General features: G+C 41.5%; 1 protein-coding gene and 1 pseudogene across 1 annotated transcript; both read left to right on the plus strand.

Moving 5' to 3' along the window:
• Positions 1-4,785: 4,785 nt before the first annotated feature.
• On the plus strand, positions 4,786-43,854 carry prx (periaxin). The gene is given in 22 exon segments (XM_054596788.1): positions 4,786-4,843; positions 18,655-18,710; positions 20,018-20,125; positions 22,165-22,290; positions 23,127-23,286; positions 26,764-26,957; positions 27,286-27,527; positions 27,821-30,939; positions 31,429-32,357; positions 32,505-34,755; positions 34,957-35,589; positions 35,694-36,141; positions 36,240-36,405; positions 36,407-36,590; positions 36,690-37,298; positions 37,399-37,524; positions 37,624-37,905; positions 38,005-38,511; positions 39,016-39,243; positions 39,346-41,418; positions 42,024-42,065; positions 42,068-43,854. Coding segments are annotated over 22 exon segments (12,783 nt in total). The 3' UTR covers positions 42,310-43,854.
• Positions 43,855-71,763: 27,909 nt separating this feature from the next.
• LOC129095278 (alpha-2,8-sialyltransferase 8B-like) overlaps positions 71,764-72,089 on the plus strand; it is an 8,943-nt pseudogene continuing 8,617 nt past the window's right edge.

Genomic DNA, 72,089 nt, shown 5'->3' on the forward strand with positions numbered 1-72,089 from the left:
AAAGTAGTGCTGTCGACTACGTTTTTAAGCTTGAAGGTCTGAGCTGTGAGTGGGCATCGGGAGAAAAACCTGTGTGATCCTTCTGAGTCACTTTTTGTTAAACCTGCAGGTTTTAGTGAGTGTGTGAAGCGACTGTGCGTGCGCGCTGGCTCCATCCACGATGACTCAGCTCTCAACTACTCTGCACTTTGTAGGGATTAGCTGAGGCATGTGGCAGACAAACAGCTTTTCATAAAATTAGTATAAACTACATTTATCAGCCTGAGAGGTGATGAAGCATCACATGTTTCCTATGTGGGGGAGAAACCCCAAATTTAGAATATAAGCGCTCACCATTTTATTTAAAAAGTAACTCTTAAAAAGATTAAAGCAATAATAATTTCATATTTTTGTGCCTTTGAAGGGAATGGAAGGTATTTGAACAATTTACTGTCCAAACTTTTGGAGGCATCCCTTGATTTTTATGAAAGATTAGCAGCATGTGATATGGCAATGCAATGCTTTAATCCAGTGAAATATCTCACTAACAATTGGATTATGATTTGGAAGAAAATTTGTTCCTCAGGGGGAGGAATCTTCCCCAAATGCTACAAAAAGATATTTGTTCCTCTCATCCAATGGGAGCAAAGTAGGAAGAAATGTGACATTGTCATAGAGCCACCAATTACGTAGAGGCAGGGGGTGGTGGTAGAGGGTTTTTTATTTTTGAAACAGTGATTTTTAACTGTTTGGAAGACACTGACAGAAGATGGTGTCCTGTCAACAGTGGCATCAGATCAGAAAACATGCAACAAATTTGGTCAATTCATTTTGATGGATTTTTTTACTCGTGCAACGGTTTAGTTCATGACAGGATCCCACGCAATTTACATCCAATGCCTATTCTCAGTGCCCCCTATCTGTCCCTCCGTCCAGCTACACTCCCTCTTGCCAAAACCCATTTATTATCATTCTCTTCCTGTCCAGCAGATACCCTCAGTCTTTCATACCTGCACCAAGTCCACTGATGACCTGTTTTCCACTTCACCTCGTCAGCCCTGCAAGAACACAACTGACATCACATTATATTTACACAGCATCGGAAAGTACAAGCATGTCAAGTTTATGTTTGTTCAAACAGAGACACGGATGAACAAAAGAGGACATAAATAACGTAGAAATTTAAATTAAAAGAAAAACCACCCACTCCCCAGTTGTTCCACTTTCACAAGATGAATTAGTGTTTGGTAGCATATTCAGCTTGTTGAAAAATGTGAGTACATGACTCTGCTTGAGAGGAATAGTTTAATACAAAAAGTAAGGCATGTATGAGCAATGAGAGAGGCTTTTAAATGTATTTTCAGTAAAGAATAATTTAAGGGGAATATTTGTACCTATGACTTCAGATATGAGATTGAAAAAGGTTTTCCAAAACTTTGAACATGACCAGAAGGGATGTGCAAGATGGGAAGGGGTAGATGTGCCTCTATTACAGGGGACCAGGGGACAATTCTTCTAGTTTAGCTCTGCAGAGGTGCATTCTGTAGAGCACTTTAAACTGTATAAGATTGAGACAGAAACAGGAGGAGGAATAATTAACCTGTAATTTGGCTGTTTTGACATTTTTCCACCAGGGGTCTTGGAAATGTGTTTACAGTTCAGCCTCCCACTGATGTTTCATTTTGGCAAATGGAAGGGATCAAATCTCAGGATATATTTGTATATCTTAGATGTCAACCCTATCAAGTTTTCTGGTTTCTCTCAAATATTTGACAATGATTCTTCATAAAACTGCAAACCTGGAGCTAGCGCAAAGGTTACCTCGAGGCAGGTTATATTTGGTGGTCACACTTTTAAAGGTTGGCAAAGTGCATCCAAAAACAAGTGTCTGAATAATATGATTCCTTTGTTATTCCAAACTGTGTGGGCAGAGTCGAGTTTAGATTGTAGAAATACATGGTTATTGCATAACAGGGCCGAAGAGACTGAGATTGAACTGCTTGAAGTGTTTACGGAACTGTTTCCATCTCTTCAGGACTGACAAAAAAACTGTTTGAAGAATGCTTTATTGCTGAGATAGGTAACAGAGATCATGTCAAAACTGCAAGTTAGGAAATGTGACAGGGGGGGGATTCTATTTTACACCAGTCCAACTCACCCTTATATAGCCAACTATGTACTTTTTGTAAATATTTGTTCCCCAGTAGTTAAGCATAAAATGAGGCGGGCCTAGACCACCCTCAAATCTTGAGGCTTGCAAAGTGCTTTATCTTAATTTTCACTCTTACTTTCCTACCCATACAAATGAGAGAATGATTTTGTAAGAAAGAGATGGAGGCACTAAAAGAAACCATGGCAAAACTTGAGTTTTTATAATCTGCACTCTAGCGGCTTAATTTTTTCCTTCGTTACTCTGCTACTACTCTGATTATATGAATCATTTATGTCATATACATTGAATGTGTTGTAACTCTGTTATGTTGTTCATTCTGTACACATGACATTGCATTCTGTCCATCCTGGGAGTCCAATAGCCAAAGACTTTGTACTTCATTCTTATGCATGTCTAATAAATTATTGTTAAATTTTATTGAAGTCTCTCCTGATTGAAATACAGTAACAGGTCATCCGCGTACAAAGAAACCTGATGCTCTATTTTTCTCCGGCTTATCCCCTGCAGATGTGTTGAGGTTTCCAGCATTATGGCTAAAGATTCAATAACCAGTGCGAACAACAACGGTGACAGCAGGCAACCTTGGCGGTTTCCATGGGATAGCGGGAAGTGTGTTGAGTGCTTATCAATTGTTTGAGGATTGTTCGAGATGAATAAAGAAGACAGAAACAGGAAATGACATTCTTGCCAAACCAATTTAACACTGTATATTAAACAGAAGCTGTATATTTGAAAATAAATGTATTCCTTTAATGAAGCTTGTTTGGTCTTCAGAAATAATTGAGGGGGGGCATATTCCTTATTGCCAGTATTTTACCCTGAACGTTTAAAAGTGAAATAGGTCTATAGGAGCTGCATTCTGCAGGATTCTTGTCTTTTCTTAGAAATGAGGCTATAGTTGAGTCTTGGGGAGAGTTGCTGACGACAGGGAATGATTAAACATATCGACTAGTAATGGAGCTAGTTGCCTTCTAAAAAACTCTGAGGTTAATTCATCTGATCCTGGTGTTTTTCCATGGTCATTTCCCTGATGCTATAATATATTCTTTTCAGGGTTATCAGCTGCTCTAAATTTGCATTTGGAATTACAATACTACCCATATTCACGGGTATACATATTTGAGCCTTTTGGTTTAGGTAGTATAATTGATAAGTAGCATTGATTTCAAGGAGACACCTTTGTTTTTTTCGTCATAAAATCTGAGGAATTGGTCTTTGAGTTGAAAGGCCAGCAGACAATGGAAAGAGCTCAATTGTTTTCCAAAAACGTCATTGTGGCTCAATCCCATGTACACCTTACTGCTGATTTAAATACTCACTGGAGTACTGGAGAAATAGACCCCAACAAATGCACCCTTTACTCCTATCAACTTACTGCTCTGCAGAGAGGCAAAGTGGACTCTGGACCATGGGGGGCAGAATTTATCGTGTTCCTCTAATATGTTACACTTGATGGATGCAGTGCTTGTCCTTTTGTATTTTATCTTTACTACTTGAAGATATATTTGTGTTCTTTGGTTACTGATGTGATTGGGCGGCAAGGGGTGTGTCACTTTGAGATTGACTTTGGCAACTCCCACCTTTGGATCCACTATCCAATGAGAATTGCACACCGGTTCAGGGTTGACAATTTATGGGTTTTGTCTTTGTCCTGTTTGACTCTGATGGAGATGCAGTGATTTTGAGATGTTTTTTTGAAGGCTCCAAATCAATCAATTCAATCCCTTTTTGCCTTTACGTCAGAGTTTGCTTTTCCTGAGCTGATTCAGCTGCATGCTGCCTGAAGATACACAGAGCACCCTGTTTTGATTTGATTAAACAATTTACTCCTTTTTGATTTTTTTTACATCAGCAGGAACCAATGGCCTCTGGGCTGAGAGCCACGGACAGTGAAGTTGAAATGCATTGACAGCAAGATGAATTGTTGTTTTTTGTGCTTTCCATGAAATTTGTTGAAAATAAACCAACCATTAAATTACATATCTGATCATTCAGTGTTGAATTTCCGTAGGCGGAGGTTGTGTTGCCCTCCATCCAAGGTCTGTTTGCGGTGGTTGTGTCTGACTGGTATCCAGTGTCCAGCCCCTCTAAGCCCAGTAACAAGGCCCTGCTGGGCCACAGCTAAAGCCTCCAGCACCGCAAACAATGGCGCAGGGCTTTACAGAGGGCTGGACCAAACTGCTGACTGTCCACTAGTGCTAATACACCCCTATTCTGTCTTGTCTCGCTGCTGTCGACCTCTACCTCACACACACTCACTCATACACACTAAAAGTCTATCGCTAACGCTATGGTGGTTTGCAGAGAAAGTTCAGTGGTCCATATGTTACACACACTGATGAGATAGTCCCTCTCATCTTCTGTCTCTCTTTCTGTTGACCCCCATCCCCCTCTGTTGCTGTCCAACCCTCTTTCTCCCTCCATCCATCCTGGGACCCCTCCACGCTCTCTCTCTCCTGCTTTCTTTCTATTTGTGATCCACACTGACAGTGTAGCTCTGTCTCCCGCGGGCCCAAACAGTCAAACCGATCCCCAGATCGCCTCCGACGCCCACCTGCCTCCCCCAGCTCCGCTGCCTGTGTGAGGGCTGCTTCATCGGTGTGTTAACCTCCATCGGCTTCCTGCTGTGGACCATGTGTGAGTGTCTGCGTGGAATATTCCGAGTCACCTGGACGCCTTCCTCCAATGCAGGTCAGGATAAATAATTGGAAGATTATTGTCATATAATGATTAATGGGATTATATGACACAAAACATTTACATTTTCTCCTAATTGTCACATAGAAATATGACCTACTGTGATGGCTTAGCTCTTGGAGCTATTTTTGTTTGACGTTATGGGGGTTCAAACTATTTCCGGTTAGTTCAGAAGGAAATATGTATCTATTTCTATCAAAGTCTGACATGAGTTGAGAATCTTTTCTTTTCACATTTCAGCCTTAAACTACTGTTTTTGTTGTTTTTTCTACTCTCGGGATCTTCATATAATATGTTTGTGACGGGAAAATGCAGATCTCCTATTTTTTCTCATTTTAGAATTTGCGCACTGCACCAATATATACTCGACCTACGTTCATGTGTTGGGATGCTACACTGAATACAATGTTTTTGCAATTGGCTTGAAGTGGACCAGTTGATCATTTTCACATCCTGTTGCGTGTTCAGCATTTGCTGATACTGTGGCGAATGTTTGGTCACATCTGTAACTCCTTTGTGATGATAAATAATATGAAGTCATGTCGGTCTTAACCGGATGAGGTTCATAATAGCTAACTGAAAGGTTTGGTGATTTGTTAGCTTTAGCAGCTATGCTATAGGTAGCCAAAGTAACTCGCAAACGCCTGTCCTGCTTCGTGTATATTATGTTTCATGATGCAACTCCCACTGCATCTCTGCTTTGCTTATTCTGTGCACTAGAACATGGATGATTTAACACAGGGGCACAAGCTTCTATGTTGATTGTTTACCACAGATCCACAAGCCCAAAGCGGAATTTTAATTTGGCCAGCTGTGTACAATTCACTCTTCACTACCACACATTTTGTTAAATGGAGAACAGTGGATTGGAGCATTTGGATTACATTTTTTTTATTATGACTATAGTTATTATACTCTGTGTCCACTGCTCAGCAACATGAGCCTTCCATTAAAGTCATGTTTCTGTTCATTTAATTACTATAAATCTAATATTCCGTTTGCTCTGTTGTCTATCTGAGAGATTTTGGTGTAGAAGTTTTGGGATTTTGTTCAGCAGCTAGTTGCTCTGTCTGCCGTCTGTCGAGGGTACACTCATTTTGTCAAAGGTTGTTTGTCAAAATTGCTCCGTCCATTTATATAATATAAAATTAATGGTTTTATGGGCTGCCAGGAAACCACAATACTGAACTAAAAGAGGCTAAAAGCTGCATAGTGTGTTGTTAATTGGGCTACTGTTCACATTATACAGTCATTTGAATTCATTTCAATATCCCTTTAACATCCCTGAACCCTACTGTTAGACAAGAAGAGATGAAGACTCTTGGCAGCACATTCAATCATAGTTGATGATCCCATTTTTCTTCGGACAGCGATAACCGAATGATTGATGAATAGGAAATGTGCATACTCTTTTCTCATTTAGGCTCCACTTCCTACAGAAACCATGGCTGACACTTGAAGCTTGAAAGAAGACAAATCTACATGATCTCAGTTAGCGCGGTTAAAACGGTTTCACTGCGTTCATATTTTGTAGAAATCATACAATAAACCACAAATTATGTAGCGTTTGGAGAAATGAACTCCTCACATTCATCTCTATTAATACCCAGAGGTCAGGTCAGCACATGGAAAGGTCGTTCAGTGGCAGGTCAGGGCGAAGCCGAGGGGGAAGTGAGCATTGTGTCACTGAAAACTGTTTAGTTTAGTATCTTGTCGAGCTGAGGATCTGAGGATCTACTTCCTCTGTGTGTGTGTGTGTGTGTGTGTGTGTGTGTGTGTGTGTGTGTGTGTGTGTGTGTGTGTGTGTGTGTGTGTGTGTGTGTGTGTGTGTGTGTGTGTGTGTGTGTGTGTGTGTGCATTTTGGTTGTTTGATGGTCAAATAGCTTTGGGAAAATAACTCCTCAGCATCTTTCTGTGGGGTTTAGGGTTTGGACCTTTTTGGAGCTTTCTTTGTTCATTCTTTACTCAAAAAGTTGTGGCACTTTTGTTGTAAACAACCGATTTTAAAATGACGACTGTCGTAAAGAAGAGATGGTTTGAAAATCGAGCATAAATTCATACATATAAACATTTTATTATTATTATTATTATTATTATTATTATTATTATTATTATTATTATTATTATCATGCTGATATAATGGCTGCTTAAAGGCAGTGTTCAGATTCTCAGACCCGCCATGTTTATCAGTGTAACACGCAACTTACTCCAGTTTCTTGGCCCACTTCAACGCCGACAAGGGCATAGCTGCGTGCGTCTGGTGGGACCTCATGCACACCGAGCTGCCCGTACTCATCTATCCCTCACCACCAAACTCTTCCTCAGTCCTCCTTTAGCTCCCCAAGTTTGTCTTCCCTGACTTATCCTCACGCCCATCAATAACAAACATTCACAGACCTCTGTTAATGTCTGCCAAGCTACCGTACAAAGTCATTAGAGCATGTTGCTGCGGTTTAAACTTAACGTTGGTTTTCATAAACATTTATGGAATCCATCAGTTCAAATAAGGAAAGGTGGAAATCACAGAGAGAGAATAACAGATACCTCCTACTCGCTCTCTATGTTCCCCTCTCTCCATCTCTCTCACCCTCCATCCCTTGCCTGTCCAGCCCAGCCCTTGTTTCGTGGTCCCAGGCCTCCCCCGTTTCTAAATCCTGGCTTTGTGTGCAAGCTGGAGTGCAACAATGACCATGTTAGCTGACACAGTGCTGGCTGCCTGATCTGCGCTGACAGCATCCCCCCCCCACCCCACCAGCCCGCCTCTGCACGGCTCTCTGGCAAGGGACCCATCCATCGCTCTACTGTAGGGGTTGTGGGCTGGGTGCGGGGCTGGATAGGGCAGTATTGGGTCCGTGGGTGGGGGCATTGGTCTGCAGTTGAATGTGGTTTCTAAAGCCCCGGTCTGGATTGAGGCTTAAAGGATCTGTATAATCATGCAGGTGTTTTTCCGTGTTTTTGCTAATCTAAACAACAAAGAATGTTGACGTTTTTGCATTTGGTCAGAGCAAGTGACCTTTTTTGAAAGTTATATCTTATAATGAAGAGTATAGCACTTGGGAAAGAGGGGTGGTTGATGGGTCAAACAATATTGGGACTTTCACCCAGCAGACCGCTGTTTGGGTCTCATGAAAACCAAACAATCATTGACTCTAGACTTTTTACATTAAATTGTTACGAAACGTCACGTTAGAATGTTTCCTCAGGGCGATTGATATTATGCTGGCAACGTTATTATGTTTTTCTGACACAAACCATGATGTTTTGTTAAACCTTAACCAGTAGTTTTGTTGACCTAACCACGTAGCATTGTGCACTTCTGCAAGCGTGATACAAAGCTGATATAAAACATATTCATGAAATGTCCACATTCAACATATTCTGTGGTTTGCAGAAATGCAGTTTGGCAACTAAGTTATGTAGTTTGGTGAAGCTATGATGATGGGAATAATGTGAGTATGCCAGATTTCCTAAAGCAATAAGAATGACAAGGTTGGAGGTACATGTCTCTGCTCAGTGAGGACTTTGGCTCGCTCTCCAGCACGTCTGAAAACCTGTCTCATATTTACCTCAGCTTTGCAGCCAGTTGGTTTATCACAAATCATCCGTAAGTGCAGGGAGTAAAGCAGACCCAGACATACACACATACACAGACAGATACGCACTGACATGTTAAAATGCAGACATGGAATATACAGAGACAAGCAGACAAATGCAAACAAACACACAACAGAAGCAACACTATTGTCCAAAATGAGATCCAAGTCCTTGCTGTTCCTATTTTAAGCCATTTGCGATCAAAATAACTTCCCGACAACATCACTTGTTGGATCACTCATCCAGGCATCTAAAGACCGATGGGATTTAATTAGAGCCTGTCTTCTGGTTTATTTTGGCTTCCAGGTTTGAAATTAGATCTCTCGGCTGGGACAATGAGATCCAAACCACCAACAGACAGCTTACTGGAGAGAAAACCCCTGTGTCTAATGTAACACAACATGTATGTTCAGATGTTCATCACCATGAACAGAGTATAGCTCATTTTGAAAAGCTGCCCTACTGGTCAACTTGCAAATTAAGTCACTCTGGAGCTCATACTTGTAAACTCAGCAGAAAGCAGTTGGATGGCAGATGAGGAGGAGCATTATCCTAAGTAGAAAGGCTGACCTTTGAGCTTTTATTTTATAGCCTGTAGTCTGCATTTTAAAAATGATATATCATCATGTAAATATCGCTGCTGTAGCCAGGTCTGTTTGTAAAAGGTCTACTACTATAGCACTTTAAAATTCCGCCTGGAAATATTGATAGGAATCCCTGTAAATGTATCCCTGATCATTGTGCTGATCTCTTGCCAGTTGTACCAATTTCTTTTAGATACAGAAAGTGATGGATTTCACAAAAGTTTGTTGTTGAGGCATGCTGCAGACATCTGAGAGGCAGAGAGAGAAACAGTCTGTGGTCTCACCACTCAGACAGAGTCGACTATGTCAGAAACTTTGTTATCTTATTCCCCCTCCCTCCTTCATCACAGGCGTTCAGCCCCACCTCTCGCTGCCCTAATATGGGGGCATCTCTCTTCCCTTTTGGGCCAATCAGGCAGCTGGATGCGTCCCTCCTGGAGATGCCATGGGCTCGGGCCAGGCCTGAGGCTTCAGTGAGGGGAGCAACAGGCTGGCTGGTGACAAGGGGCAAAGGCTTTGGTTAGATAGAGGGGGGAAAGATTAAAAAGAAATACAGAGAAGAACAAGTGAAGGAGAGCAGCTGAGGACAGACAGGAAAGTAAGAAAGTATAATATTTCAGTTATTGTTGTTTTTCTACTGTTTCTTATTGCTTATTTATAATACTTGCTTATTTATAATACTCCTATTACTTTTTTTTTATCTTGTCTTTCTTCTACTATGTCTCTTGTGTGCACTTTACTCTATGCTGCTGTAAGCCTGCAAATTTCCCCGCTGCGGGATTAATAAAGGATTATCTTATCTTATCTTATTTTATCTTATCTTAATGTGAGAGAGAGGCAGTCTTAGGGAAGAAAAGAAAAGAGAGAGAGAGCCTGAGATTTGAGCTCCACAGGAGGTCTGTCATCTTTTGAACTGCTGGAAGAGGCACGCTGAGGCTGAGAATTAAGGTAGGCAGGATGGATGTGGTTTAATGAAGTCTCTTACTCCATAGGGCTCTGCGATGTTGCTCTGTGAGGAAAGGGAAGCAGGTGATTGATGGCTCACTTTCTGGAGTAGCAGCAGTAGCCATGCATCTTCAGCAGGCCACGCCTTTGTTGCTCTGGGTCCTGTGCATTTACTTTAAAATCAGCCTGAGAACCTTTTTTCAATTTACATTTTCTGAAATGTTGCTTTAACATTCGTCAGCTCGGGGAGCTGCTGAGAGCTTTTGCAGACTAGTTTATTTGGCAGCCTGCAGACTCCACATTGCTGACATTGGGAAAGCAAAACAATAGCGCGCTGTTTAAAACGCAAAGACAGTTTAGTAAGACAGCTGCCGCTTGTGTTTATTCCAACATGCCAGTTGCTGGTTGCAAACACTTGAGTATTCACTGAGCTTCATGGTACCTATTTGCAGTGTGGCATGCCACTATGACTCCAAGTTTATAAGAGTGTTTTGTAACGTGACCCGGGTCAAATAACACTTGAAAATGATTCGTAGTGTTTATTTAAACCTTTAGGTGTGCCAGCTGGGAACAACACCACAAGCACCCTAATGTTTAGAGAAAAGCTCCTTAACTCTCGTTTAAAAAAAAAATAATAGTCACAATCCAAAAATAAGTTCCCCCATGCGTAGCTGACAGAGCTGCTGGTGGCAATACACGCTCATTTCAAATAACCTATGTCTGAATGTTACACACCAGCGACAGCTGCAGTGTGATGGTCATAGGATCTGTTTGCCCCCCCGCTGCAGCTCCACCAGCCTGGTATGTATGTTGGCCCAAAGTGGGTACAGCACACCCACTCTGTGATGGAAGACCACCAACAACATGTGTGGACCTGGGGTTACATAATGCATGCGCTGGGGCATTTTAGGGCCTATACCTATACTGGTGCTTACCTTATCTCAAATGTATACCAAACTAATCTCAAAGGCAAATTCTACTTTCACAACACATTCTCACTCCCAGCTTGCACAAATATCGTCCCATGGTCAACGTCCTTTGGCATCGGGGATCGTGGGAACCTGGGACACCAATGCTTGTCTCTTAGACAGAAGTCCGGCCCACACTTGGCAGAGTCTCACACACTTTATACTGCATCACATGCTCTTACTGTCCACTAATACGACGGGAGGGTTTCATTGGGGTTAGTTGATGACGAGGGGTAGCGACCAAAACCCCGGTATTTGACGAGTTGGGAGTGAGAACCTGTTCAACAACTTCCCATTTAGCTCCTTAAAACAGATATCTCCACTAGTTTAATAGAACAGGTTTGGATTGATACTGTTTTCTGCTGAAGATGATTTATTGCTCTCAACTAATTGTTAAGAGTCCAACTGTATCAGTATGCGACATTACTGAGCTTAAAACGCAATACTAATAGTTCTTTAGCAATGTCAGCTACTGAAATTCCAGTGAACACGACAGCAGCAGCACAGACAGTCAACAAGAAGCAGTGAGCTATGTGGTAAACAATTCATATGGCAACAAAATGGTATAAAAACTTCAAAGCTATAAGCTTCTAAGAAGCTTATAAGGTTCTGAGGGACGTCAGATTCCTCATTAAATTTGTCCAAAAAGTGTCCCTGTCTAATAGTGTGTGTTCTAATCTAAACTAATCATATCTTGTAATGACTCATAAAATACATTGCGATTTTGGCTTAAGATCTTTGGAAACTTTATTGCTATAATATTCTATTTAACATTATAATACTTCCAGTTACCTGAATGTACAATTTACACAACAAAAGTATATGTACTGAAGCTTGGCTGCAGAATCTAGTTGCTGTTTTTATTTACATCATTTTCTGTTGTTGCACGCTCTCAGCATATTAGAGCATGTTTTAATAAGTTGTTGATGTCTGTCCGTCATAGCAATGGAAGCTGTCAAACCTCTCTTTACTCCAGCTTGTCTAAATGGATAACAGTAACTGAGCTCTCCTCTAATTCTGTCCAGGCAGATCACAGGTCTGATGTTGCAAATAAAGTCAAACTCTTTGTTGTTGTGGACAATCTGATAGAAGTACAAGTAGTATTTTGAGGTTACGTGTTGCAGGGAGATTTGTGGGAAACACAAAAGCAGCAGGAATGATTTGTGCGATGAACTGAGAGTAGCTGACGTCAAAACTGAAATGATGGACGACGATAGCAGTTTCCTGGCGACAGACTTTGGGTGGTGGTGGTTGCCGTTGTGGGTGTGGTTAATTTTAGACCAGGAAGTAAGGTGAAGAGTCGATTGGGCAGTTCAGGAGGGAGACCTCGAGAGGAAACAGTGCTTGACGTACGTACGAGGGTGGACTTCCCTCAGAGAGACGGGACGACTTCTCAGGAAGGAAGGCTTGTGTAAACAAGTGGCTCAAGAGATGTCTACATGTCTGTAAATATCTGAGATTGAAATGCATTTAAATTAAATTTATTCCCAAACTGAAAAATACAGCTCATGCTTGTGGCACATTTCTTATCCTAAAATGATCTTGTGGTGTCTCCCATGTGCTGTGTGTATCTGTCAAGAAAATCTGTGTTTCCTGTTTGCGTGGAGGCATTTCCTGTCCAGAGCCCCATGCCAGCGGGTGTGTCTAGTTCTGTGTGATGTCTGAAATGGCCAGGAGACGTGCTGGGATCTATCTCACTAATCTTGAACATTATTCTGTTTGGTGGACGCTTTTATCTGGAGTCGCTCACAGCAGCAAGCACTTCCTAAATGGTGATGTGTCAGTTGGCTGTGTCAGTGTCCTGTTGTAGCCACTGAACTCCCCAGGCCCACTTCAGCACTCTACTGCAGAAGTGGGGGCAGCATTCTTTGTCCATAATTTTTACCACTATTAAAAAAATTATAATTATGTTACCGTTTTAAGAGCTTACATAGACATTTAGCATGTTTTGTCCCACTTACTATATTACCCAACCCAATATAAAAACAATGCACGTAAGCGTCTGAATTCAACACCGATCTTTCTGCATGTGTGTCAGTCAATCAATGTTACGTTGTCAAGGCTGTTTCTGACAGAATCTGTCAGTATGCTAATGGTTAGCTAACAGGCGGAGGAGAAAGTTGTCTTTTCTGAAGAGCTCCGAGAGACATACACCTTCCCTCGTAAAATACCCGGCAATGAAACGCTGCGTTCTGCAAACACAAGAGTAAATTCCTCCACACAGTGGAACTGCCGATATATAATATCATATTAAGAAGGCCAGATTGCAATATACAGTAGCATGCCTATGGTTCATGCATAAGTGCGTACATGTGCATTCACATGCATACATATGCAGTACACTTAAGGGTACCTGTTCGGGGGTTAGAAAATATGCGACAGCTGAGCTGGCGACTTACGACTAGCGGTGCTAACAGCGCTAACAGCGCAAACAACTGCAACAATGCAAACAGGGCGAACAGTGTTTACCTTAAGGGGGAACAAGAGGGTGAGTGCTACGCTTTCGTAATGACCCTGTTGGGGCGGGTCAACTAATGCCTTGAATGTTGTAAAGAGAACCTTTAAAATCAGTTCCTTGGATTCAAATACATTATCACATCATCAGCAACACTGACCAGAAGTGATACTTTATTTACTTTATTTAATGATCTTGCTTTCATCACTGATTAATGTTCTTTGAATTGCTTTACTAAGAATGATCGAGATATCATGTTTTACTAATATCTGATTGGTTAGCATTCTAGAACCGGACCTCGTTATGGGTGAACATGGCATTTTCGTTGGTACACCATTATGATACCATAGTTGTTACCACACCCCATCTCACACCTTCCTATTCAAAATGTCAACTGTTTTCACGGGCAGAGTTGCACTCCACATGGCAAGTAAACTGACCTTCACCATATCTGTATAAAGTTAAGCTAGTGGAGTGTCTCTCCAGAAACATGTCCTTATTAGTTTGAATTATACACAGACTTCAGTGTAAACAGTCCAACACTGCAGTTACTAATAAAAAGTCCCTCTTAAAAACTGTTGACTGAAGTCAAATAATTTTCCACTTCATTGTGTGTCGGTGGAGGCAGAAACCCTAGAACCTCTGGGACTAACACCACTGCTATCCGAATGGCTGATGATAATGGTTGGTTAAATGGGAAAATGTGTCATTTGGTTTGTATGCTTACTTTACACTGCCAATATGTGCTTGGTTTTCATTCATGTTGGAGACGCTGTGATGACGGAATGGTGACAACTGGACGGTGCTTTATTTGTCTGAATGTAATGTTTTACAACCAAAAATGACAGCGATCTTATAAACACACCTTTTAAATTTTTCCAGCTCTTTTTTATTGGTCCCATTTTGCCTTTATTTCTCTGTTGGTGAATTGTTTTCCCCTGTCACCTCTGCTGTCCCCACAAAGTCACATGACTTCCTCTCATTTACCTCATCACATCTGTCCATCATCTTTGTGCCCATGTTCCTAAAGCCGATCGATTATTGGATGCCGCTCTTTAAAGATTACTGCGATGTCATCATTATGCTTTCCATACACGCGATACATATTGTCATACATTTCCAATTGACCTTTCAAATTCATTCATTTACATGAATGAATTTAAAAAAGGAAAAAGACATAAATATACTGCCTCCGCTAAATCGTCAGTGTTCCCGCTCTCAGAATAAACTAGTGATACAGATTTCTAAATGTCGGTGTGTTTTTTAAGAACTGATGTATTTTGTTGATGTGTTTTTAGTCCATCTGGTCCCTCCTCCGGTCTTGTGACTGTCCTAAAATTAGATCCAGTACGGTTTGTGCAATGTACTCAGGCTGCCACCAATTGTGAAAAAGGGTTGCGGTATTTCCTTTGTGTGTGTGTGTGTGTGTGTGTGTGTGTGTGTGTGTGTGTGTGTGTGTGTGTGTGTGTGTGTGTGTGTGTGTGTGTGTGTGTACTCTCGTGTGAGTACATGAGGAGAAAACCTATTTTTGTCGATATCTGGCCACTGCTTATAATTCAGTCTACAAATAAATCACAAACTCACACCCCCAGCTGTCCCTCACGAGCTGCATCACTGTGTTATGTCAAAGAAATGTCAACTTTCTAAAGGGTAGATGGGTGGGCGTTTTCTTTGGGTGGTCACCTGATGCTGAAGTCCTACTATTTCTAAGCCAACTATAACATCATTAACTTAATAGGATTGTAGCAGCAGGGTCAGTTTCACAAGGCTGCTTCTGTAAGTCAGAGCAGGACAACAAAAACTATCCAGCTCACATCACACCATCACATTCCCTGACAGACGTTATCAGCCAGGCTTTGGACCTTCCTCACCAGATACACATTTGTTTAGGCTCTTTGATTGAACTACGCTTATGAAATTTACCTACAGGTGACTTCTTGCAGTTGTGCAAATGATGTAGGAGAAGCTTACAGGCTTTTTGTCGCCATAAAAACAGGGCATAGTTGTGTGGACCTTAAACACACAAAGCTGTAGTGTCCAGAGGAAATTATTTCCATACAGGATAAATCTGTAGATTGAAGAAAAAAAGTTTAAAATAATTTGCATTGGACAGAATAACATTTTGGAGAAACATCCAATATTGACGCTCTCATCTGATAGGGAGGGATGGACCTCAGATCCGAGGCTTCTAGTTCCTGTTTGACACCAGTCCATCCATCTGGAGAGATGCTGCAGCCATGACGCTTCTTGGTGTAAATATATAGATATACCTTATTTCTTGTTCCACACAACAAAAAAAGTGATTGCATTTAAGTATAACATAGACAGTAGAAAAGCAAATCTTAATTTTGTTTTGGGGAATTTAAAGGTGCTGTCAGACTGTGTAAAGCAAAACTTCCCCCCAAAAAGGACCATTTGTATTAATTCCTGTGTACCTTGAATTCTTAGAGAAAATTTTGATTTTCTCACAAATAAATAGGGGCCGCGTTTAACAACAGCCAAACTATATCAAAACATCCATTTTAATAGTAAGTTTTTAGAAAAAATGCATGAGTTTGGGAAAGTATCTTTTCTGCTCTATGACCTTCCTAACAAGCCCGCCTGCATTATTAAATCTACTCACAACAATTTCATTCAGCTCATGTCTGACAGCACCGACATGCTCTTTCTGCTTTCGACTCAGATCTTCAAATTCAGAGCCCATTGTGAGAGCAGTCAGGCAGCAAGAACTTAGACTTTATAGGCTGAATGGTAGCTGCTTTGGATCATATAAGCAGGGTGCTCTGCATCTTACCAACTACAGTATTAGGAATTCAAACCTTTTGTACCATTTGGACAGATGATTATTCATTTTAAGTTATAAATAGAATTTCTGGTAAACAATGTGACATGTAAGTAAGCGTTCAGCCTTCCAGACAGAAGGGATGGTGCTTGCACTTATTTTCTGGGACTTTTATCACTGTTAGTGATAAAAGTCCCATTGTTAGTCTCTTATTTATTTTCCTTTGAGTAGAAAGCAGCTTTTTACAAGCCTTTTTTTAATGTTTGCAACAATGTGGACTAAGACTGGCCCTCTTTAGTTTAGCTGAGAGGGGCGATGTCAACAACGTGGAATTAACTTGCCGGTAGTGGGATATATAAGTTTCTGCTCCTTCAAATAAAGTTAAATGACCAGTTGTCAAAGAAAAGTGTATTAACTCAACTCGTCTGCAAAGACGTTTCATTGTCCCTCACCTTTAAAGTTTTAAAGTTTCATTCCCTCTCCATATGTCCCACTCAGTATTACATTAAGACCACTGAGATGGAGAGTGATACAGACACCCACTATTACATATTCTCGTACGTATGTGGATCGGTGCATTCATTGGCCGTGTGGAGGCCTGCAGGTGTGTGGGTCTGATCTATAATAAGACTGGGCTGTAAGGCATTTCAAATCTTCATCTCCTCCTCCCCTACCATTCCTCCACTCCTCCTCTCCGTTCAGGGAGTGCCACCTCAACCACCTGCTGCCGTCTGTCTGTATGTTACACAAGTCTAACTCTAGCTGATAATCATATTTTTACTTGAACTGAAATATTCTGTTGTTCTCTAGGGGACCTTTAACTCAAGAAACTTCCCTCTTTGATAACATGTTTTTAACTAAAAACTAACAATATAGCTTTTTGTGGATACAAAATGTACAGACAACGCTGTCATCCCTTACTGTCACTATTGAGTTTACTGTTGGTAAATGAAACCCAGCAGTGATGACTGCTAATTTGCACTCTGACTCAGGACGTTAGTGGTCGCAACCTTTTGTTGTTGCTGCACTGATTCAATGCTGGTCACTCAGCTCAAAGATAATAGTTGGAATGCCTGGATCTCAACACTGCTCGCTGTTTGACGAGCATATGACCAAAGTTTCAATTTGCTCGTCAAGCAAAATGTGTCCGAATATCCAAACTATGTACGCTTTATTGGTTCAATTATCTGCACAAGAATCACATTTTTTTTTTGTATTTATCATAAAGCCCACAGACCATTAATTCGTACCATTTCAAATTTTATTTTGAGATGAAATGTCGGGTGGGTAAAACTTCTAGTTTTGGATGTGCTCAGTGTCCAGAAGTAGATATTTAGATATTTTGCAGCTTGATAATGCTTACTGAATTTGATGGGCTACCAAATTCCATATTTTTGCAGTCATATTCGTATAGTTAAATTTTTGGTTGTTTCGATAATGTCCATACTGTCATTGATGTTTAGGGGCAGTTTGAGCAGTCATGTCAACTTTATTCATACAGCTTAATATCACAAAGGGGGGCTTTCCCATCTCTACATATACAACACAATCAGTACACACTGTCCTTTTTGACTCTTCAGTGAGGAAAAAAATACCCAAACAAAAAACTCTAACTAGGAAAAACAATGTAGGAAACCTCAGATAGAGCAACTGAAGAGGGATTTAATAGTACCACTGGTTTCCTAAAAGTGTTTATGCCCCTGCACCGGCTCGGGTAGCCGGTGCAGGGGCATGGCCAAGACTGTGGAAAGAATCTAAAGACCGCCGTCCCAGAAGCTTCAGACTGTCGACCCATGTCACGACAGCAGACGCGTTAAGTCCACATGCAGAGTCCCGTCATGAAAACACATTCTTAGGAATGCTGTTGGAGCTTATTTGCTGTTATATGATACAGTCCTGTTTAGATGGCATGTCAGTGGTGACCAGTGTCAAACATGATATTTTGCTTTATTTTTATATTTTATTTTATTTGTTTTAAAAGTAAAACAATCGCTCTCTATAACAAATACTGATATCCTCCGATAGTTTGGGTTGTTTTCCAAAGTTTCAGAAATTAGCTATTGAGATGTAGAATCATAGGCAACACAATGTAGGACTAAACTAATAACGTAGAAAAAGTGAAAATTAACACACTTCCTGTAAGAAAAAGAGATTAAACAAATCAGAAACCATCATAGTATAAAGTTGGAGTAGCACAATCAACTAGTGCTTTTTCTATGTGCCTCACTTCAGTCTTGTTTAGAGCATTTTGAGGTTATTGGAGGTGTTGGATTAATTTAATTCAATGAATTAACTTAATCGAGTCGGTAAAATTCATTCAGCCAGTTCAGGGAAATGGCTTTCCACTCCTGTTTTTTATGACTCTCATATGCAATATGATGAGGGACCTAATAATGTCCTCCTAATCCAACTAGATAAGCACTAAGCTATTACAAAAAAAACAGAATAGCCTGAATTGTTTGTTTTTTCTATTTCAGACTCTGACAGAGACCTAGAGGACAGCCATGTTTTCAGCCAGACCAGAGATCCAGCCGTAAGTACACACCGACGTCCCTCTGCTCATGCAAATACACAAACCGTGCTACTGTCCATGTTCTCTCCTGAGAGCCATAACACTACATCAGTATTCAATGAGAGGGAGATTGTACACGTTTTATTTCTGTGTTCTCAAACCCTTTTAAAGCGCCATCTGTCCTCCACACAGCACTAACACTCTGTACTTCAGTTCTGAATGTGTTTGACGGCACTTTCCACTCAGTGGAGCAATTCTTTTATGGGATTGCGGCTTGATGACTGAAATGGGCGTCGACAGATGTTGCATGTGTTTTTCTGCACAATAATTGACTTTACTGTGTTATTACACTCATTATACTCTCTTTTAATACTAGAGTTTTGCATTCTTTTTTTAATTGTGGGCTTAACTACATATACATGGTGCTAAATCATTCTAGCTTCAGGTTGAGTGTTCGCTGGCTGCTGAATGTGTCTTTTTATTTAAATGAGATATTTGGTTGTCAATAATTAATCCTAAAGAGTCTTTTTGAAAAGCCTGAAAGGAATAATTCTAGCAGTTGTTCTTTTAAGGAGTTTAGCTCACAATCTGCTCCGGAAAATGTGTAGTTGATAAGTGTCGGAGGTCACAGCGGCCTGACAACAGGTGAAGCGCTAAGACAGGATGTTTTTTACAAGATTAACCATGCGAGGGTTGGAGAAGCATTAGAGGAAGGAGATGTGAGAGGCTGGGACATGACGTGTTTCCTCAAGAGATGAGGATAGAGGTAAAAGAAAAAAAAACCACACACATAACAAATAAAACACATGATAATAGTGGTAGTAAAGCTTTTAGACCATCCATGTTTTTATATAGATTAAATTAAATAAAGAAGATAAATACTTACATTCCCCCCAGCTTCCCAGTGAGAGAACTGTGTCCCAAATCATGAAGTTACCCAGAAAGATGTGCTCTGACTGAAGTTTCATGACTACATCTTTAAGTTTAGTGGGTTGGTAGCAAAGCATGTTCAGCATACAGAGTACGTCAGAGTACAACAGCTTGTATTTCTTTTTTTTAAGCTGCCTGAGCCTCACATGCACACTGTGACTTACATTCAAACCTGGGGAGCCTGGAGCTCCGCTGCTCTCCTGTTGCTTCACTGGAGCCGAGAATGTCAGCGGTTGCTGTGAAATAAATGAATGTTCTCAGATCCCCATGTGCTTTAGATTCTCTCAGAAGCTGCAATGGAGGCTGATCCTGTTAGTTGAGTTAAAGGGTGAAACCCCACAGAAAATATGCTGCTGCTTGAATGTTTCGAAGTGACTTAACGCCATCCTGTGGTTCAGGTGAAAGACAAAAGGCGGTCGCCCCCCTCTAGCAGATCCCCCTCCGCCCAACAACGCAACCCTCACCACAGCGGCTCCGCAGACGAACAGGAGAGCCCAGAGAGAGTGGTGAGACACACACACAAAAACCTACATGAGTTAAAACACTACTACTACACACACGCACACACAAGGGAGTCCATTTACACATGCATGCATCTGAAGTGATGTTAGTGTGCCCATAAAGGTGTGTAGAAATACATCTAAGGAAGAAGAAGTAATACAATTTAATTTGAGGTCAAGCGGTGCTGAAGGATTTTCAAGTCTTGTAGTTAACTGGAAGAATTACTTGGTTGTGTGTTGGTTCAACATGCAGTACTATGCAGGCACGCCTGAAAGAACAGTGTGGTCAAAAAAACTGTTGTCCCTTTAAATAAATATTTTTTCATTTTGGGAAATATGCTTATTAGACTTAAGCCCAATGCGCACCACGTTTTTCGTATGCGTTTTGTTAATCCGTCAAATGATAAAAATCGGTACACACACAGAGTCTAATGTGTTTTATTATTCTCTTTGTTGCTCAAATTCGCAATACAATGGATAGCACTACCCCCTAATGAATGGCATTAGCGAGAAGCTATCATTTAGCTGCCTATCTCTGCTTTTCTAATCTTTAGCACATTTTTAGCATGTTTTGAGACTGATTCCAAGTTGTTCTGTAGTCACCTCTCACAATCTCTCTTTAAATTCTGCATGCTTGCATTCTTTTTTTTCTTTATCAAGAAAGTGCTTTGTGCTGGCTGAGGGACAAAGTGAATAAGTCTATCTGATGCCATTTTGGATGATGATGTTTGCATGACAGTGGATCTTAGTCAAACAACCCTCTTTTGGCCGGTTAGCTTAGTTTAGCTTAGCTTAGCTTCTTGGCAAGCTCAGCAATACGGCCTGGGTCTCCAGCAGTGTGGTTTTAGTCCTGGAAAAGCTCTGCTCCTTACCAGAGGAGGAGCCACTGCTGCCGGGTGTGAACCTCTCCATCTCCCACTAGAGCTCCGACTGCAAGTCCAGAAGGCAGCACAGTCAGATCTGGATATGTCCGAGTCAGGCTGGTTTCTGCCGGAGGGCCCACTGGAGTCTGAGATGAAAGAGTTTCTGCATGAACCTGCATTGTGACTCACATGGTGACCCCAGCAGCCACCAGGCAGGCCCATACAAACCAGATCACAATAGTCCAGGCCCTGATCTGCTGAGGTCATTGTCCAGCACATAAACAACCTTTCATTTCTCCCAGCTCAGCATAGATGCCAGTCGCGACCCTTTCATTGCCCGGCGTTGACCGCCAGCAGCTGGATGCAAAGTCGACAACAAAAAGCCTCTGAATGTGGCAGATCTGAAACTAGCAGCAGGTGTCGGTGTAAACACTAGTAGGGAAAAAAGTAGCATGTTAGAGCTATAAGAGTTTTTTGTTGAAGCAAAGTTGTTGTCCAACAGAAACGCCAGTTAAACTAATAGGCATTTCAAAACAACAGAGACTGAGGGTTCAAGGGAAAATAACATTTTTAAACATTAATATAATTCCTGTTGACATAATGCATCATTATGTGACACTATCCATTATAAGGTTGCATGAATGTAGGAATGCCTGAACTTTTTCTGTTCAATACAACAATATATTTTATTTAAAATTAATGGTTTTACTTAGATCTCTGAATATTTGCTTCACTTGCCTTTCAAATGTAACACCTTGCTGTAAAATGTCTTTTAAATTAAATAAAGAATAACAAACTCGCAGACTGGAGTTCAAAGTGCATTACAAAATAAAAACCACAGTTCAAATATTACAATTTTAATATCACCAAAAAGGAAATACCTAAAATAAGAAGTTTTAACTTTTAAATTAAAGGAGAAAAAAAATCATAACCACTTTCACCATCATCATTTTAATAATTGTAATCCTTTAAAGATTGCCAGGTAATGTATATATTAAAGATATAAAGGTGGAGTTATAATAGGAGAGTCAAGGTCAAAGCAATAAACCCAAATTATTATTGGTGATGACATTTAAACAACGCCTTTTCAACCATAGTTTGGTTGTTTCTGTGTTGTTCTTTTGGCCTCTTGACATCCAGCCACACTGCAAATCATCTCATCCCTGTCTGCTTTGTCTGCAGGTGCAGAAGGAGAAGCTCCATGCAGAGCTGAAGCAGGTGTTGAGTCAGAAGAGAAGTCATCTGAGAGAGTCGACCTGCCAACTGGCCCAACCAGAGATGGACTCAGAGCCCACGGACGAGCAGACAGTAAGCAGCAGTCTGATAAACACTGTTCATGTAAAGGATTGATAACTTTAGTCTGTATCAGTAGTTGATCAGCAACTGGAGATCAAAGTTTAAACTACCGTTACTAATTTTAAAGGAGATGGAAGGGTGATGCACACAAAGTCACTCCACTGGTTGATAAAGTTTTTCCTTTTATGGTTCCAGTTGTTTCCTTCGCTCAGTCACTGGAAAAGTTAATGTAATCCAAGAATAGAGGGACCTTTCCTCCTTGACAACTTAATGGATCAAATGGATTCAGAAGTAAAGTGTGAAGTGACAAATAACTCTACAGTCAATTCTGCCCTCAGTCAAGCAAGCGGAACAAGATATAAAACATGTGGATCTAAATGATTTATTTAAAAGAAAACATTCAAATACAATACCGAAGAACATGTAGTTTATTTTGATTTGTTGATATTTTTATGGACTTGAGCGTCCACAGAATTGCATGTTTTACATTTTTCACTTCTAATTCAGACAAATAATCAAAATCTTGATTGTTCCTGCTGATTTGGATCAGACCAAGTTGTCCAGTTACTCTAGTCCTTGGTTGATAAAACCCTTAAATTGAATACATAATAAATTTGTTCTGGTTATCCTGGTCAGTTGATGACATGTCATTCTGCAGCCTGCACTCTGCAACATGTGGAAGTCAGTATGAATCTAAAGTATTACTGAAACAACTGGTTCAGTCCGAGATCAGTATAACCACAGATTGATAAAGAAACACCAAAACAAAACGAAATAAAATGTTTATCTTGGGCCTGGTTTTGTTAAAAATTGAGCTATTGAAAGTTGTGTGTATGTGTGTCTGTTAGTGCGTGGAGGAAGCCTCCCAATCAGTGGAAATCGTGGTGGAGACGGAGGCGGAGGCCGGAGCCAGCGGTTACAGTGTGACTGGTGGAGGACAGCGAGGGATCTTTGTGAAAGACGTCCTCAGAGACTCACCAGCCGCCAAGCATCTCAGTCTACAGGAAGGTAATTTAAGTCACATTTGATTTAATGAGGCAGCACTTATAGAAGACATACTCTGTGCTTTGAAATGAAAACATGTACACTGACAGGAGCTTTGGCGAGTGTGTGTCCTCGGCTTTCAAACCAAAACTGATCATCAATATAGTAATCTTGGATATTAAGAATTAAATATTTTGGAATAATATTCATTAAGGGTGTGACAAACAGCAGCCAGTCTGTCTGTTGAAACCGTCTACACTGTGAATAACATTGTTGATACAGCTTAAGAATTGTATTAATAATAATGAGAATGAATGTTTGTATGTGTGATTGTAGTCTCAAGTTGTGACGACCAGAAGTATTAAAATGACAATTTTGCAATTTTATCTGTTAAATTTGATTCTGATTGCTTAAGTTTGGTGGCCATCTGGGTTCCATGTCAATTTCTGCTTCAGTTATTCCCACTGTAGTTCATCCCACTGTCAGATTTTTCCGTTCAATTTGGCCACTTTGTTTTATTTTTATAAAGTAACACCAGAAGTATTATTATATTATCGTTGTGACCACTGGGGGCAGTAAAATCCAAAACATGTGCATAGAATCATTTAAACAGTCCGCTAGCATGATCTCCAGAGGAAAAAGATGTCATTAAAACAACCTTTAAGATCTTTTTTTTAATTTACCAATAATGATGTTACTGTTGTTATTTGCTATAATCGCACAATAAGGTCTTGTTTTAAATATAACCTGTGTGCTAGCAACACATATATGCAGTGTTGCAGTTTCTCATTGTGACCACCTGGGGGCAGTGAAATTACAGCTCTGGGCACACAGACAACAGCTAGTTAGTGTGTTTGGTGTTTATGTTTTTTATTGTAGAATATGATAAAGATTAAGAGGAGAGCCAAATAGAAACGAAAAATAACTTCCACTGTGTGGGCAAAATTTCATCCACAGGCGGTCTTCCTCAGGTCCAAGGTAATACACCTGAATTTAACTGACAATGACTAAATATCACAACATTATCTACTACAGTGGTTCTCAACCTTTTTTCAGTGAAATATTTTTTCAGCCCTGTACCCCCTAACCAGCGCAAAGCATTTTTGGTTGAAAAAAAGATGTAATGCACAGCGCTGTGCCATCAGTATCTGATTTATTAAACTGTCAACACTGATGATTGAACATTGAACATTGTTGCATTGAACTGAGTGCTTTTGCATTTACATTTTAGTGAGAAACTTGTGCTTGTGCTTCACTGAGAATCTTTGTCAGTCTTGGTGGCAGGGAGGCAACTGCTGTGATCAAGCTCTTCTCCAGGCACAGTCTGTTTCTCTGCTTTGTTTTGATCACAGTCATTGCAGAGAAGGAGGCCTCACATAAATATGTGGAGGCAAAGGGTAGTAGCTGCTCCAAAGCTTTCTGTCCCAGGTCAGGGTGCTCCTGCTTCACACACACCCAAAACTGTGTGAGTGTGGATGTGGCAAACTTCATCTGGAGGCCACGGTCAGATGACACTTCCAGGAGTTTTTCCCTGATAAGTGAAAGGTAGCTTGCTTCCGTTTGCTTCGGACAAGAGAAATGGGTTTCTCACCCAATCCAGCTGTGCAGATTTCTCCTCTATGTCAGGAAAGTAGGAATGAAAATCTTGAATCAAGTTGGTCAAATGTCCCACTATGACCGACTTGACTGGAGCTCTGTCCACATCCTCACTAGAGAGACAATCCTCCACCTGAGGAAAGCAGGTGAAATCCCCCTGTGCAGAGGCCCTTCTCCACAGCTCTGCTTTCTTCAGGGAGCCACCCACCTTGTCATACAGGTTTAAGACGCTGGTGTCCTTTCCCTGCAGAGACATATTCAGTTCGTTCAGTTTGCTGAATATATCTGCCAGATAGCAGTGTCCTGGAACAAGGTGGCATGGGGAGATCTGTGCTCTATCAGAAAGGTTGAGTCTTCTCAGCGCACTTCTGTGTGCAGCAGCAGTTGTGTTCAGCTCCCATGTTTTCACAGAGGCGGCGAAACAGGCCACGTGCGTTACGTGGCCTTGACTTTATGAAGTTGATCACTTTGATGCTGTCGTTCAAAACGTCATGTAACACAGGGCTCATTTTCTTGGACGCCAATGCTTCCCTGTGTATGACACAGTGAGTCCACTTCACGTCGGGGTTCTCTTTTTTAATGCGTTATGAGTCCTCGCGCGCTGCCCGTCATCGATGCTGCAGGATTTCCAGCTCATGCTGTTTTCACAGAAGATGACTTGCATGTTTTGTGTTGAGATGCCGCTGAAGATGTGCTGGCTTCATGCTACTGTTGGCTAATCTCTCGCCACAGAAGAAACACAAAGCCTTGGGTGGATGGCAACTCGTGGACGTAAATCCCATTAAAACATATTCTTCTGAATATTGACGGAATTTTTCTGGCTCTGGTTTGGCCTTCTTCGGCACTTGTCCCTCCATGTTTTCAGCAGCATTGCTGCTACGCTTCAACCACGACTCCATTGTTTAAGTTTTGAAGGCGGCAGTGATTGACAGGTGATGGCAGGTGGCGTGTGCCAGGTTGGGTCAAACCATCCTGGTATCGGGGAGACTCTGGGTTTTTAGGATAATGAAATTGAATAGCCTACTGAATGTAACATTCAGTTTATGAACTTACACTTATATTTTATTGAATATTTATTAAATAACTATTTTTAAAGGATTTTTGAATGGATGCTAATTTTAAATATATTTTAAAAAAATCTCACGTACCCCCTGGACTGCCTTCGCGTACCCCCATTTGAGAACCACTGATCTACTAAGTAGCCTGAATGAGTCATTTAATATTGGACCTTTAATTTAAAAATGTCAGCTTTTCCTCATATTTACTCATATTCTTATTTAAATAAGAAAGGCAACACATATGCCATTACCTTATTTGTATACATTTCTAAAGGATTATATGAGGTGTGCCCCATCGTTTTTTCGTTTTTCGTGAGATATCATACGAATCGTTTTCTGAGGATATGTTGTTAAAAATGACCTAACATATTGAAAAATTACAAATACAGGTTTATGCCGTCAGTTTCAAATACATCCATTGAATGTGAAAGAAGTGGGGACCAAACAGCAGCATGCTGCTATTCAAGATTTGTCAGCAGATATTCTTGCTAAAGTAATTATTTTAATGATTGCTTTTGCCCATATTCATTACTCTTAAAGGGTGACATCAGGCTGTGTGTTCTGCTGTTCTCTCTGGTTGAAAATGTCCAGTCTGTATTACCTCAGAATACCGCCAATCCACAAAATAACGTAGTAACAAGTAGTAACAAGTAGTTGTGTAAAAAGTACAATATTTGCCTCTTAACTGTAAAAGTACAATACTTGATAAAAAGTAGTTACTTTTCCACCAAATATACATCAGATTGAGTTTAGAAAATAGATTTTTGACCCCAACCCCCAGTTTCATAAATTACTTTGACAGGTTTGAACACTGGACATACTAATTCATAATGCTCTCCGTGTGAAGGTGACCAGCTGCTGAGTGCCAAGGTCTACTTTGACAACGTGAAGTATGAAGACGCTCTCAAGATCCTTCAGTGTGCAGAGCCGTATAAGGTCAGCTTCCAGCTGAGGAGGACCATCCCTGAAGCAGAAGTCTACGTGCGGCCTCGAGTTCCAAGTGTGGAGGTCAAGGGTCCCAAAGCCAAGATGGCCAAAATGGTAATCAAATGTAATCTATATTTCTATGTGGTATGCAGTCTCTCAACTGAATTGTGTTGTTTAAGATAAAGGTCATAAGTCTGAAATACTTTCACAGGGTTTTGTTGCAACTTGCAAACTAAATTACTAAATCCAAATGCTTATAATTAATGTAAACATTAAGTCCAACAGTTTAGAGCCTCAAATTGAATTTAAAACATATTCATGGTTTCCAAACACTTTCAATTGTTCAATTGATCAAGCTTCATAAAGACAGCAGCTCAACAGATAGTACCAAATCAATTTTCAGGCCTTTGACTAACCCTCTTGTCATTCATGTGTTTTTCAGAGTGTGAAGGGCAGCAAACCGTTCAAGGCCAAGAAGAAGAGAGGTGGTCGTTTTGGTCTGAAGAGGCTGAAGGAGAAGCGCAGAGAGGAGCTGGTGATAGAGGGAACACCCCCAAGGCCGGAGATGAGTGACGTAGACGTGGAGTTCTCGCTCCCAAAATTCAAACAGAGGAAGAGCGCAAAGGATGAAGCAGAAGAAGCAGGAGGAGCAGCCGCCGTGGAGAAGGCAAAGAGGAGGATCAGGTTGGCCTTTTTTTGTGTCCTTTCTTTGTTTACTTTTCATGTTGAAATGGTCACAATTACCTGCTGTGCTGACTGAGCAACATGTGAAGAGGTATGTCGAGGAACATTATGAGGGTAAAGAACACTGTATTACACTACTATTACTGACTGCATTTAAAAGACATTACCTGAGACGTTTTTTTTTTTGATTAAGGATTCTTTACAAGGAATTTAAGAATAATTGATGTATCTTTTTGGCGACGTCATAATGTTTTTTTTTCATCTCTTCCTCCTTTTTTACATGGTTCTCTCAGGTTTCCTCACATGAAAACAAAGGGTTGTGCTGGAGAAGACACAGGAGGAAAAGTGGAAACGGGACGACTCGAGGGACAGGTGAATATCTCTGCACCTGAGATAACTGGAGCTAAAGTAAAAACCAAAGGAAAAGGACACAAGTTTGGAATCACATTTCCTAAGACAAAACACACAAAGTCAGGCTCAGTGTTGGAAACTGGATCTGTGGAGCTGAAGCCTCCGGGTGTGAACATCCAGCAACCATCATTGGAGTTCAGTTTGTGTGGTGATAAAAACACGGACATGGAGAAGGCAGGGGTTAAGATTAATGCTCCTGATGTGGAGTTTGCACTCCCTTCAGGAAAAGCTGAGGCATCTTTGCCCGCTGTGAAGGGAAAGGCAGAAATCAAAGCTCCTAAAATCAACATCAAAGGAGGAGCTGATGCAGAGGCAGCTGTGGGAAAAGTGGATGTAGACGTAGGCAAAGGAGATGCAAAGTTAAGAATGCCGAAGTTGAAATTGCCCAAAGTTAGACTCTCACGTCATTCGGATGAGATAGATGGTGGCATCAAGGTTAAAACCAAAGGAATGAAATTGCCTCACGCTGACATAACGCCTCCAAAAGTAGAAATCAAAGGAGGTTGTGAGATTGATCTCCCTGAGGCAAATATCACCAAACAGAAGAAGGAAGTCGATCTCTCAGGAAAAGCTGCATCTATTCAAATGCCTTCTATTGATATTTCTATACCAAAAGTGACCGGAAAGTCTGACGTGGAAGCTGCACACCCAGAGTTTGAAGGAGCTGGGAAGACAGCAATCAACATGTCTGCCTTTGCCATCTCTGTGCCTGATGTTGATTTGGAATTGGACACCAGACGCCGAATTCCTGATGAGGTTGAGGGCACTTTCAAAGGGCCCAAAATCTCTATGCCAAAGGTTGATATCTCATTGCCAAATATTGGATCATCCAAAGGTGATATTGAAGGTCCAGAAGGTGGAGGGAAATTAAATCTACCTTCTGTAGACGTCTCTCTCCCAAAGGTGAAAACAGAGGGTGGAGATGTGGATATGGATTATTATGTTGGTGGAGATGGGAAGTTCCAATTGCCTGAGTTTGACATATCTCTTCCAAAGATTAAGTCACCAGAAGGAGAAGTAAATATGAAAGGAGAAGGTTTCAAGTTACCCAAAGTAGACCTGACTCTTCCCAAAGGCAAAGCAGGAACAACTGATATTGGAGGAGGAGGAAAATTTCAGTTACCATCGTTTGACATCTCTCTCCCTAAAATGAAGACAGGTGAGATGGAGGTTGACATCAAAAGCCCTGAAGTGAAAGGGGGTCAATTTGAAATGCCCACACTTGACATTTCTCTGCCCAAAGGCAAAATGCAAGGACACATTGAATTAGAAGGGACTGCAGGGAAAGGAGGAAAATTCAAAATGCCTACCTTTGATGTTTCTCTACCGAAGCTGAAACAACCAGAGGGACACATGAACATAGAGTCACCAGAGCTTGAGGGTGGGGGTAAGATTCAGATGCCTTCTTTTGATATATCAATGCCCAAAGGAAAGATGGAGAGTGACATTGAAAAAGATGCATCTGTAAAAGGAGGGAAGCTCAAAATGCCCTCACTTGACGTCAAACTCCCTAAAATGGGGACATCTGAGATTAAGGTTGATTTACAAGGACATGAGATAAAAGGAGGGAAAATTGAGGTGCCATCAGTAGACATTTCTCTACCAAAAGGTAAATCCAAGGGTGAGGTTGACTTTGAGGGACAAGGTGGCAAGTTTAAAATGCCATCATATAATATAACTCTTCCAAAAATGAAGTTGCCTGAGGGAGAGGTTGTTTTGGAGGGACCTAAAAACAAAGGTGGGAAGATCAGGATGCCTAATGTCGATATCTCTGCTCTCCAAGGAAACATAGAGGGAGATTTGAACATTGATGGCAGTGAATTGAAAGAAGGCAAATTCAAAATGCCCTCTTTAGACATTTCTCTCCCAAAAATGAAGCTACCTGAAGGAGATGTGAAGCTAGAATACCCCGAACTTCCAAATGTTGACATTTCACTCCCCAAGGCAAACATAGAGGGCAACATGGAGCTTGAGGGCAGTGGTGGTAGCGGTGCCAGGTTCAAGATGCCAACTTTTGACATCTCACTTCCAAAGATGAAAACCAAGGAGGGAGAGCTGGATATTGAAGGACCTGAAGCCAAAGGTGGAGCAAAGATCAACATGCCGTCAGTCGACATCTCTCTTCCTGCTATGAAATCACCAGAGGGGGAGGTAAAGATTGAAGGTCCTGGAGCCAAAGGTGGAAAGTTTCAGATGCCTTCTTTTGATGTGTCACGACCAAAGATCAAATCAATGGGGGGTGACATTGATGTTGAAGCTGAACTGCCTACAGTTGACATCTCTCTTCCAAAAGGAAAAGGAGAGGGTAAGATAGATATTGAGGGACCCACAGGAAAGGGAGGCAAGTTTAAGATGCCTACATTTGATGTATCGCTACCAAAGATGAAGATGCCAGAAGGAAATATTGGCCTTGAGGGCCCCTCAATTGATATCTCTCTTCCAAAGGGGAAAGTAGAGGGTGACTTAGAAACTAAAGGTAAAGGAGGGCATTTTCATATGCCTTCAATTGATGTTTCTCTCCCTAAAATGAAATCAAAGCGAGGTGACATCAACATCAAGGGACCACAAATCAAAGGTGGGGAAATTAAAATGCCGACTATTGACATCTCAACCCCACAAGGGTCATTAGAGGGTGAGATCAATGTCGAAGGTGAAGGAAAAGGAGACAAATTCAACCTGCCGTCTGTAGACATCGCCCTCCCTGCAGCAAAATTCCCTGAAGGAGATGTACATTTTCAAGGGCCGAAAGTTAAAGGTTTGAAATTTGAAATGCCGAAAATTGACCTCTCGCTTCCTAAAGGAAAAGCACAGGGAGACATTAATATTGACATTTACACTGGAAAAGATGGGAATATTGAAATACAATCCTATGATATTGGACTTCCTAAAGGAAAAGTCAAAGGTCCTGAATTTAAGGGAGGAAAAATCAACATGCCAGACATTGACCTGTCACTCCCCAAAGGAAAAGCTGACCTCAGTATTGAGGGTCCTGAGGTAAAAGGTGTCAAATTCAGAATAGCGGGAGATGCTGACATTGACAGATGTGGGGGTAAGGGAGGCAAGTTTCACATGCCCTCAGTTGATATCTCTCTTCCTAAAATTAAAGCAAAGGGATTTGATGTTGATATTCAAGGACCTGAAGTCAAAGGTGACATGTCACTCCCAAAAATCACATCTCCAGAAGTAGATATTAACCTTCAAGGTCCTGATGTTAAAGGAGGAAAGTTTAATTTGCCAACTGTTGACATTCCACTCCCCAAAGGAAAAGTTGAGGGTGACCTTGATGTTGAATGTCCTGAAGTGAAGGGGAGCAAATTTAAAATGCCAAAGTTTGATGTGTCTTCACCAAACGTGAGTCTTCCAGAGGGTGATGTAAAAATAAAGGGCCCTGATATCAAGGGAGGAAAATTCAACATGCCAGACATTGACCTTTCACTCCCTAAAGGAAAGGCTGACGCTGACCTCAGTATTAAGGGTCCTGAAGTAAAAGGAGGAAGATTTAAAATGCCCAAATTTGACGTTTCACTTCCAAAGATGAACCTGCCAGAGGGCAATGTGGAAATGCCAACAATTGATATTTCACTCCCCAAAGGAAAAGTAAAGGGAGATATTGACATTAAGGGACAAGTGAGTAAAGGAGGCAAGTTTCATATGCCTTCGGTTGATAGCTCTCTTCCTAAAATAACAGCCAAAGGAGTTGATGTTGATGTTGAAGGACCTGGACTTAAAGGGGACATTTCACTCCCAGAAGGAAAAGTTGAGGGTGACCTCAATATTGAGGGTCCTGAGTTGAAGGGGGGTAAATATAAAATGCCCAAATTTGATGTCGCATTGCCAGATGTGAGTCTCCCAGAGGCTGATGTAAAACTTAAAAGTCCAGACATAAAGGGAGGGAAGATTGAGATGCCAGACATTGATATTTCAATCCCCAAAGGAAAAGCAGGAGGAAAAATTGAAGGACATGCTGGCAAAGGAAGCAAGTTTCACATGCCCTCTGTTGATATCTCAATTCCTAAAATCAAAGCAAAGGGAGTTGATGTTGATATTCGAGGACCTAAAATTCAAAATGGAGGAAAGGTCCGTTGACATTTCACTTCCCAAAGCATCAAAGGTGACATGTCACTTCCTAAAATCACATCTCCAGAAGTAGATATCAGCCCTGAAGGTCCTGATGTTAAAGGAGGAAAGTTTAACTTGCCGACTGTTAACATTTCACTCCCCAAAGGAAAAGTTGAGGGCGACCTCGATGTTGAATGTCCTGAGGTGAAGGGGAGCAAATTTAAAATGCCAAAATTTGATGTGTCTTTACCAAAAGTGAGTCACCCAGAAGGTGATGTCCATGCAAAAGGCATAGACATCAAGGGAGGAAAATTCAACATGCCAGACATTGACCTTTCACTCCCTAAAGGAAAGGCTGACGCTGACCTCAGTATTAAGGGTCCTGAAGTAAAAGGAGGAAGATTTAAAATGCCCAAATTTGACGTTTCACTTCCAAAGATGAACCTGCCAGAGGGCAATGTGGAAATGCCAACAGTTGATATTTCACTCCCTAAAGGAAAAGTAAAGGGAGATATTGACATTGAGGGACAAGTGAGTAAAGGAGGCAAGTTTCATATGCCTTCGGTTGATAGCTCTCTTCCTAAAATAACAGCCAAAGGAGTTGACGTTGATGTTGAAGGACCTGAACTTAAAGGGGACATTTCACTCTCAGGAGGAAAAGTTGAGGGTGACCTCGATATTGAGGGTCCTGAGTTGAAGGGGGGTAAATATAAAATGCCCAAATTTGATATTGCATTGCCAGATGTGAGTCTCCCAGAGGGTGATGTAAAACTTAAAGGTCCAGACATAAAGGGAGGGAAGATTGAGATGCCAGACATTGATATTTCAATCCCCAAAGGAAAAGCAGGAGGAAAAATTGGTATTGAAGGGCATGCCGGAAAAGGAGGCAAGTTCCATATGCCCTCTGTTGATATTTCTCTTCCTAAAATGAAAGCAAAAGGACTTGATGTGAATATCGAAGGTCCTGAACTAAAGGGAGGAAAAATCAACATGCCAGACATTGATCTTGCATTCCCCAAAGGAAATGCTGACCTCATTATTGAGGGTCCTGAGTTAAAAGGAAGCCAATTCAAAATGCCAAAATTAGACGTTTCACTTCCAAAGATGAACCTGCCAGAAGGCAATGTCAAAGTGGAAGGACCAGAGATGAAAGGAGGAGAGATTGCATTGCCAGCTGTCGACATTTCAGTTCCAGTGGGGAAAGTGGAGGGGGATATCAATATTGAAGGAACATCTGGAAAGGGAAGGTTTGAAGTGCCAAAAGTTGACCTATCTGGTAAAAAAGGTGGTGGGCTCCAAATGCCAAGTCTTGACATTAATCTCCCCAAATTCGATCTTGACCTCAGCCTTCACTCTGGCCTGAAAGACAAAAGTCTTAAAGTAGACACCAGTGGACCTGAAGCATCAGGAGATTTGAAGATTTCTGGTCTCAAAAGAGATATTAATCCAGCCGATTTGAAAGTTAAAGGTGCAGGCATTGAGACAGGTGGTGTAGATGGTCCAGATGCATCCCTCAAACTTCCTTCTGTCAAACTACCGACAGTCGACATCTCAGCTCCAAGGGTGGATCTAGACTTTGGCCTCACCAAACCTAAAGCTGACGATGTGGAAGTGGAGCTTCTCAAAGCAGAGGGAGGCAGGCCTTCTTCCGGGGGCAGCTTTGATATACCTGATGTCTCCCTCAAAGTCCCAAGTTTCTCTCTTCCTAGGTTTGGTGGAAAGTCCAAGAGTGGGGATTTGGCAGTATCTGGTCCCAAGGGAGACATTTCCCTCTGCCCACCACATGCAGCAGGAGAGATTAGGGCACCATCAGTAGAGTTTGATGGGGATGTAAAAGTCAAGGTGAAAAAGTCTAAAATAAAAATGCCCTCATTTGGTGTATTTAAAAAGCATACAGATGTATCTGTGTCTTGTCCTGATGTGGATGTCAAAGCAAAAAAGGGGGGAATTGGCATTTCTAAACCACTAATCAGTGTTGAGAGCCCAGACGAAAAATCTAAATACAAAGTAAAATTCCCCAAGTTTAAAATATCCTCACCAAAAGGTCAACTCCCAGAGGGAGAGGTTGATGCTAAACTGGAGGCCGATGTCAAAGGGAAGGGTGGCTTTCATGCACCTGATGTCTCTGTAAAACTACCAAAGTTCTCCATGCCAGGATTTGGCTCTAAAGAAAAAGATTTAAGGAAGCCAAGTGGTTACGTTGAGTCTAAGACCAAGGTTAAGATGCCCTCTATTGAACTGTCACTACCAGCTGCTAAAACACCAGAGACTGAGGTTCTTCTCCCCAAAGCAGAGGTTGACGTCTCAGAGGCTGATATCAGAAGTTATGAGGGAAATCTAATGATTCCCGGAATGCCAACAATTGACATTTCCATTCCCAAAATGGACCTGGATGTGTCCCTGCCAAGAGTAAAGCATGAGTCAAAAGTTGATGGACTAGGAGGAAAATTCAAGATGCCAGACATCAAGATGCCTGAAATTGACTTGTCCCTTCCTAAAGGAAAAACAGGTGACATTGAAGGTCACATATTTCTGCCCAAAGGAAAGATCGAAGGTCCAGATCTTGAAATGGAGGGAGGTACCGGAGGGAAATTCAAAATGCCTCACATGAAAATGCCGAACGTCAATTTCTCTCTGCCCAAAGGAAAGATTGAAGGTCCAGATGTTAAAATGGAGGGAGGTACCGGAGGGAAATTCAAAATGCCACACATGAAAATGCCCAACATCGACATTTCTCTGCCCAAAGGAAAGATTGAAGGTCCAGATGTTGAAATGGAGGGAGGTTCTGGAGGGAAATTCAAAATGCCTCAAATGAAAATGCCAGATGTTGACATCAATCTGCCCAAAGGAAAGATTGAGGGTCCAGAGATGGAGATCAAAGGAGAAGGTGGAAAATTCAGGATGCCACATTTCTCCATGCCCTCTGTTGATATTTCACTTCCCAAAGGAAAGATCGAAGGTCCAGATGTTGAAATGGAGGGAGGCACCGGAGGGAAATTCAAAATGCCTCATATAAAAATGCCAGATGTTGACATTGATCTGCCAAAAGGAAAGATTGAGGGACCAGATGTTGAAATGGAGGGAGGCACCGGAGGGAAATTCAAAATGCCTCACATGAAAATGCCGAACGTCAATTTCTCTCTGCCCAAAGGAAAGATTGAAGGTCCAGATGTTGAAATGGAGGGAGGTACCGGAGGGAAATTCAAAATGCCACACATGAAAATGCCCAACATCGACATTTCTCTGCCCAAAGGAAAGATCGAAGGTCCAGATGTTGAAATGGAGGGAGGTTCTGGAGGGAAATTCAAAATGCCTCAAATGAAAATGCCAGATGTTGACATCAATCTGCCCAAAGGAAAGATTGAGGGTCCAGAGATGGAGATCAAAGGAGAAGGTGGAAAATTCAGGATGCCACATTTCTCCATGCCCTCTGTTGATATTTCACTTCCCAAAGGAAAGATCGAAGGTCCAGATGTTGAAATGGAGGGAGGCACCGGAGGGAAATTCAAAATGCCTCATATAAAAATGCCAGATGTTGACATTGATCTGCCTAAAGGAAAGATTGAGGGACCAGATGTTGAAATGGAGGGAGGCACCGGAGGGAAATTCAAAATGCCTCACATAAAAATGCCAGATGTTGACATTTCTCTCTGCCCAAAGGAAAGATTGAAGGTCCAGATGTTGAAATGGAGGGAGGTACCGGAGGGAAATTCAAAATGCCACACATGAAAATGCCCAACATCGACATTTCTCTGCCCAAAGGAAAGATCGAAGGTCCAGATGTTGAAATGGAGGGAGGTTCTGGAGGGAAATTCAAAATGCCTCAAATGAAAATGCCAGATGTTGACATCAATCTGCCCAAAGGAAAGATTGAGGGACCAGAGATGGAGATCAAAGGAGAAGGTGGAAAATTCAAGATGCCACATTTCTCCATGCCCTCTGTTGATATTTCACTTCCCAAAGGAAAGATCGAAGGTCCAGATGTTGAAATGGAGGGAGGCACCGGAGGGAAATTCAAAATGCCTCACATGAAAATGCCGAACATCGATTTCTCTCTGCCCAAAGGAAAGATTGAAGGTCCAGATGTTGAAATGGAGGGAGGTACCGGAGGGAAATTCAAAATGCCTCACATAAAAATGCCAGATGTTGACATTGATCTGCCTAAAGGAAAGATTGAGGGACCAGAGATGGAGATCAAAGGAGAAGGTGGAAAATTCAAATGCCACATTTCTCCATGCCCTCTGTTGATATTTCACTTCCCAAAGGAAAGATCGAAGGTCCAGATGTTGAAATGGAGGGAGGTACCGGAGGGAAATTCAAAATGCCTCATATAAAAATGCCAGATGTTGACATTGATCTGCCTAAAGGAAAGATTGAGGGACCAGATGTTGAAATGGAGGGAGGCACCGGAAAATGCCGGAGGGAAATTCAAAATGCCTCACATGAAAATGCCGAACGTCAATTTCTCTCTGCCCAAAGGAAAGATTGAAGGTCCAGATGTTGAAATGGAGGGAGGTTCTGGAGGGAAATTCAAAATGCCTCAAATGAAAATGCCAGATGTTGACATCAATCTGCCCAAAGGAAAGATTGAGGGTCCAGAGATGGAGATCAAAGGAGAAGGTGGAAAATTCAGGATGCCACATTTCACCATGCCCTCTGTTGATATTTCACTTCCCAAAGGAAAGATTGAAGGTCCAGATGTTGAAATGGAGAGAGGTTCTGGAGGGAAATTCAAAATGCCTCATATAAAAATGCCAGATGTTGACATTGATCTGCCAAAAGGAAAGATTGAGGGACCAGATGTTGAAATGGAGGGAGGCACCGGAGGGAAATTCAAAATGCCTCACATGAAAATGCCGAACGTCAATTTCTCTCTGCCCAAAGGAAAGATTGAAGGTCCAGATGTTGAAATGGAGGGAGGTACCGGAGGGAAATTCAAAATGCCACACATGAAAATGCCCAACATCGACATTTCTCTGCCCAAAGGAAAGATCGAAGGTCCAGATGTTGAAATGGAGGGAGGTTCTGGAGGGAAATTCAAAATGCCTCAAATGAAAATGCCAGATATTGACATCAATCTGCCCAAAGGAAAGATTGAGGGTCCAGAGATGGAGATCAAAGGAGAAGGTGGAAAATTCAGGATGCCACATTTCTCCATGCCCTCTGTTGATATTTCACTTCCCAAAGGAAAGATCGAAGGTCCAGATGTTGAAATGGAGGGAGGCACCGGAGGGAAATTCAAAATGCCTCACATGAAAATGCCAGATGTTGACATTGATCTGCCCAAAGGAAAGATTGAAGGTCCAGATGTTGAAATGGAGGGAGGTACCGGAGGGAAATTCAAAATGCCTCATATAAAAATGCCAATGTTGAATTTCTCTGCCCAAAGGAAAGATTGAAGGTCCAGATGTTGAAATGGAGGGAGGCACCGGAGGGAAATTCAAAATGCCTCACATGAAAATGCCCAACATCGACATTTCTCTGCCCAAAGGAAAGATTGAAGGTCCAGATGTTGAAATGGAGGGAGGTTCTGGAGGGAAATTCAAAATGCCTCATATAAAAATGCCAGATGTTGACATTGATCTGCCTAAAGGAAAGATTGAGGGACCAGATATGGAGATCAAAGGAGAAGGTGGAAAATTCAAGATGCCACATGTCACCATGCCCTCTGTTGATATTTCACTTCCCAAAGGAAAGATTGATGGTCCAGATGTTGAAATGGAGGGAGGTACCGGAGGGAAATTCAAAATGCCACACATGAAAATGCCCAACATCGACATTTCTCTGCCCAAAGGAAAGATCGAAGGTCCAGATGTTGAAATGGAGGGAGGTTCTGGAGGGAAATTCAAAATGCCTCAAATGAAAATGCCAGATGTTGACATCAATCTGCCCAAAGGAAAGATTGAGGGTCCAGAGATGGAGATCAAAGGAGAAGGTGGAAAATTCAAGATGCCACATTTCACCATGCCCTCTGTTGATATTTCACTTCCCAAAGGAAAGATCGAAGGTCCAGATGTTGAAATGGAGGGAGGCACCGGAGGGAAATTCAAAATGCCTCACATGAAAATGCCAGATGTTGACATTGATCTGCCAAAAGGAAAGATCGAAGGTCCAGATGTTGAAATGGAGGGAGGCACCAGAGGGAAATTCAAAATGCCTCACATGAAAATGCCGAACGTCAATTTCTCTCTGCCCAAAGGAAAGATTGAAGGTCCAGATGTTAAAATGGAGGGAAGTACCGGAGGGAAATTCAAAATGCCTCATATAAAAATGCCAGATGTTGACATTGATCTGCCTAAAGGAAAGATTGAGGGACCAGAGATGGAGATCAAAGGAGAAAGTGGTAAATTCAAGATGCCACATTTCTCCATGCCCTCTGTTGATATTTCACTTCCCAAAGGAAAGATCGAAGGTCCAGATGTTGAAATGGAGGGAGGCACCGGAGGGAAATTCAAAATGCCTCACATGAAAATGCCGAACATCGATTTCTCTCTGCCCAAAGGAAAGATCGAAGGTCCAGATGTTGAAATGGAGGCAGGTACAAGAGGTAAATTCAACATGCCTCATATAAAAATGCCAGATGTTGACATTGATCTGCCTAAAGGAAAGATTGAAGGTCCAGATGCTGAAATGGAGGGGGGTACTGGACGGAAATTCAAAATGCCACACATGAAAATGCCCAACATTGACATCTCTCTGCCCAAAGGAAAGATTGAGGGACCAGAGATGGAGATCCAAGGAGAAGGTGGAAAAATCAAGATGCCACATGTCACCATGCCCTCTGTTGATATTTCACTTCCCAAAGGAAAGATTGATGGTCCAGATGTTGAAATGGAGGCAGGTACCAGAGGTAAATTCAAAATGCCTCATATAAAAATGCCAGATGTTGACATCTCTCTGCCCAAAGGAAAGATTGAGGGACCAGAGATGGAGATCCAAGGAGAAGGTGGAAAATTCAAGATGCCACATTTCACCAAGCCCTCTGTTGATATTTCACTTCCCAAAGGAAAGATTGAAGGTCCAGATGTGGAAATGGAGGGAGGTTCCGGTGGGAAATTCAAAATGCCTCACATGAAAATGCCCAACGTCGACATATCTCTGCCCAAAGGAAAGATTGAAGGTCCAGATGTTGAAATGGAGGGTGGTACTGGGGGGAAATTCAAAATGCCTCACATGAAAATGCCCAACGTCAACATCTCTCTGTCTAAAGGAAAGATCGAAGGTCCAGATGTTGAAATAGAGGGAGGTACCCGAGGAAAATTTGAAATGCCTCATATGAAAATGCCAGATGTTGACATCTCTTTGCCTAAAGAGAAAATTAAAGGTCCAAAGGTGGAAATGGAGGGAGGTGCTGAAGGCAAGTTTAAAATGCCTCATTGGAAAATGCCAGATTTTGACATCTCTCTACCAAAAGGAACATCTGGCAAAATTGAAGGATCAAAGTTTGAAATTGAGGAGGGCATATCTAAAATGCCCCAGATGACAATGCCCTCAGTAGACATTTCACTGCCAAAAGGAAGACCTGAAGGTCCCAAAGTTGAAATGAAGGATGAGGGAGGAAAGTTCAAGATGCCAAAAGTGGATATATCTCTTCCTAAAGGAAAACCTTCAATAAAAGGTCCAGAGGTAGATATTAAGGCAGATGGGGGACAGTTCAAGATGCCTAATGTTGACATTTCTATCCCTAAAGGAAAAGCAAATATTGATATACCAGAAGAGAAAATGGAGTCAGAGGGAGGAACCATCAAATTGCCACATATCAAGATGCCAAAAGTCGATATTTCACTACCTAAAGGTAAAAGTAAAGATATTGAAGCACATGCTATAGAGATGGAAGTCCCAGGAGGAAAGTTCAAAGGGCCACATGTTAAACTTCCAAAGGAAAGTATATCACTGCAGAAGAGTAAATCAGGCGAAGCAGATATCAACTTACCAACCATTGAGGCAGGAGGGAAAATAAAAGTGTCACAAGTCACATCACCAGATCTGGACATCGATGTGACACTAAGTAAACCTAAACAAGACACAGAGGCACATGGGGAAGCTGATCTGCATGTTGAGGGAGAGCACAAAGCTCTAAAACTCAAGATGCCAACAATAGATATCAAAGGTCCAAAAGGAGACCTGGAGCTTGATATAGGACTTTATAGAGGAGAGGGCAAGAAGGACAGGAAAAAAGTTGAACTACCTGACTTGGATCTCAACACAGCGGGAACCAGCAGCAAAGTAAAGGGGCAAAAAGTCAAAGGAACAAAATTCAGGATTGGAATGCCAAAAAAGAAAACTGGCAGAGATGTAACAGCAGAAGTAAAAATTTGCAAAAACTGTGGTGCTGAGGAGTTAGGTGGTCAGGCCAAACACAGATGCAAGGGTAAAGAAAGATTCGAATATGAAGCTAAAGTTGAAACCCACCACGGACATAAAGAGAACAAAGATCGTATTAACATACCAGTGCCAGAGGTTACATTACCAAGTGTTAGTCTGAAAACTAAACAAGGTTCAACTGACTTAGGGACAGAAGGAGAGTGTGGCCTATTGTCATCCAAAGCAGACATCAAAGTTCCCAGGATTCCAGACATAGAGTTTGATATTGGTACATCACAAGATGAAGATGAGGACAAAACAGAAAAGGGCAAGAAAATCAAAATCCCTAAGTTTGGCGTCCCATTACCCTCCATCTCCTCTCCTGAGGCAAGAATGAATATCTATGGGCAAGAAATCAAGTATGAAGGCCCGAAAATCCCCAAAGTAAAGAAAGCTGTCTTTGTCTTAGTAAATCCTTCACAAGCAGATGGGCCCGCTGCATGCAAAGACCTCCTAGAAGAGGAGAAACTCTCTGAGGCTGAAAAAGAGGACGTCAAAGTGAAGCCAAGTTTTGAGAGGTCCACGGATAAATCAGCTGCCGTATCATTTTCTCCTGGCAAATCAGGGTCGTTTGATGTTAGTCTAAAGGGCGAAGGTTCAAGTTCAAGTCTCAACGGTGAAAAAGATGCAAGTCCTCACAAGGGCTCCAAGGGCAGTAAAGGGACAGTCAGTGGCAAAATCAAACTTCCAAAGGTCGAGTTAACCTCTCCCTATGGTAAGATGGCTGCGGAGGGGGAGGACACGGAAATGAGTGTGAAACTGGAAAAGGATTCATCGCCAGGACAAGTGGAAGACACTAAAGGGCTTAAAGTAATATCAGGCAAGATGGCCTTTGGTTTTAGTGAGGAGCTCTCAAAGGATGTGGTGTCATCTCATGCCAGAACAGAGATGCTGGACAGGGACAGCTCAGAGTCCCCGGCTAGTTCTACCATGGAGTTCAGTTCAGCAAAGGTCAAGGCTTGGAGTGAGGTCGAGAGCCAAAGCAGGGAGTCTGAAGAAAGAGAGTCTTCCCCCTGGTTCAAGATCCCTAAGTTCACCATGAAGCCACACTCCACAGGTAAGAATAACTTCAAACTGAAATGACAAGACATTTTAAATATTTGACATGGACTTTTAACAATATTCTTGAGACTCGATTACTTGCTTACAAAGAATATACTCAAGCCATAAACTAAATGATGTGTAGGACTCATATTAAAGACTGAAAGTCTGTATATCCAAGCCTTTGCTGCATTGATTTCGGCCTCTCTTTTTTATCTTATTTGTCTATTTCTCTGAACTTTAAAGAGCAATATTTAACCAGGGACAGTGAATAATTGCAGTTATCTTCCAGGATTAATAATAATTGTAATTATTATGTATGAGCTTTGTATGTGTGTTTTATAGTTGATACTTGCGTCATTATTTCACCACATTATCATATAATTTAATACAGCATGCACTGCATTTTGCATCATACATCCGATGATGTAATGTATATTTGTTGTATTGCCTGTGTTGCGTTTTGCTTGTTTATTCTATAAATTATTAATATATATTCTTCTGTTTTGTCTCTGCTACATAAGACTAAGTTTCTTTTCCCTCTTGATTTCTTCACCTATCCCCCCTCTTCTCCTTTTCTTTTTCTTCTACTCTGCTTGTTTGCCTTTCCTCCGCCTCAAGGCTTCCTCCAAATAGCCCAAGAGGGTTCTCCTCAGGCCCAGCGGAGGGGGAGATGGGAGGTGAGGCCGACGTCTTAGGGTCTTTCTGCCTCCACACCTCAGGGCTCGACTTATCCACCCAGGAAATGTCTGAAGAGCACCAAGTCTCCTCCGCCGAGGAGGGAACTCTTACCATGGTAACCAAGACCACCAGAATCACTCGACACACGGTTACCACCGAAACGCGAGCAGGTGAATCTTCTGCAACCACAACAACAACTCACCAGGTGTCGGATTTCAAGTTCTGAGGATGCTGTAATATCATAAAAGTCTTTTGATTTTTTTTGTTTTTCTTTGGTAAGGTTGCAGTGTTCTTGTATGCTTAGCCTGCAACGTAGCAAACCTTCATTAAGTAAAAGTCTTTATTTTATATTTTAATAGGTGAGGTATGAATGTGATGAAAAACAATGAAATTTCATCAATCAGCAGTATTGTCATTATTAAAGCAACAGAGTAATATATGCTTCCTTTTTGCATTTTAAATGTGATATTTTTTGTAACAGATTTTGAGTTTAGTCGTTATTATTTATCAGACTTTGTTTGGTTTAAAAGTTTTCACTCTGAATGTAAAACATGTCACATTGCTTTATTATTTATTGTTGTTTGTGTGTTCAAAATGCGCTGCAATGAGTCATTTACTCACATCAGCATCATGGATTTGACCACGATTAGTTTAAAATAATTCATTATGAACCACTACAGTACAGGCCAGAGTAATATTATTGTAAATACAACATTATCATGCTTTTATTAAGCAGTATCCCTTTGATCGGAAATGTAACTATTTTCATATTCAACAAGTAGAAATTATATTTTTGGTCTGATTCTGATCCTATTTTTTTTGTCTTGGAGAAAAAGTGTGAGCTTTTTGAGATTATAGGCTATTCTCCTTTGCTGCCATAGTTTTATATTTTAAGCATTTTGCTGGTGCTGTTACCCAGAGATAGTCACAGTGAGTGTGGGCAGGACACACTGGACTCTTTTTCTGCTGTGGGGATCAAATCTGTGACTTTCAGGTTACAGGTTGCTCTCGATCATTTACTGTAGGCCACTTGCTGCTAGTCTTTTTTATATTGATGTTTTTACTGTACTACAGAAAAAGAAGCCACTAGATTTTATGATAGAGGCTTTAAGCTCCAAGGTACACCTTTTGACTGAGGCGGATTTTTTTAAACTCAGCTGTAAACTATGTTGAGTTTCAAACATTGACAGCGAGCTTGGACGATATTTGGGGATTTAGTGCTGTTGGGGAATTTAACAAAAAAAATGACCGTACCAAACAGCGTTTCTTCTTTTTAAAGTAAGTTGTTTTGAAACTACTGATTGTATACACCACTCATAGCTATTTAATTACAAGACATCCCTTTCACAGGATACAACCATCTGATGGTTCAAAATAAAGATCTACCTTTCAAGTGGATGTAAAGCATTAAATAATCAACACCTAACTTGGTTTACTTTACTTGGTTGGTAGATGGATAGGACTCTTGGGATAAAATGCATGAAGAAATCCTGACAAATCCCCTCCAACACTTTTTTTCTTTAAAAACTTTTAACACCATGCCTGTATTTTGGATGACAAACAGATAATAGTTTTTTTAAAAGCCAGGGTAGACAGTAGTGACATGCCAAGGTGACACACACCGAGTAGTATCTACGTGTATTGAGATTTTTACCTTTCTGGTTTAATCATGTCTTCAAATTTCTTTTAGATTATTAGGGTTTCAGTGCCAAGTTTTTTTGTCAAAGCATTGGAGAGAATGTTTTGAAGATGTTACATCAATAAAATGATATTCACACAAAAGATTGTTTCCTGATGTTTAAAAGTGGACTCACTGGTGTTTAATGAGGCTCTCATTCAGCCTAAATTATTCATTAATCCATCTGTTATCTACAAAGCCACTTATCCTTCGCATGGTGACAGAGGGCTCAAGGTTGTGGCAACTCATACTGGGGGAAAGGCAAAGATCTATAATCACTTCAGTTAAAAACATGCAGCGGTATGGAAGTCATGAGACAGTTAATAAAAACGTTGACTTGAACAGTACAAAATGAAACTTTGTATCTTGTAGTTCTGATTATCTCATGATAATTATCTTGCATTTTTACAATTTTGATATAGTTACTGAAACTCTTGGATAAGTAGGTCTACATTTCATAATTGGGACTAACAATCTCATAATTTCTATTTAGTAAACAAAACTATTGTCTTGGTAAGTGTAAATGTTCACTTACTATTTATTATTTCATCTTTTTAACTTAAATTTAGGATCATTTTCATAATCAACATAATACCATGTTGCATTGAGATTTTTTTTGATATTTTATTTATAAAGCGTAATGTTTCATCTTTGTTTTTCTTTGCCTGGCAAAAATGGGCTTCCATAAAGTGGCACCACTGGATGGGATCCATTTTAAAGGCCAGTTTTCTCTACAATTCACCCAATCATCTTCTATGAGCAAAGTGTGGTGAACAACATCGTTATGTCCACCCTGCAAATCAATCAAAAATGTAGATGAAACTGCAGTGGGCATATGGAGACACATCTCCAGAGCGAAAACTTAGCTAAATTAAAGAAAACACATTTCCTGGCCAAAATATTACACAAATCGTAATAACTGCTTGTTGTAATTACCTGATTATCTTGAATGGTCAACATGTTAGTTACAACTTCAATTTACATCTATATGTTAGCTTGAAGCACATGGCTGAATTGTGAAGTTAATGTGATACTACTGTACACTGCAATACCTGCAAGACTATCTCCAGACACAAAACTCGTCCTTAAAAAGAGTTTCCTCATCAAGTCAGGGTCATATTAGCTCAATTGCTTTATACACGTCACATAGTTGCAATAGAATCAACAACAAAAAAATCAGTGGGTGAGGCATTTTTTAAAATGTGTTGATGTTGGTGCCTCCCAGTGGTAGAATAAAGTAAAAAATTCTCATGTTTAACGCTGCCTAACCATCTTAGTTACTGGAATAAAATGTGAAAACAGCTGACACAGAAGCACATGTAAACATTTTCATTCTCACCTGTTACATTTTATAGAAAATACTGCAGGACCATTCACTCTACTGTTAACTGCATACGAACAGGCACAACACAGAAAAACTATTTTGAGGAACATATTATTCTCACCTTTGAATTAAATCAGTCACCAGGAAAATGAGGGTAAATCAGTTTTCTGCAGAGGATTAGAGACACAAAAGCACACGGATGAGTCTTCTTGCCGGAATAGAGGGACTTTGGAAGAGAAAGTGATAAACTATGCACACTGGTGCATGACGTCTTCCCATTGTGTGTGTGTGTGTGTGTGTGTGTGTGTGTGTGTGTGTGTGTGTGTGTGTGTGTGTGTGTGTGTGTGTGTGTGTGTGTGTGTGTGTGTGTGTGTGTGTGGCTGTGGATGTGTGTTCTCCATCTACTTGTCTTCTGCTGTGATGATGCTGTGAGACGTAGGCTACAATGGTGAGTGTTTGTGAGGGGATTATATGAGGAGTGAACCATGCCGAGGAGAGGAGGGGCAAGAGGCTGCAGCGTCACCAGCTACGTTTCTCACTATTGATGGAGGTGAGAATGAAAATGTTTACATGTGCTTCTGTGTCAGCTGTTTTCACATTTTATTCCAGTAACTAAGATGGTTAGGCAGCGTTAAACATGAGAATAACTCTTTAAGGAGCAAAGGATGAGACGTTTTCTTTATCCTAACAACTCAGATTGTTTTCCCATAACCAGCAGTGTTTTATATCATCTTCTCATGTCCCTTGAATGCAGATTTGGCATAATTGTCTCATACTGTTTGTAAACAAAACATTCATTTTAATGGAGAATATTACCTGGCAATAATTTCAATTTCGATGGAAAAATATTTTGCCTGCTGCACAATTTTCAAGTTGAAACTCAAGTTGTTTTCTAACCCTCACCGGAGGAAATGACTCTCGTCCTTGCTCTATTTGTGCAACACAAGAAAATATGAACACATTATTTTGTATGAAAATATGAACTTATAGGAAACAACACCAATTTATACAATACATTTAAAATTGTAGTTTACCTTGACTAAGTTGGGGAAATAAATATTTAATTCCTGGCTACTATCTCTGTGTTACAGAAGAGTATTAGGGCCATGCATAAGGTGAAAAAATGAGAAGAGGCAGATTTTTTTCAGAATAAACTCGAAATTCAATTCAATTCAATTCAATTCAGTTTATTTTGTATAGCCCAGAATCACAAATTACAAATTTGCCTCAGAGGGCTTTACAATCTGTGCACATGAGACATCCTCTGTCCTTAGACCCTCACATCCTCTGTCCTTAGACCCTCACATCCTCTGTCCTTAGACCCTCAGTCCTTACCCTCACATCCTCTGTCCTTAGACCCTCACATCCTCTGTCCTTAAACCCTCACATCCTCTGTCCTTACACCCTCACATCCTCTGTCCTTACCCTCACATCCTCTCTGGTCCTTAGTCAGTCCTTCCCTCACATTCACAGGAAAAACTCCCCTAAAAAAACCCTTTAACAGGGAGAAAAAAGGAAGAAACCTCTGGGAGAGCGACAGAGGAGGGATCCTTCTCCCAGGATGGACAGAATGCAATAGATGTCATGTGTACAGAATGAACAGCATAACAGAGATACAACACATTCAATGTATATGACATAAATGATTCATATATTAAGACTACTTATAATAACAGCAGCAATTATTACAGTAGAATTATAGCCATGAAAATAGGGATAGTAATGTGACTAATAATAATAATGGAAGTAGCAGTGGGTGTCAGTCGGCTCACAGCAGGAGGCACGACTACGGTCCAGGTACCACAACGATTCATGGAAACCTGCAGAACGAGAAAGCAAAAGGGCTTCAGGGTGGAAGTAAAGCTAAAATGCTTAATGGTACAGGTAATAGTAATAGTAATGTGACTAGTAATAATAATAATGGTGGTAGCAGGCGGTGTCAGCAGGGCCGTAGCAGGATGCACGTCCACGGTCCAGGTACAGCCACGATTTATAGAAGCCTGCGAAGCGAGAAAGCACAAATGTCAAGAAAAAGTCGACAATAAGGTTGTACTTTCAGTTTTAGTGCCAGGCATGTGAAAAAATAAATGTGTTAGCTGACATTTCAACTCTATTCCCTACGTTATTCGTATCAGTTCGCTGCACTTACTGTATTCGTATTTGTTTACTGCACTTATCCTATTCGTAGTAGTTTGTAGCACTTATTATATTCGTATTAGTCTGTTGCAATTATTGTTTTCGTAGTAATTTGCCTCTGCACTATACTTTTGCTCTGGTTTATGCTTTAAGATGCTTGTTTAAGAAAGGAGATGCACTTATGACTTCTGGTGACTAGTAGTTCTCTTGAATACCTATGTTGAATACACTTCCTGTAAGTCGCTTTGGATAAAAGCGTCTGCTAAATTACTGTAATGTAATGTAATGTAATGTAATGTAATGTAATGTAATGTAATGTAATGTAATATAATGTAATGTAATGTAATGTAATATAATGTAATGTTATGTAATATTATGTACTGTAATGTAATGTAATATAATGTAATGTTATGTACTGTAATGTAATGTAATGTAATATAATGTAATAATGTAATATTATGTACTGTAATGTTAAATATTATGTACTGTAATGTAATGTAATGTAATGTAATGTAATGTAATGTAATGTAATGTAATGTAATGTAATGTAATGTAATGTAATGTAATGTAATGTAATATAATGTAATGTAATGTAATGTAATGTAATATATTATGTAATGTAATGTAATGTAATGTACTGTAATGTAATGTAATGTAATGTAATGTAATGTAATGTAATGTAATGTAATGTAATGTAATGTAATGTAATGTAATGTAATGTAATATAATGTAATGTTATGTAATATTATGTAATGTAATGTTAATGTAATGTAATATAATGTAATGTAATGTAATATAATGTAATATTATGTACTGTAATGTAATATAATGTAATATAATGTAATGTTATGTAATATTATGTACTGTAATGTAATGTAATGTAATATAATGTAATATAATGTAATGTTATGTAATATTATGTACTGTAATGTAATGTAATGTAATGTAATTTTTCTTAAAAAGAAAATATAATAAAAGCTTTTTATCTATTTTTTTTCAAATCAAGCTGAGTCTGCCTATATATATTTTTTCAGAGGAAGCTCTTTTCATGCTTGTGGCACCAACAACCCCGCATACACTTCCTCTCTGCTCACGTCAACCCTGCCCCCCTACCCGACGAGAGGACCGGAGGCTACTGCGGTAAGATGCGGAGACGCACTGTGCCTCAGCCGCGGAGGAGGGTGAGATGATGCGCAGAGTCGGGGGGGAAGAGACAGAAATAGGATTTCACTCAGGTGCTCGGCTCTGATTTAGACTATGGACCAGATTCACGTTTGACTCATTTGTAGTGCTTTGTGGTGCAGGCCACAAGGAGGGATGTGGCAGCTCTGATCCCACTAAAGGATGCTCCACAGCCCCGAGGAGGGGTTGAATAGGATCTGTCTGTAAACAGCAAGGAAGCAGAGACACACTGAGTGAAGGACACTTCATTTAAAGCCTGGACAGGAGGCACTGAGGTGAGAGACAATACAATCCCTCTCTTTCTGGACACGTTGACAGGATACACTGATTTTCCAGGTACGGTGTGTGTGGTTTTTAACCTGGTTCATCTTCATCATAGTGGAACACAGCCTTAGGAGGCTATTATGATATGCGTGGTCCAAACCTATTTATATAAAATGCATCGTTTGAACTGTTTAGGCATGAGCAGTGGATTTATGGATTTATGGATTTATGGCCAGCCGGGTTTGATTTTTCCTCTATTTGATGATTATGTACGGCTGATGCAACAACTGATATAATTGGCACCTAGCTGGACATGATGTGAATGCACTTTGTTTTAATAATAGGAATAGGGCTTGATTGTGTATTAGTAGTTTGTAGAGATGCCACTTGGATTGAGATGTATGACCCTTGACAGACTCACACCCCCACGGACCTGAAAGCTTTAATCCAGTTATCCACCCCAAAGTGAATCACCATCACTTCTCAGTGTGGATTGAAATAAGTATGAGAAATGAAACGTTTCTCATTTACATGTTAATTACTTCTGCCTTTAAACTTCTACAATTTATTTCTTATTATTAAGAGAAGTAAAGCACGCATCACATTATTCATCTATGTGTCTTTAATTTCCTTGTTTTGTCCCACTTCCCTGCAGGTTGTTTTATGACAGCTGAGACCGGCAGACAGGGAGGGCGGTGAAGCTCTGAAGACGGGTTTTCACTGAGCATCAATCTGGGAGAAAACAAACTTCTCATTATCCTCGCTGTCATCAGCGCTGACAGCTGGATGTCTGACCTGGGCATTTTGTTTTCTTCGTCAGGAGACTCTCAAAGTTAAAGGGAAAACAGAAGCACAACTCCATCTCGCTGTCAAGAAAACAAATTGTTCTATTTTTCCTTTTTTTTTACTCAGATATTGTCAGAATGAGCTGTTAAGCGAATAGCAAGAGAGTCAGCTTTCTCTTGCAGTGTCAAGTAAATGAATCAGTAAGAAATTCTCAAGACTATTTCAGCCATTTCATAATGCTTAGTGTATTTTTTCTAAACAATGATATTTTTACCTTTGAGCTGTCACACTCTGAATCAAGAATAGACTCTTCATAGTGCCAGCTTTCTTTCTCACAAATGAGAATTCAACTTGAATCTGACCGGCTGAATTTTAATAAAGCATAAGTGAGGACTAACCGATAAAACATAGATGAGGCCGACAACGATCAGCATGCTGCAGCAGAATAACAACAACAACTACCCCTGCATGAATGTGTCAGGCTCCACCAGGGAGATGCTCCAGAAGTGCTCCCGAGCCGCTCTGCCCTTCCCCAGTCGAATGGAGCTGGGTCTGGGAGACCTGCCGCTGATCCGGGGCTTCCGAGCCTGGGCCCTGTGCTCCAAGAACCGCCGGAAGGCTGGTGGTCTGCTGGGTGGAGGACAAGCCCCAGCAGCTCCTCCTGCAGGCCGCGGGGGTTCCACTTCCTGCCCAAGGCCCGCAGATGTGTACTTGAGTGGGGAGTGGGGTCGCATGGGGTACGGCCTTCCCTTGGGTCTGGATGCCAGGCAGGTTGGGATCGGATCTTTGGTGACAGTTGCCACCCTGAAGACCTCAGAGGGCAGCGGGAAGACACAGACCCAATGCCTGTTCCTCCGGACTGAGAAAGGGAGCTGTTTGTACTCCACAGCTAAGCCCAATTCTGGTGGGCCAACCGGGGCAGCCTCCAGCGTGGTGGGGGGATGGCTGAGAGGGAAGGCAGGAGGAGTAGGCAGAGACATCCCAGTCGGGAGGAGGGACAACGGGCCAACTCCACCGGCACATACCGGAGTAAACCGGGTGAGGGTGCGATCCGGCCGGAGATGGAGGAAGTCTGGTAATGCAGCAGCTCGGGATAAAACAGCAGTGGACAAAGACAAGCAGGAGAGCAGCAGGGAGGATCCTACTGGAAAAATCACTCTGGAAGAAAGGCAGGAAGAGCAAGACAAAGGGGGCTTGGCCGCTAAACATTCTCCCAGACAGGAGAAAGAGGAAGCTAGCAGAAGTCCTCGATGCTGCCACAGTGCTTCTCCCAAAACTTGTACTCAGTGTGGAGAAAGAGCAGAGGGGAGGGAAGGCCAGGATGAACGTGATGATGGTGAAAGTCCAAGAAGAGGCGCCTCAAACAGTGAGGTGAAAGGAATGAGGAAGGAGAGTCAAAAGAATAAAGAGGAGGAGGAGGAGAAGGGAGGCCTCTGCTTGTTAGAGTCATCCAATCCTTTTTTGGCTGTGCCAAACCCTGACCTATTAGCTAAACACTTTCACCCAGAACCCCACAACGGCTGGGATGTTGAAGAGATTAGAGAAGCCGAGAGCAACGGGGAGCCGAGGACACAAACCTCTCAAGGCGAGGACAATTATACAGAGAGAGATGAGGATACAAACTCTGAGGTTATGAAAATACATACTGGAAGTAATGATTTGATTCATGGCCACTCTGGACTGGTGACTGATGACTTCATATCAATTTCCTATCATGTGGAGGCAGATCAAGGACCAGCGAAAGAAATGGAGAGTTTGGATGAGGAAGGGATCATCAGTGAGACTCCTGCTGAATTCTCGGTTGTATCGGATAGTGATCAGGACATGTCTGTTTCCACCTGCCCTGCCTCCATCAGCACTGCTGTCCCCCCTGAGCCCTCCGCTCCTGTAGAGGGCAGCACCTGCAATGCAGACCCTGTGAAATGTGGTGTTCAGAAAGAGAAAGTGAACAGCATAGAAGTTCACGTCCAGGGCTGTCAACAAGGGGTAGCAGATCCAGGGATCACGGGTAAAGAAGAACTGGTTGTGAGCAGACTTGAGCAACAAGAACCAAACCGTGTAGCGGACGAGAACAACACTGTGAACGAGAACACAAGCAGAAAAGCACAGTCTTTCTTTCAAGGTGCAGTTAACAACAGCCAGCCAGAGGAGAGAGAAGCTTCATCTTCACCTCTCAGACAAGGAGATCCTTCCATCTTTGAGACTGACACGAGGATCGTGACAGGAAACGGTTGCAGCTATAGTACAACTGAGGTTAACAGAGCAGAACAGAGGGATGAGCTGGTGTGGGAAAATAGAGAAGAGGATTCACAGGCAGGTAATGTAGAGGAGAGAGTAAATCCTGAGGAAGGGGATGAAGCTGGGGAGATTTGGAGAAGGGAGTGCAACAAGCTGGATGATGGTGATGGTAAAGGCGATGAAGACAAAGAACAACACACTGCGGATGACATAAAGGACGCTACCATACGAGAAGGTGTTAATAAAGAAGCATCGGGAAACTGTGCCCTAAAGGACAACTGGAGATCATTGGACTATGCAGATGAATGCAAGGGAAGGAAGAAAGAGGTTGGAGACACCAGACAAACAAGCATCACCCACGTTGAAGCAAATGGAGAGGCCAGCGCTAACGTCACTAATGTCGCCTGTGCTGATCCCTCCACCTCTCTTGCACTCTCCCTGGCTAATCCTGCCCCCGTTTCGCCCCCCCTGGGATCCATGGCAACGGGCCTGCCTTGCCTTGAGGCGGTGGAGGAAGAGGAGGAGGAGAGGGAAGGGTCCGGAGTGCCGGCAGGAGACGGAGAAGGAGGCCAGGAAGGGAACGGGAGGTTTGGGGGACAACTTGAGGAGCGGGGCGAGGAGGAGAGGAGCTCCACCGTGGCCACTGAGGAAGGGAGGAACGAGGAGGAGAAGGAGAAGAAGGAGGAAGATGAGTTTGGAGTATTCATGCAGGCGGAGGGAGGGCCGGCCTGGAGCGAGGGACACACCATGTCTGCCTCAGTGCCTCGTGGGAGCAGAGAAAGTGTTGGTGAGTCTCACAATTGTTAGTTTGTCTCTTTCAATGTCTTCTGGATGGCCCTCCCCTCTTTCCCTTTCCCTTTTAGTATCTCTCTCGCCCCTCTGGGAGCTTTAGTAAGTTTGCCTTTCTGGTTTGACATAGACATGGTACAGAGGATCTTTTGGTTAAAGGCAACAACGCTGACGTTAAAAGGCTTCAGAAGTGAAGCAGAGTTTTTTAAAGATGTCAGAAACTTACAGATTTAGAGACAGCACTTTCAAACTCGCTCAGGGTATTAGTTCATTTTTAATCTTTTGTGCCGTTTCAGGAATGCACACACACACATACTCTGTTTCAAAGGGCCATACAAAATCACATGGACTCTATACGTCACAGTTAATCATTCTGCTGTGTAACCATGCTTGGTATTAGAAATGCGAATGTATTCTTGTACTCTTGTTACAGTATGAATTACCAGCCACAGTATCATTATGTGGTAACTTTTATGAGACTTTTTAGGACGATCTACACTTCAACTGCTTTACGTGCAATAATGATGTAACACTGACAAACGGTACTGCAGACTTGGAGGAAATATTTTGGACGCTTTTGGTTCTGAATGTAAATCTCCCATTCATTTTTTCCCATTGACAATGTTATGTGACTCACAGTTGGAGCACAAAACTCTCCTGCTTAATTAAATCAACAAAAGATATTTGTTCATTAAAGATAAGATAAGCAGTTTACTACGACTCCCAAGGTGCATTTCAGTTCTGTGTGCCGCTAATTGCGCTGAAAGCTAAAGATTAGGTGTTGCGAAAACTGAAATCTAAAAATGGATGTTGTTGTGAATGAGCTAAAACTTACTAACACACTGGTATAGTCATTTTAAAGAAAAACAACTTAATAATAAATCTACTCATAAATAAGTAAATAAATGATGTCAGAATCATCCACAGAGCTCATAGCAATATAAAATAATAATAATAATCTGACTAATTGAATTGGCTCTTATATAGTCAACACACATGCAGCTGGGTGTGAGACATCTTTGAGTCTTTGTGCCCTTTTGTTTTTCTGTGTTAATCAGTCCTTATGTTCCCTAATTATGCTCCCTTTAGCTAATTACCTAAGCCCAGTTTCCACTGTGGGGCCAAACAAGGCTAAGCCGGGGTTTACACATTGTTGATTTCAGTTCATCAGCCTAAAAACATTTCTGTGATTATTTTAACATATTGCTGAAGAATTATTAGCAGAATGTGCTGTTTACATTGCCAGAAACCCCTGTGCGTGAAGGTTAAAGGACCATTCCAGTGTTTATTTAACCAATTACTCCCTCACTCTGAAAGTGTCACTTCACCCAAGAATAACAAAAATGTAGTTTTGCTCCTTTAGTGCAGATCATTTTTTGGTTTCATTTGCTCAAATTTGAAGATAATCCCATCCCTCTGGATAATCCACAGAACACAATGTCAACAATAGCTCCAATGAAAACTAACTATATAAATGCCATTGTTTCAGTGCAAAGATTTGCACCACAAAACCTCATACAGCTATTCATGGTTAAATGTTGTGTAATAGTGTATTCTTTAAGCTAAGAGGTTGGAAGGAGATAAATGTTACTGAAATGTTACGTTTCTACGTTAACATAAGCAGGGTATTCAAGCACATTAACTAACATTACTACTTCTATGCTACACTAGCTATTGGAGGTATACTGAAAGTCTACACATGCTGTTATTGTTTTTTAATAATTGTAACAATGAATAAAGACCTACCCTTTTTTAGCTGCTGAATCAGTTAGAAATCCTCGATATATCCTTCAAACGCATTTTGTAGACCCTTCTGTCAGCTTCTCTCTGAAATCGCTTTTTCATTTTTCCAAAAATCTGATAATATTTCTGCAGGGAGTGCATTTAGTGATAGTGTGGGCTCCAATGGTAGCTCTGACAGCTGGGGGAAAGCTTTTCAAAGGGTCAGTTGTCAGACTCTAAAAACGTCCTAAAATAACTGCAAAAGTGTGCATTTATATTGAAAGTTACAGTATTGTGGCATGGCAGTTTAAGTTTAAGTTAACACTATTATATAAGATATTCATTGTGATGGAAGTCTGCTAAATGATTTTCATATCATACAGAAATGAAGAGAAGCCAAAAAATACATTTAAAAATCTACACAAAACACAAAATGCTAAATGTTTATCTTTGAAATAAAAATATATGTGCAGTGAACTCCCTGAAACTAACCTATTCTCACTACCAACTCGTCAAATACCGACCCTTGGTCAGTGGTCCTCTGTGTCTGATACTGACGCACTGATGCATCCTTTAACATTAGTACGAGACACACCTGGCTTTCAACTAACCCACTCATGCAACCCCATCCCCGTTGTTAGAGCGACTGACGGAGTATAAAGAGAGTAGAAGTCCGCTTTGGGAGAAGGTCAGGGTGGATGGTTCGGTCAGACTGGTTGGGCCATGGGACTGCTGTCCGAGTCTGATGTGTAAACTTTATCATTTTTTACATTGTTCTTATATTAACCCAAACCATAATCTTTTCCTAAGCCTTACCAAATGCTTTTGTTGCTTAAACCTAACCAAGAAAAGATCAAAACAAAGTAAACCTACATTGGACCTCTTTAAAAAGAAACTGTATGCATGTAACAAGCAGAAACAGTCACGCCATCCCTGACACGCTCAAAACTGATGCTTGAGGCATACCTAGAGCTTCATAAGCTCATGGCCACTCACCAGGTTGTATTATTTGATGAGTTGGGACTGACAACGTGTTGTAAACATGCAGGACTACAGGTATGGCCCATTAGTTAGGTACTGAGCCTTCGGTTGGTTACAGACTATGGAACTAGAACATTATTGCATGAAACATAAAATAAGGATACTCATGTCAAGCTTGTGATTAACATGGACGGTTGTCTCTTGCCCTGGTAAGCACCACTTGGCCCTGCAATGGAAATCAGACCCAAGTCTGTCCTGACCTAAATTCTTAACTAATGTCTCATTCTCACTACATGGTATTAATCATTCAGAGTTGGGTTAAGGGAGGGAGGAGGCAGAACACAGGGCCTGGCACTCTAGGCTCCTGTTGGCCTGAGGTTATGGGCCAACGGGTGGAAGAGAAAGTCACACAAAGGCAACTGAAGTGTCAGATAGATGCATCATGCAGCGTCTGCGCAATGGAGGGTAAGGTGGCGTGAAGGCAGCAGGCACAGATGACACGATGAGACTCAAATATTCACTGGCTTGTTTTTTCTCGCAAAACATTAACGACTAACTTGTCATGCACTGCTGCTGAAAAAGAATAGGGGACCCTACAGTCCCACATTTTCCCTTCTGATACCTAATATCAGGTGGTTGATACGGATCCAATGCCAATTTCAAACCATGGGATAGTAGTTGAAGGAGGAGCGGCAGATATTCTAAAATCTCTATGTGAGAACTAGTACTACCTGGCCACTGTTAGTCATCTGTTAAGCTAGCTAAACCCTTCAATGCAACGTAGGTTTAGTTGGCCATTCATCAAGGTCGCCAGAATGGGGGCAAAGCCGATGGAAAGGCACCACAACACTAGAGGGACGTCTACAACAGAGGCTGTACACTCTAATATTAACCGTGTTTGTGTCTAAAAACAGCACTTGGAAACCACGCCATCGCCGGAGAGTCGACCCACTGGACACCAGGCTGGGCACCAGGCTGGACGGACACCTCGTTCCACCAATCAGACGACACCTGGACCGCCTTTCCTCAGGATTCGTCAGATGAAGGTCGAGATGTGCTGGGACAGTGGTGGCCGACCAGCGCCATTGAGAAGAGCAAAGAGAGCCTCCCAGCCAATCACAATCTGGTAGAGTTGAACTTGTGTCCTCAACCTCTTTAAGACGGCTTCCATGAAACCATAAAATAGGAGTTCACCCTCATATGTTCTCTCTGTTTCAATTGCATCCATTTCTCTGAGAATTCACTGACAAACACTCTATGATAAGTCCCTCTGAATCATCAGCATTGTGTCATTGTGGCCAAGCTTTACTGGCTGGGAGTGCGTGGTTTTGACTGTTGTATCATCGACTTGTCATGTTGAGTGCAAGAGTTTTCTTTATGTACTTTTGGGGTACTCTATGAATCGTATGGCAGAAATGTGGCAATCTGTGTGCACAGATAGTGTATGCAGCATTGTACACCTGTTACAGTATCGGCTTTCAATAGAATGATATTGTGATGAAATAATATATTGGACTATAGTTGTTCACAATTATATTGTCTAAATTGATAAAAACAAGCACATATCCACTCAAATTTCTCAGAAAATCTGATAATTTTGCACAATTCAGACAGGAGTTTCCAACCATGTGGTTATTTCGTATGGACTATTTATTTATAGAATCACCAGGGAAAAAAAGCATTAGTGCCATATATATGGTTAACGCGTTTTGAAATAATAACTTTATCTTGATAGAAAAATTTGCCCATATTGCCCAGCCCTAGGGGGACTCACGATGGACAGTTTAAAAAAGTATCAAAATCGTTGCAGCAGAACCTTGGATATTGTCTTTTTTATTCCATGTATTTCTCTAGTTTAGCCTACCCGCCTACTATACCCATAATGCAACTCGACTAGCTGCTAATCTTAAAATGATGAGCGAGCTACCAATGCTGACTCAAGAGACAAGCAAAAGTGAAACTGAAGACCTGTAGCTCACATGATCGACTGCAATACTAATGTTTTAAAATACTCCCGTTCATAGAAAACTCTGCTTCATATCAAATCAAGTGCTTCCTTAATCTAACAGCCAGCCAACAGGGACCATCAACAAGTTTTGGCATCACTTTTGGGGAGCTGTCATGTCTCTGTGCGCAGCATACAGTGCCAGCTTGTGAGAACCTTTCCTAACAGAAGAGTAATATAGCCAACTGTGTTACTGTTGACAGAAGGGAAAAATTCAAATGCACTGAATTAAGGTAAAGAAGAACTTTATTTTAAGTGTCATCTTGATTCATAGAATATTACATTATCACGAAAGTAGCACATATTGAATTGAACACAGTGCTCTGTTATTTAAATTGCACAACTGCATCTAAAACATATTGAGCAATTTTGACTATAATCTAATTACTAGCTATTTGATCTGGCTGCATTGCTTAGTGGTCAATCACTGCAAGAACTGTGGTGGATTCCTGTTGAATGTTGAGGCAAAATGGTGGTTTTAGAGAAGCTCTTGTTCTTTATAACAAAACAGTGACATCTAAACCTGACCTTTACCGTTTTTTAGATAGATCTAATTATTTTCTCAAACTATAGTAAGCTTGTTGCTGGAACTCAACATAAACATCCCCAATACTCCTTAAAGTAACGTTTATGTGTAAATCCTATTACTTTCCCAGATCTGGGCAAACCTTTGGTTCATACTTTGAAATACCGATATGCCAAATTGCTCATGATTTTGCCCTTTTGTTGGCCTTGTGTTCATAAAAAATTTCCGCCCACAGGCTCAGTTTTCAGTCTGGACTATATTTTCTCAAAAATGAGTCCGACAAAAATAGTTTGTAATTATTGATGATGAAAGTCAGACAGAGAATCAAAGAGTGCCAGCGGTAACTGCACATCCCCGGTGCAGATAATGTAGCCAGATTGCAAATATTGCTTTCAGATTGCTTTAGTAAAACAAGTGTCAAACACAGCAGTAGTCCACTGTATTTAACATGGCTTTGTCCACACAGAAAGTCTTTGTGCCACTGACAACACAACAATGTCCTCACTTAACTTCCAGCTGAGGGCTAAATGTGTTGACACAGGCCGCCTGCTGGCTTTCAAGGCCCCCGAGGCTCCCAAAGTGAATCAGTGACGATGATGAACAAACAGTATATGGAATATATTTTCTGTTTATAAATCCAGGCCAGCTTTATCAGGGCAGTTGTACCTCAAAGGGCAGCCACACTGAATGTTAACCCAGATGCGTCTTAAATAAACTGGTCATGAATTATTTCAGTTAATTATTATTTATTCCGGTTTTGGTGCGTCATTTAATCTGCGTATCCACTTGAGGCCACTTCTTGGACATTTGTGGGTTTTTATCAAAAATACATCCGCCTCAGCTACACGTTGTATTTGGTGCTAAGTAGCTGCTTGCGTGACTGTATAATTGGAAATGTAACAAAAATAATGTATATTTAAAACATACTATATAACCTCTATGTTCATAAGTAATTATGTGCCATGCTTTCCCATTTTTCAGTTTCCTGCACCATCACCATAGAAACACAGCTTGTCAAGACATGGCCCTGGGGGTTGGGTGGCTTTCAGACTTGAAATTGGTTAATTCTTTTTGCTCTCAGTGCTTTTTTTCTGTAAAGATGGTAAAAAAAAACAAAAAACTGCAGGCAGAGTCTCCCAGTGGACATTAAACTCAGCGAAAAGATGCAGATGAAGAATGAGCTCTTTCGAAAGCTGCAGTGAAGGAAAGTGTTGGGAGAAAACTGCTTTAATGACTAGTGCTACAAAGAGGCCTTTAAAAAAACGTAATGTTTGCTGAACTGAAGAGGGCTGCACAACCCTCTGGTGTTGTAGTAACTGACAAGCTCTCTTTGTCTCCCCTGTAGGCGTCTGTCTTTGCTGAAGCCTTCCCTTCGCTGCCTCGTTCGTCCTCAAGTGACCCCTCTGACCTCCATACTGTCCCCACACTGACCCAGCTCCTCAGGGGCAGAGCCAGCCAGGACCAGGGGTAGGTGAACCATCTCCACTGAGCCCACTGCATGTCTGTTATCATAGCCGGATTTTAAAATTTACTGTATGTCTATTGATCTGTTGCAGCTTTTACTGCTTGTGTGGACACATTCCTCCTACTTGTAAAAGGATATACTAGAGCCCACAGAAAGAAAAACATGACGTGCTTGTAATCAGCTTTAAGAAAATGACATTGCGCATTCTTTCCTGTCAGTAGCTCATATTTACTGCAAATCTGACATGAAATGGATATGTTTTTTAGGATTTCATATGCTACTGCAGCTTCCCAGTGGTGCTCATTTTGTATTCAAATCCCAACATTCAAATTTCCCTTCAGGATTTTCTTCACAGCCGCTTTACCTCGCCCTGATACAGCCCTTTTCAACAGGAAATGAAGCCGTTATATCACTCCGATGAAAAAAACAGGGATTTAATCTAGCAGGAAATGGGAGTATGCATACAACCCCACTTAAAAATATCGGAACTTTACCCTTTCAGTTATTTCCAGAATTTGCACAGCTAACGTTGACTGAGCTAGTGCTAGTGTTAACTTTGTTCCTAAACTTATTGATAAGCGAGCTTTGGTAACCTAGGTCACTGCTATTTTGTCCAAAACTTTGTTTGACATGCAAAGGATGTTTTACAGTTTTTACTTCCTCACTACAACAAATCCAACAAATTCACCTCTTTAACTGCAGCAATGCCTGTTCACCATATTGCCTTACTCTCATTTGTTATCTTTTGGATACTTTTCAGGTAATAATTGCATTATTTATGCTGTTTTAAAATTTGCTGAGTGTCTGGATTTCACGGCCTTTGATCTATTCAACCACGAAATTTCTGTGTAGTATTAAACATTATTAAAACAAGTAAAGCTGTTAAATCTTATTAGATGATAATAATGTGTATCAAGAATATGCAGCATGTGCCAGTGATGTCTGTGATTCTGACACAAATTACTACTTTGTGAGTTTTCAGGGTTTACGAGATGTCAGTTCACATAATAACGCAAATAAATCAAATAAATAATAAATAATTTCTCATTGCAAGTGTTGAAAATGTCATCATGTGAATCAGCACTGTTTGTTTATACTTATTTGTGTTTCATCTAAGTCAGAGTTGTACAATGATGAACCAGGGACTTTTGGGAAGTACATTTTAAACAAAAACCTAATTTGATGTTTTGTTGTGACAAGGTGGTTTTTCCAGTTATGTGTGGTTGAAATACAATGTTTTAAAAAATGTAAAAAAAATTGTGGCCACCATCTGGTTACATTGGTGAACTGCAAGGTGTAAGTACTGTAGACTCCATCTCTGAAAACAGGAAATAGGACCGATTTTGTCACTGTCAAAGCGTCACAACTTTGCAAGATACAGTCACGAAACTTTATAGGTGTGTAGTTAAGATCAGAACAGATATAAAGGGGGAGGGGGTCACACGATGGTCTCTAGTGTTTATGACTGATTAACACATAAACACTAGAGACCATCGAATATAAAATAAAGTGTCATAGTATGAACAATGTCCTTACTTACTGGCCATTTTGTGTTTCCAGCTTTAAAATACATATCTGTGAATGAAGACTGTCTCTGACCTTTCTATCTACCTGTCACTCTGTGAGAGAAAAAAAACCATCAATTGAATCATTGCGTCCTGTGTGTTGTTCCTGTTTGACCCCACAGGCTGCTGGACAGTTTCCACGACTTGAACAAAATGATCTGCCAGAGATACAAGAGAGGGAACGGCGTGTCTCGTGACCTGCTGCTGAGGACTTTACGCCTGGATCAGCCGTCCGCTGTGAGTATCATTTTAAAACATGGGAATGACACCGCAGGGCTTTTGAGGTAAACAACGTATATCTCAATCACTTGATTCCCATCACGCTGACGTGTTACTCTCTCTACACATACACACACATGCTTTCTATGCATCATTTCCTGCAGACGAATTAGCACGGAGCGCTTGGAGTTCTGTTTCCTTTTGTTAGGCTTCAAGGTTGTTAAATATAATTTGTCAGGGCGGCCTTTACAGATTGTAAAATGACCTGACGGTGCCGTCTGACTGAGGGAAACCGCTGCTCCATTCAAATGAAGTGTCCGCTGTTATATGCAAAACACTGCTCGCTCTTCACCGTGGCTGATTAACCAGCACGACACTGCAGAGCACTTGATGTGTGATTCACTGCTCCATAATATTTTCTTTGGTGTTGCAGAGTAGGAAATAACACACCTATTCCATATTTCTGCCAAATGTTTTTTTATGCTTTAATCTATTCATCTTGTCTTTTCTTGAGTTATTCTGGAACTTCGTGTTGGTTAAATTTCCAATAGCAGCTAGTGATGGATTTCTCTTTTCTTATTTGGAAACTACCAGATTGGATTTTGTCTACTTTATAATAAAAAGGAATATTGAGCAAATGGATTACAACAGATGCTACTAGTTCTTGAAAGTCTTCAGGGAAATGGTTTTATTTGGGAAATTATACCATGATTTAGAATTTTCATTTAATTATGATTTATTAGTGATGCAATGTCGTTCTGCAAATATAAACAATTATATTATTTGTCTACTAAATACATGTTCTACTGGTAGTTGTAAGAGGTCCACTGTGTAGCATTTCTGGGGATCTATTAGCAGAAATGGAATATTCATAACTATGTTTTCTTTGGTGAACACTTGAAACTAAGAATGGTTGTGTTTTCATAAGCCTAGAATGATCAATGATGTCCCCATGTTGCACGGCCATGTTTCTACAGTAGCCCAGAAGAGACAAACAAACACTGGCTCTAGTGAGAGCCTTCAGCGTTTTTACATGCTTGTGAAACTGTAACTGAAGGCACTATAGTTGTCAGACATGCTTGTGAAACTGTTGGTCTTGTTCAATCAAATTGAGCTTGAGTTCAATCAAATCCTCACATAAAACCAGAGAACTAAAAATACTTTTTTTTCAAATTAGTTGTACAAACATTTTCTGTTGGAAAAACAATTCAATTAATGAACTTATCACTTCAGCACTTTATCGAGTTGTGTAGCTGATTTTAGCAGGTGTTCAGTTCGTCTAATATCTCATCTGCATCGTTATGTTCTTATCTTTGCAGGAAAGCAAACTGGCACCCTGGTCAGCCAATCGCCGCCTCTCCCCCGGCCTCCCCTCGGCCAATCAGCATGCTCAGAATGCTGCCGCTAAGCGCCGGCTGTCCTACGACTACAACAGATACGTCATGGAGTAACAGTCCGGGCTCCACTCTGGTTGGACTGTGATCCATCGACGTTTGCAGGGTTTTAACCCCGGCGTGGCGGCATGGACCAGCAGCAGGTTTCTAAAGACTGTGGATTGACAACATGTGTACTATCTGCTAGTCAAATACTGAGTGACCTTTTTGACTCTTTGCACTCTCCCTGGTTGATTTAAACCTGAGCCGCTGAGTAGACGCACCCTGGATGAAAACTGAGCAACAGTTGTGTTTAAGAAGTTGTCTCCTCCAGCTCCTGTTGATGTATACTGGTGGAGTGTTTCCATTATGTGCCACCTTGTTCACCACCACCACCACCACCCTCCTATTTTCATTTTCCTTGTCGAGCCTGATAACAGCAGGTTGTCAAAGATTGTTTGTGCGACAACCGGTAGTTACAAGGTCGTAACCATGTTGAAGGAAGAGTCAAGAACATCATAATGTCACCACGTCAAATTGGAATTTTTCCTTCCTGTTCATTTATTATATAGAAATATTTCTCCGTTGTCAGAGCTGCTGTTTTTGGCAAAAATTGATTCTTTGTTTGAACCAGCGCAGTCCCCGTTCGAAGTGCAACCCTGTTCAGAGGGGTCTTATTGCTTGGCTCCCGGTCACTTGTAGTGCTGCAGGGAAGTGAAGAAGAGTTTAGTTGTAATTGCTAACATCCTGCATAAATGAGCTGCGGTGAGTGAGCTCCGGCCTGTACAGCCCCGCTGTGGTCAACATGCTAACATCCGCAGAGCCCTGAAGCTCCACCCCGCTGCTACAGAGCGCTTTTGGCTAATTTATTCAAATGTTTGTAATATTGAAAGTTCCATGTGTTCAAATTGCATCAAATTCTAAAACACCCACCAAGTGTGAAGTAGATCTGATGATCGGTTCTCCAGATAAGCTAAGGACACACAGACAGACGGAGCTCCTTGCTTTATAGTGAGATTAAATCTCAATGGGTTGAGCCAAACACAAAACATTAACTTGCAAGGTATCAATGATTAAGATTAAAAATCACGTTTTTTTCTTACATTCATAATTGCTAACTAGATTATCTATATTGATATGTCACTTCTCCTCACGTATCAATCGTATCCAATCCAGAAGATACATTTTCTCTTTTGCTCCACCAAAGAGTTGTCTAACTCAACCCAATGAGATTTTTGATTCCTGCCTTGATTTCTGCCTTTTTGAGCTATTCTGTATCATTCAGTGCAGAGTCTTATATATCAGAGCTTTATGGGAAAACTACAGAATCTCCTAGAATCCTTTTGTTTTGGTTGCGAAAACAAAACAGTGAGTGAGTTAATGCTTCCTTTTTACACTCCATTAACACAGTGGCTTGACCTTGTGACTGCAGGAAATCTTTATTCAAACACGTTGTAACATCTTAACTCCTGACAACAGAAACTTGCTGTACAGACGCCGGCCTGTCTCTACAGATAAGGTCAGCTGGATGTCAAAGCTCGTTTTTCCCTCCCTTTCTTCTTTTTGAATGATAGAAGGAGCACGGATCATGTGATCCAACTGGAGAGCACTGTGAGTCTTGAATTCTTTCCTTCATATTTTGCAGAGCGGTGCATGCTTTTTCATTGTGTATTAGCTACAGAATAGCCAATGACGGGAATGAGTCTTGACGACGAAAAATGATTTGGTTCCTCTGAGAAACAAGTTTGTCTTCCAGTTAGTGCCAACAGGAACACCGATCAAAGTGCCAATGTTTACGAGGAGCGAAGCAGACAGGTTCAGGATGAAACGTCGCCTCTTTTTTCTCAGACACACTGAAGTGGACTCAAATTTCGGCATGTTATGTTTTTATTTTTTTACATGTCTTTCTGTCCAGCTTCTTTCTCTTTCAGTAAACTCACAGCCGAGTCCACTTCACAGGCAAAACTTGAATCTAGCTGCCAATCAAAACAGTGTTGTTGGTTTTTTTTTTTATGAGAATATTTCACATTATGTTCATTTCAATGATGCACTGTACTTTTTAATTTAGACCTACTATTACATATTGTCACCTAAAAAGGTTTATTTCTTTCTGTTGTATATTTCATCTCATGATAATATTCAGAAACAAGTGTGTGTGTGTGTGTGTGTGTGTGTGTGTGTGTGTGTGTGTGTGTGTGTGTGTGTGTGTGTGTGTGTGTGTGTGTGTGTGTGTGTGTGTGTGTGTGTGTCTGCCATTTGTACAAACTACAAATTGCTGAAAAAGAACAAGATGAATATTTTCTGATCTGTTCAAACGAGGAAGGAGGAGTTGTCGCCTTGGTAACCGATGTAATAAAATGATACTGTGTGATGGCTGTAGCTTCCTGGTGACATTCAGAAGCATGCAACGTGTTTAAAATGACTTATCCACTAACTGACAAGCAACGACCACCACGAGATAAGATGTTTGAGACCTTTGCCAGAATCAGAGAACCTTTTGGAGTCAAATTATTTACTAGTATTCAAATGAAATACCATAAATGGAAGGACTGGGCTAACTCATAAAGTAGGTGAGGTGGTATGGATTCTGCATGAGAGTATTGTATTAAGATAGACATGGTGTTGTTGTGGATCAAAATCTCAGTTTTTCATGTGATGAATGTGAAAATGCTATTCAACACTTGTGTTCCATCATAACACATAGTGATATGAAATCGTGCAGATTTTTGGGAGAATATGCCAATCCCGTCCAGGAGATTTGAATACGGATGGCTTGTGCAAGAATTAGAAGTCAGACTCATGTTCAAATGAATCACAATGCTGTCATCAAATTTTTGCAGGATTACTCAGACTCGAATGCTGCCACTGGAAAAAAATGCATGTAGGAGGCGCCTCGCGTCAAACATTTGGGAAAGTAGCTGTGGGAATATTATCAATTAAGTTATCCAATTAATGATGAAGAAGAGGAGTTCAAAAAATACTTGAGCTGGTTAAAAAACCTCTTGGTCACAAGCCAAAACCTACAGCCTGTAGGCAAACCAGCAGTGTCTCCCCCTGACAACGAATACACAGAGGCAAACAAACAGACTATATATAAAAACATTGTGACGTCTCTAACTAGACCTTGTGTATCAAAAACAACATGTTATGTAACGTGTTGAGATGCGCGTATTCATGTATTAATACGCACAGGTTTGTCCAGATGATGAGAGGTTTTTTTATTGAACTTGATGCTGATACCAATATGTTTGTGATGGACATGGACGGGTTTTCTTTTAAAACATAAGCCAACACCTCCCCCCGGTGAGACCAGTGAAGCAGCTCTGTGGTCCAGAGAGAGTTAAGCACTTTATTTGCTGAGTCAGAGCAGATGCCTGCCGGCTTCAGGGTGATAACAGAGCTTTGTACTGCATAGTAGAACAGCGGCATGGTAGAACAGCGGCCCCGGCCTCAGCGTTTACACTGCATGAGTCTTTCTTTTTCTTTTTCTTTTTTTACATAAACCCAACAAACAAGACAGCGAATGATGGGGCCGTTTTCCCTGTGTGCCTCAGTCTGTGAAAACAAGTAGCAGGTAACAGCCCGACGATGTCAGGAAGTCAATACTGAGTGTCACGTGACCTGGAATTTAAGTTTAACTGTCATTGAGCTCTACTTAAAGGAATGATTCGACATTTTGTTGTTGAGTTAATTGTGTAGATCGGTATATCTCTAATGTCTGAAGCTTAGGGTTAGGTCTTGAGGGATTGAGGTTGCCGCTGGTAACAAAAAGCATGCATTAAGTCACTGCTCCAAGCCAAGAGATAGTCAAATGATCCTTGTATAACCACAACAAGTTGTTTTTATACATAATATAATGTTTAAATGAGTGAGCATTAGGCCACCAAATCCGACTCTGACCATAGTGCCTTTCTCAGTATTAATATCAATTTATATCGTTTTCTACATTTTACTATATGCTTAATTTTCCTGTTCTGAGAAAACACAAAAAAAAGCAATTTTCTACACTTAAATAGAACAAGGACAGATATCCAAACCTGGGACATCCCTATAACAACTTGAAGTGCTCACTGGATAACAGTTGATGTCTGGCCCATACAAATGTATTCATACTGGAGCTGCCCATACTTAACACTTTGTTCTTTAACATCAAGAAAAGTTGCCATTTTCTAATCGAATTTTGCCCTGCATTTGTGCTACAGAACTGTGTTCTTGTCAGTGGCATTAATGGCCCGTGGAAAATCATTTAGGCCATCTTGGACATCATGGGAGCTGTCCGCTGATCCAGAGAGACCAGGGTTCCTTTAAGGACAACAACACTGAAAGATTCATTTTCAATCGCTTGCAAACAACTTATAAAAAGAAAAAGATTTGATCGTGGAGCTTGTGTACGGGGACTTTAAGTGCTTCTGTGATTCTAATGAAATTACTTTGTAAACAAAGACAGTGGCCTCCTGGCGACACAGCACTACCAGCCGTTATATTATAATATTGTGAATTAATTATCTAAATCTCAAATGATTATAATAATTGTTCTAACAGCGGGTATTGATACTCGTCGACAGACTAGAATTCCACCTTTTGGTTTATCTTTGTTCTCTTGCTAAATTTGGGGCTGTATTATAGCAGCATTTTCTTTTAGTTAGAAATTGTAACAGCTAACCTTGACTTGGTTTGTACACAGGAGCAAAGGTCCACTGACCATTATGATGCAGGTTGCAGAATGCCAATGTCAAAAATCATGATACAGCTGATGTTGTATTCTTTTGTTTATAACAGGACCAATTAGTCAGCACAGCAACTCGTGGTACAGTACTTGAGCTATGAGTTTTTGCCAAGGCAATACTTCTGGTATAAATTAACATAAGTAGTACATAAAACATTCATGAACACAAGCTTTACTTCTTCAGTTCACAAGTATGATTGCACCAAAGGTCATTGAAAGTTTACCCTTTATAGTACACTTTAACTCCCCTTTAAATATTGATACTTTTACCACCTTATATTTATTTCACAGGTGTAGTTCCTAGTCGCTTTTTATAACAAGATTTAAAAAATATATATATATGATGATTGTATAAAACACAATGTATTTCTAAAAAAAATTAAACGGTAATTTCCAAGGTTTTTGGCTTGTGACCATTCGCAAACCTTGAAATGTATCTTATGACCCTCTGGACTGTCCACTAAGTTGGGAGCAACTGGACTACACTGCCCAACTGTATACAAAGTAGTTATCTCAAGCTGCTACGCTAGTAAAATGCTGCTTTTACATTAATGCATCAGCATTAACAACTAAATAATGCTAATTAATACTAATTAAAAATAACTGATATCACTTATGTACTTTTACTTGCTTACTTGTTGTGGCACACCAGTGCCAATACAATAAAAAAATATTGTTGTTTTATTTCTAAATAATCAGGTAGTTCCAACTTTGGCATTATTGAGTAAATCCTACGAGTCTTTTATAATCTTACTAACCCAATTAGTTAAGTAAAGCCAAGAGGATTTGCTTTGATTTATAAAGAAAGAGTCAACTTTGCCAGTCATGGAGGGGGAGAAAAGAGTACGCAAAGAAAACCAAATAACTTTTCTTTTTTGTTGAAGGATACAACAGAAACTCAGATGAGAACTGCTTGTGCAAGACTACGCCAATAATACTTGGGGACAAAAATAAATGTTATCTTAATCCAAAAGTTGTGGTGATATTTACTGGTCAAAATACTTTATATAAGCTACACTCATTTATATTCCTTAATACCATCCTACTCAAAAATTTCCAAGCAAATTATTACCTTAATTTGTTTTTAGTACTAGTAAATCATTTCACTTTAGTCAGAATAAACAACACATTTTAGCTCCACTTTTTCACAGTTAATTATTAAACATGAACAATCTGTATACAGGCTCTTGGCACACCTGGGTTTTCCAGGGCTTCTGTTCCTTTGATCGCTATCCTTGTACTATACCCTCACCTCCTCTGTCTAAGGACTGAGGGTCTAAGGACAGAGGATGTGAGGGAAGGACAGAGGATGTGAGGGTCTAAGGACAGAGGATGTGAGGGTCTAAGGACAGAGGATGTGAGGTCTAAGGACAGAGGAGGTGAGGGTGTAAGGACAGAGGATGTGAGGGTGTAAGGACAGAGGATGTGAGGGTCTAAGGACAGAGGATGTGAGGGTGTAAGGACAGAGGATGTGAGGGGTCTAAGGACAGAGGAGGTGAGGGTCTAAGGACAGAGGATGTGAGGGTCTAAGGACAGAGGATGTGAGGGTCTAAGGACAGAGGATGTGAGGTGTAAGGACAGAGGATGTGAGGGTGTAAGGACAGAGGATGTGAGGGTGTAAGGACAGAGGATGTGAGGGTGTAAGGACAGAGGATGTGAGGTGTAAGGACAGAGGATGTGAGGGTGTAAGGACAGAGGATGTGAGGGTCTAAGGACAGAGGATGTGAGGGTGTAAGGACAGAGGATGTGAGGGTGTAAGGACAGAGGATGTGAGGGTGTAAGGACAGAGGATGTGAGGGTGTAAGGACAGAGGATGTGAGGGTCTAAGGACAGAGGATGTGAGGGTGTAAGGGCAGAGGATGTGAGGGTGTAAGGACAGAGGATGTGAGGGTGTAAGGACAGAGGATGTGAGGGTGTAAGGACAGAGGATGTGAGGGTGTAAGGACAGAGGATGTGAGGGTCTAAGGACAGAGGATGTGAGGGTGTAAGGACAGAGGATGTGAGGGTGTAAGGACAGAGGATGTGAGGGTGTAAGGACAGAGGATGTGAGGGTGTAAGGACAGAGGATGTGAGGGTCTAAGGACAGAGGATGTGAGGGTGTAAGGACAGAGGAGGTGAGGGTCTAAGGACAGAGGATGTGAGGGTGTAAGGACAGAGGATGTGAGGGTCTAAGGACAGAGGATGTGAGGGTGTAAGGACAGAGGATGTGAGGGTCTAAGGACAGAGGATGTGAGGGTCTAAGGACAGAGGAGGTGAGGGACTAAGGACAGAGGATGTGAGGGTCAGAGGATGTGAAGGACAGAGGATGTGAGGGTCTAAGGACAGAGGATGTGAGGGTGTAAGGACAGAGGATGTGAGGGAAGGACAGAGGGATGTGAGGGAAGGACAGAGGATGTGAGGGTCTAAGGACAGAGGATGTGAGGGTCTAAGGACAGAGGATGTGAGGGAAGGACAGAGGATGTGAGGGTGTAAGGACAGAGGATGTGAGGGTCTAAGGACAGAGGATGTGAGGGTCTAAGGACAGAGGATGTGAGGGTGTAAGGACAGAGGATGTGAGGGTCTAAGGACAGAGGATGTGAGGGTGTAAGGACAGAGGATGTGAGGGTCTAAGGACAGAGGATGTGAGGGTAAGGACAGAGGATGTGAGGGTCTAAGGACAGAGGATGTGAGGGTCTAAGGACAGAGGATGTGAGGGAAGGACAGAGGATGTGAGGGTGTAAGGACAGAGGATGTGAGGGTGTAAGGACAGAGGATGTGAGGGTCTAAGGACAGAGGATGTGAGGGTCTAAGGACAGAGGATGTGAGGGTGTAAGGACAGAGGATGTGAGGGTGTAAGGACAGAGGATGTGAGGGTCTAAGGACAGAGGATGTGAGGGTGTAAGGACAGAGGATGTGAGGGTGTAAGGACAGAGGATGTGAGGGTGTAAGGACAGAGGATGTGAGGGTGTAAGGACAGAGGATGTGAGGGTGTAAGGACAGAGGATGTGAGGGTCTAAGGACAGAGGATGTGAGGGTGTAAGGACAGAGGATGTGAGGGTGTAAGGACAGAGGAGGTGAGGGTGTAAGGACAGAGGATGTGAGGGTCTAAGGACAGAGGATGTGAGGGTCTAAGGACAGAGGATGTGAGGGTCTAAGGACAGAGGAGGTGAGGGTGTAAGGACAGAGGATGTGAGGGTGTAAGGACAGAGGATGTGAGGGTATAAGGACAGAGGATGTGAGGGTCTAAGGACAGAGGAGGTGAGGGTGTAAGGACAGAGGATGTGAGGGTCTAAGGACAGAGGATGTGAGGGTGTAAGGACAGAGGATGTGAGGGTCTAAGGACAGAGGATGTGAGGGTCTAAGGACAGAGGATGTGAGGGTCTAAGGACAGAGGATGTGAGGGTCTAAGGACAGAGGAGGTGAGGGTGTAAGGACAGAGGATGTGAGGGAAGGACAGAGGATGTGAGGGTGTAAGGACAGAGGATGTGAGGGTCTAAGGACAGAGGATGTGAGGGTCTAAGGACAGAGGATGTGAGGGTGTAAGGACAGAGGATGTGAGGGTCTAAGGACAGAGGATGTGAGGGTCTAAGGACAGAGGATGTGAGGGTGTAAGGACAGAGGATGTGAGGGTCTAAGGACAGAGGATGTGAGGGTGTAAGGACAGAGGATGTGAGGGTCTAAGGACAGAGGATGTGAGGGTGTAAGGACAGAGGATGTGAGGGTCTAAGGACAGAGGATGTGAGGGTGTAAGGACAGAGGATGTGAGGGTGTAAGGACAGAGATGTGAGGGAAGGACAGAGGATGTGAGGGTGTAAGGACAGAGGATGTGAGGGTGTAAGGACAGAGGATGTGAGGGTGTAAGGACAGAGGATGTGAGGGTGTAAGGACAGAGGATGTGAGGATCTAAGGACAGAGGATGTGAGGGTCTAAGGACAGAGGAGGTGAGGGTGTAAGGACAGAGGATGTGAGGTGTAAGGACAGAGGAGGTGAGGGTGTAAGGACAGAGGAGGTGAGGGTGTAAGGACAGAGGAGGTGAGGGTCTAAGGACAGAGGATGTGAGGGTCTAAGGACAGAGGAGGTGAGGGTGTAAGGACAGAGGATGTGAGGGTGTAAGGACAGAGGATGTGAGGGTGTAAGGACAGAGGATGTGAGGGTCTAAGGACAGAGGATGTCTCGTGTCCCTCTGAGGCTAATTTGTGATTTGTGATTCTGGGCTCTACAAAATAAACTGAATTGAATTCTACTACTTGCATGCAAAAACCCTCTGCCTGGCACACCTGTCTGACTCTCTCGGTACTGCGGTCTGTTCACCTCCTCTCAGTGAGGAACACAACACCTGGAGGTGGGATGGAGTTGTTAGGTCTGCTGCGCCTTTAAGGCTGCATGTGGTCCACATCTCTCTGCTCCCATGGCAGGCTCTGTAGGTGCACGCTTTCAAAGTTTGACTGGGGAATAAAGAGGGTAACACTGGAGACGACAGCAGCATCACCTCAAGGAAACCATCATCCTCCGAGGAGGAGGAGGAGGAGGAGGAGGAGGAGGAGAGAGAAGGACCGCAGATCGCCTGGGAGTGTCCGACAATGGGAGAGATGGCTGAGCGGATTTTGCATTTATAAATGGGGAAACACAAGAAGGTTAATGTAACACAGTGTGGTTTTTCCAGAAAGGAAGGGACTCCCTCCTCCACCTCCTCCATCCTCCTCCCCCCCAGACCCCCTCAACATGCCGCTTGTGTTCCGCACGCTGTTGTTCGGCTTTGTAACGCTGCTGGTTGTGGTTTTGATAATTGATGATATTGCAGAAGTGGAGAAAGAAACTGCGTAAGTAGCACCCCTGTTATTTACCCATGCATTGTGTGTGTGTGTGTGTGTGTGTGTGTGTGTGTGTGTGTGTGTGTGTGTGTGTGTGTGTGTGTGTGTGTGTGCGTCCATTGTTTTCTTGTCCAGCAGGTTATTTCCACACAGGATTGAATCTGAAGTGGTGGAGGAGGAAAAAAAACTAAAAAAAAACAATACATTAGTAAAAATATATATATTTATTTTTATTGA

Source organism: Anoplopoma fimbria, chromosome 1 (assembly GCF_027596085.1).
Source record: "Anoplopoma fimbria isolate UVic2021 breed Golden Eagle Sablefish chromosome 1, Afim_UVic_2022, whole genome shotgun sequence".
In the NCBI taxonomy this organism is placed as follows: Eukaryota; Metazoa; Chordata; class Actinopteri; order Perciformes; family Anoplopomatidae; genus Anoplopoma; species Anoplopoma fimbria.